Source organism: Lichenostomus cassidix, chromosome 2 (assembly GCF_008360975.1).
Source record: "Lichenostomus cassidix isolate B80296 chromosome 2, HeHo_3.0, whole genome shotgun sequence".
Lineage (NCBI taxonomy): Eukaryota > Metazoa > Chordata > Aves > Passeriformes > Meliphagidae > Lichenostomus > Lichenostomus cassidix.
Genome location: NC_139482.1, coordinates 14,963,831 through 15,035,551, shown reverse-complemented (window position 1 = coordinate 15,035,551; position 71,721 = coordinate 14,963,831). Strand labels below are relative to the sequence as shown.

Below are 71,721 nucleotides of genomic sequence, written 5' to 3'. Positions count from 1 at the left end.
CCTGAACAGCCCCCTGACATCCAGCAGCCCATAGTAAAGGTGCTTTTGAGCATGACACAGGTATTTTAGATGCCATTGACAGATTTTTGTTGTCTTAATTTGTCTTTTGGAACCCATGCAATCATTTAACACCAAGATATTCTTTTGGCAAGGGGATTCACAGTTTCACTACACTTTATTGTTTGTATGAGATAAGACTGGTGCACAAATGATAAAATGCCATAATATTGTCACCAGGACAAAGCCAAAGTCTGTTTTGCCTTTCCCAGAAGGTCCACCAAGGTTAGGATTCAAACCTCTAACATCACTTGCATTTAATATTTAGCTTCCATGTGGCAGGACTTAATTTTTAAAATTGCTATTGGGATTTTATAGATCAAATTTATGGGGAGAGAGCAGAAGGTGGGAGAGGTGTTAAGTCATGCAGCAATGGGGGTATGTGCAATGGATTTGTGACAGCATTTGCCTTTGCACTTTTCCTGTGCCCTGAGGCTAGAGCAGTAAGGATTGGCCTGCATATCTGTACATCCTGCATGCAGCTAGAAAAGAGATGGAAAAGCATTTTTCCAGCATTTTTCAAGCAATAATTCCTATTTTTTTTTCTGTACAGAGGGAAAAGAGCAGAATTTCCACACAGCTGTCATGCCCAAGTGCATGTAAGAGCACACTGAGCACATTGGCTGGAATTGTTCTAGAAGCTCTAAGCATTGTTCTGTGGTTTCTTCTCTTTCCAAGCACCTTTATTTCCCTGATTTCTAGCCAGGAACACAACCTGGAGTGCCCAAGGGCTGTGGCAAAGACAGCTGTCATGACATTTCCAACCTAACCAGAAGTACAGGAAATATCCCAAGAAAGCTTGTTTTTATAGGCTCCCTGAAGGCTTGCATATGTCAGATATGCTTATCCAGACCAAACCCAGCCTTCCTGAAATTCACCCCTCACTAACATTAATGTTTTTTTCCATGTCAGTTTGAGTAGTGTGAGATTTTTGGCAATCAGGGAGTAGTAAAGATTTGTTTACTGCTGTTTTGGAATGGATGTTTTTTTGTTTGCTGCAAGTCATGCCAAAGGAATATTTCATAACAAGTAATATATTTCAGCCTATTCATTCTTTTCATGATTTTCACTTACTGTAGGATTTTTGTTTCAAAAGCTTGTGTTGTTCAGCAGTGGCCAACCACATAAAGAAAAAGGAGGTGAGAAAAAGAGAAATAAAAAAGGGTGATTTTGTAAGATGCTATCCCTTTCTTGATAATTTCAAAGGTAAAATCTCAGAATTGTACACAGCAGTTCAAAAACAAGGGAGGACTATTAAACTGTCACATTTTCAAGTTTCAAAATTTTACAGAAATGATGACTTAATCTCGAAACAGTATTGATTCTATCACATATCCTTGTTTCTTGGCTCATCTACCTTAAGTGAATATTTTTAATCATGTTTCCAGTGCAAATATGCACTGCAAGAAAGCTGAAATGAGTTTTCCATTACCATCAGGCTTAAATTTTGCTTCTGCAAACTTTGATTGTTCAAAACTGCACCAAAAATACCTTTAAAGGGTTTTCAGTGCCTGACATTAATTTACTTAAATATGTAAATATTAACCAAATATTTTTGTAGGGTTGTCTGTTTTGAGGCAGTAGGAGGTTGAATAAGTATTAAGCCCCCAGGTAAGATTCCTTGTCTAATGCAAAATAAAGCCACATGGGCCCTCTGTTAGTACAGAAGGCATAATTTTTCAAAAAAAGAGAAGTTTGTTATGCATTCCTTTTTATGGGAAGATTTCTAAAGTCAGCAAAGTTTGTGTCCTTGGTAAAATACCCAGAATTGGAAGATCTGCTGAGAGCTGCAGAACTCATCTCAGAAATGCAGCTTTCTTGGCCCCATTGTCATTATCTGATTTAGAATGCAAGATATATCCTGCATTGGGAGATATAATCTACATTTCCCAGTGTGTTAATAACTTGACCCCCTCCAAAGGTCCTGCTGTGTGTATTGAAGCTGTCTATTAATTCCCTTGTGGACTGCTGGTTTTGGTATTTAATCTCCAGGAAGAATTTAAGAAGGTCAAAGTCCCCTTCTTTGAGGAATGCCATACAAGTAATAAAACAAAGTACATTTGCCCCTCAAAGAGCTAGAAGTCTGGGAGCTGTGTTGACAAGAGACCTTTGGACTATTTATACTCCTATTAGAAGGAGGGGGAAGGGCAGGGAGATAGTTACTGTAGTTTAATAAGTATGGGAAGATGGTTAATACACATGGAGTTTCAGCCCCACTGTGACATGTGATTTATGTTAAATATAGTGAGGGGGTCAAGATCTCTTTTAACACCACTGCAATCCTATGGACACCCTTGGTCTGTGCATGGTGGCTAGAATTTGGATGGTGCTTGATTTCTTGGAGCAAAGAAGTTTAGGATGTAATAAAAACTCCACGAAGTTCCCACAGAGGGATCTGCTCAGAGTAGGTAAGACCTCAGCACAAAGCATCACTAAGCCCAAAGACCAAACAGAAAAAAATCATTAAGAGGTATACTTGATAGCGCTGGCTCAATCCTAAATCCCAGCTTCACGCAGACTTTCCCCTGTCTGCAGAGGACTTCCAAGACAGCAGCATTAAGGCCTCCCCACTGCTGAGAGAAAGACCAAAACCCACACCAAAACATTCAAGGACTAGGATTTGCCAGGTTATAATACAGAGGTTCCTTTCTTGGAGACTCACCTGGTATATTATGCCATTGTCTCAAAACAGCCATGGAGATACAGCCAAAATTTCCAAGGGTCATTTCAAAACATGCATCTGTTGTGGTGACTCTGAGCACATCTGGGGTTGCTGCAGGGTTCTTGGACTTGTTCAGCACCCACAAACAGCTTATGCCTCATGGAGTGGGGCCAAGCCAGGCTGCTGATGTTACATGGTATTACCCCACATCTCTGATTAGGTTACTGGGCTTTCCAGCTCAGCTTTCCAAGAAAAATAGAGTAAGTCTGATAGCACTGTTTTTTCTTGTGTTGGTCAATCTATCTGTTCCTTCAAGCCTGATGGCCAATTCCTATTAGGTTTTGGCAGTAGAAGATGCTTCAAGGCATTACATTCCTGCAAACTAATTTAAATGCATACAGTACAGAGAGCCTAGAAATATCTCCAAAAAGTAAAAGCTGCTGCATAACCTCAACCTATTCAACTCCAGGAAATGCACAAGGAAAGAAGACTAAAACTGAGACTTTGGTTGGTTTAGTGGATTGTGAAGTTACTTCCCATGAACTCTGGAGGCCAGGGAGTGCAGTAGTGAGCAGCCTTGTGAAAGCCTGCAAATCCTCCAAAAAAAGGTCTAATTAAATTTTCCCATTAACCTGGGAAGAAAACACCTTTTCAGCCCAGCTTTTACAAGGAGATGAAAGTTGAGGCTGCGAATACAATCCAGCCCCAGTGCATGGTCAGGAGCTGATGGCACAGGCTGTGCTCCCTGGGGCTGCGGGGCAATGTCCCCCTGCCCCTCAGCAGAGGCAGCATCCTCCCCCTGCTGTGCCCTCAGACACAGCTGGGCCCTGGCTCCATGGCACCTTCACAGCCCAGGTGTGGGCAGATAATGCCTCGGACTTCCCTTTTAGTGCTGCTCTTATTTTATCTGCACTGAGATACCATCGGTGACAAGGCAAGTGTGGGGAGATTTCTTTGACAGTCCTCTCAGACATCTGATTACAAACGGCCTGGGCTTATCCAACGCCTCCCCTGGCTGATAACTTCAAAGGGACTGGCTCTCCTTTCTCCTGCTTCAGCTGCCCAAATAGCTCTTTTTCCAGGGCTCTGATTTAGGCCAGGCTTTTCATAAAATGCATCAGTGTCACTGTGTTCACAGGGCTGGAGCTGAGGAGGAATCTGGGCTTCTGGCCTGACAAGCCTAAACTTGGATGGGCAAATCTGCTGAAAATTGAGGTTTTATCTACTTTTCAAATTATTTTTGTGTGTTCATGGGTTTCAAAAATTGGATTGAGGTCATGAACCTTTCCTCTCCTCCTCCTGCCATTTGAAACTAGGGTTTGTTTCCAAGAGTGATTAGTTCCATTAAAAGACTATTTTCCAAACTAAATGGGAGTTCTGTGCTACTGCATGTCCAGACAGGAGATGTGATGAACCATGAGATGGAAGAAAACTTTGGAATGAAAAGCCCATCACCATTATTAGAAAATGTGGATAAAATCCTGGCCCAGTGAAGTTAGCAGCAAAATATCATTGCCCTCTGTAAAACCAGGTTTTCATCAGCTACTTTTTTGTTGCACTGGAGTTTTTCTTCTCTCCTCCTCCTCTTGGGATCTGTGTTTGTTTTCCTTCAGCCCACTCAAAGGATTTTTTTTCTCTCCTTATTTTTTAATAGCTTTCATATTTCTTTTATCCACAACTGTTTCTTAGACTGCTTCCCTTTAATAGAACTCCCTGAAACATCTTAGTTGAACTCTAAGCAGGCTGAGAATAAGACAAAATAAATTTGCCTCTGGAAACTTCATTCTTTCCACAATTTTCTGTGGCTTTCACCACCATGCCAGCAAAAAAATAGATGCCTTACATGTAGTTTGAAAGGAGCTTGGTTTGCAGGGTAAGTTTCCCACTGCCCGAACAAGCCAGGGTAGCTACAAAGCACAATGCACAGGGATGGCAGGAGGCAGCTTCAGGGATATTTTTTTCCCATTAGGCTGGCTTTGCATGGCAGTGAGAAGCAATGACCACTGAAAACACCCAGAGCCAGTGTGGTCCCAAGGGTCAGCACCGCTGGCACAGTCCCCAACACCTGAAATTCTGTTAATGTCAGAGTTGCGCCACTCATGCAAACCAAGCATGGGATTTCTGCCTCCTCCCCATTATTCAGGAGCTGAATCCCTTATTTTCTGTCTGTTTATCTCTCAGTAGAGCTGAGAGCCCCTGATGACAGTGCACAGCTGCACTACCAAGGCACATGAAGGCATAACCCACGTCCTTGATAGTTTAATAACTTAGTTTAGCTGTTAATGTCTTAGTTTAACAGCTTAACATAACTTTGCCATGCTACCAGTTGGGTTTCCTACTGCCCACAGAGTGCATTTGGTGTTTCAGACCTCAGTTACACCTTCTGAGATGAAGATCAGCCTTCGAAAGAGTTCACTGTAAAACAAAAAAAAATTGCAAAAGCAGTGATCTTGCACATCAACTTTGTGTCCAAAAACTTATTTTGTGTGAATGGCTGCTGTCCATAATTCCTTGTGAGCATTCAAACATTGGAAAGACAGAAGTTGCTGGGGTGATAGTCAAAAAGCCAGAAATTGTCTATGCATCAAGCATAAAGGAAACAATCCCAGCACTTCTCCAAATCAAAAGGGCACCCCTAACTGTGTTCAGCCCTTCACATCCCACCAAAGGTGGTGGGGCCTCCAGGTCCTGCATGTGGCTTCTACAGTAGAGAGGGATGCTCAGCTCAGCAGAGCCCCACCAACCACTTTTGTCAGGTGATGGATGTGGTGTGCTCTGAGCTCCTCTCTGCCTGAGCCTGTTTCAAGTACCCAGGTTATCAGGGTGCTGCCATTATAAATGTAAACTGCAAATGGAACATCAAACAACAGCCCTGTCCTGCTCAGCGTCACTGCCACGGCTTGGACAAAGAGGAGCTGCCTGATCATTTCCAGCTCTCAAACTGCTGGGGAAGGGCTGGGGAGTGACCAGGATAAAGAGCAGCATTCACAACAGCCTCAAACCCCTTCTGCAGGAGGGCTAAGGTCACGCTTTACTCCTACACCCAGCTTTGTTATATTAAGTATAATTCTCTTTACTTTATGAAAACAGGTTAAGAAGAAGAACTGGAGATATTTGGATTAATATACAAGAACAGGGGGATTAAGAGGCCCTGTCAATTAAGGTGATCCCTTTAAGGCTCTGCCCTTTCACCCCTGGAGCTTGGCTTTAATACCTGCTCAGACTGACATGACTAAAGCCCTTCTAATCTGACAGCTGATACAGGTCAGAAGTTAAATGTGCCCAGGCAGCAAAAGACACCATTCTCATGGTCTCAGTTCGCAGGAATCACCCTGACACGGCAGCCCCAGGCACCTCTCACAGTAGTGAGAGGGGCTCTGTGGCTTTTTTGGCACCTTGTGGTGCTGACTCTCTAAATTGGGATTCTTGCCAATAGGACTCTTGGGAGTCTTATCCGTCATGGTTTTGTTCCCCCTGCCCTTCATAATGCTCTGGCCCCATGAGTGTGCTGCAGGGCAAGTAGCACCTTGTTCCTCCCCACCACAGGGCTTACCCTGGCCCCCAGGGTGCTGTTTCAGTGTTTTCCACACATGGCTGTGTGTTGAGGCAAGGCACCATTTGCAAGCAGTGACCCTGGTCCAGTTGCAGCACAATACTGTGGATGGAAAGGATTCAGGCTGTGCTCTGCAAGCAGGCTTGGGGGTAATCCCACCCAGCCCTTCAGTCAGAGGTGTAGCTGCCACAGCTCCTGTTGCAGAGAAGATGAGTAGAGTGCTTCAGAGATCGTCCACCCACCTCATTTAGACACCTCTGTTGGAATAGGTTGTGTGTGTAAGTCTGTCTCACGTGCTGATGGGGAATGGGGCTGACACAGGGTTGCCTCAGTCCCCTTAACCAGCTGTTGACTGGCCCTGAGGCCAGTGAGATGGATCTGCTTCTTGTTACAGAGGCTTGCAAATCCTAAACCAAACCAGAGCATGTTGTTATCTACAAGTGAATGTCATGTCCTAAGGAGGATGCTGAAGATGGTTTATGGGCTGTGAGACCTTCCAGCTTGCACAGCAAATCACCATCAAAATCCATGCCTCAGCAGTACTGGGGGTAGTGATAGCCAGGGATGAGGGCTGAGCAGACTAACTTGAATAAATGTCTTATTTCTTAGCAGTATGAACAAAGGAATTGAGGCTCTCTGAGGCTGTGTTTTACCCTGCAAGCAATCCTTCTGGGCTAGGCTTGGGACCTTGCTGGGATCTGTTTTCTCTCTAACATTTTGCACTTGTTCTGGTTCAGAAGAGGACTTTGAAACCCAGCAAGACTGAGCAAGCAGTTCTTTCAGACCAAGAATCACAGACAAAATTCACAATGCTTTAGCTGAAAAAGCAGAAGAGCCTTGTTCCATCTCAGGTAGTTAAAAGGTATTTCTGGATTAGAGCCATGCAATGGTTCCTTTCTGCTTCTTCTGTGGCTAGGCACAGCAGCAGCAGGGACGATAGTGTAGACCTATAAGGACACAAGCAGGGAGGAGCAGAAGCCCAGGCCCCACATCCTGAGAAGTCCTTTTCTACTGGTCTGTTTCTACTTTTCTGCTTGGGACTGCTTTTTCCTTTCTTCCTCCTCTTTTCTGCTTGCTGGGTTCTCACAGCCTTTGCAGCCAGACATTTGTCCCTTCAGCTCTAGAGCCATGGAACTGCTGTGTGCCTTCAACAAGCCCACCACACAGGCTACTTTGGCTGCACTTCAGGGGCCAAAGCCCTGCTTGCAGCCCTATCTGGCAGGATTAATTTCAGCAATGTATCAAAGTTGCTTTTCCTGAGCATCACCTACAAGAGCTGGATGACCCTTCATGCCTGGCCTGGCTCAGGGGCAGTGCAGGGTTTGCCTTCCCTCACCTAGCTCTGCAAATTCTGCAGCCCAACAGAGGTCTCCAAGCACACCCTTGGGTACCCCTGCGGTATAAAACTTGGAATATGTGGGAAGGTCTGACCACAAAAAGAAAGCTTGGGTCAGTGCTTCAATACTTAAAGAACAAGGAACATAGGAAGACAGATGCCATTTCTCAGCCATCCAGACGTGGAGATTGAAGTCACTGTAGTCAGGGTGGGTTTGCCTTACTCTACCTCCATGCTCAGCTGCTCTTCTCAGCACATGGTCTAGATTAAGTCCCATTCTCTTTTAAGCCATTAAATCATGAGCTCTCCAGTCCCCCAGTGGGCTCATCTTGGAAAATCTTGCAATAGCTCCAATTTCTGCCAAATCATTCAGATCTTAGCTTTCAACTTGTCTCTCACCCCAGGGGTTTGGCTTCCCCATTGGTGGAAGGATAAAGGTCTTGCACAAAGGCCTCGGGAGAGATGTGCGTGGGCTCGCCAGTGCTGCTCTGAAGCAAAGACAGAGTTTGTGTGGGGGTGTGCTTATGTAAAACTCAGTGCTGCAATTCACCTCGGGGGCCACCCACAGACTCCAAAATTAATTATTTGCTCGTATATTTCACCCACAATAAGATTCATTTGTGGGGAGGGGAACACAGGCTTTGGGGACGGTGAACTTTGCTGTTTGGACAGATGTTAAGTTTGTACTTAAATCTGGTCCAAACCCACTTTTGAATGGTTTCACAGAGGTGAGCTGATGATCTGGGAATGACCTGATATCTTAGCTCATATATGATGTATGCAGAAAGTGGTCTTCTCAGGAGTGTGGTATAGATTCCTGACCCTGCCATCAGCTTTATGTTCTTAGATTAATGAAGTCTTGGTCACTTTTTAGTCCTTTTTAGCGTAGCTTTAGGGCTGCGCAGTGTGGCTGTGACCAGCTCACTAAGGTACATGTGATGAGTACTTGCTGTCACCTTGGTAAATAGCCATGGAAGCCAACTAGCACTGGGCTTGGTTTATGTATGTTCATGCAACAGGGTGACAATTTTGGCACAGTAGAGGAGCTCAGGGAGCTAAGATATGCAAGTGGAAGATTTAACAGCACATGCACAGCCATCTCTGCCTTGTCCAAGAGAAGGGCTGTGCTAGGGGTACTCCTGTTATGCCTTTTCTCATTGTGATCCGTCAGTCCTGCATATTCCCTGCAAAGCTTGTTTTAGTGTCTCAAAAGTGTTCTGAAATTCATTTGCAGATGTACCATATTTTTCAAACAGATCCTTTAAGACTAACTTCATTGTCCAGCAAGCTGTGAGTGCAGCCTTTCAAGTCCACATTAAACAGCTGCTGATCAAGACAGAAGCAAGTAAAAAATTAATAAAACCTGCCCTAGACTAAATGGTGAAATGCTGCATAGCATGTATGTCATCCAATAAATACACCTGTTGAATGAAGGAGTAAGCAAAGAGAAGAAGGGAAGTGTTGCCTGAGACCTCCCCTGGCTGGCTGCCAGTCGCTGTTTGAGCAGCACATGTAGCTGCAAGAGCTCAATTTGTGCAGCAGAGAAGGGAAGGGAGGGATGTGTGGCAGAGAGGCTCCTCCACTCGAGCGCAACCTGCATTAGTCTAGGTCTTGCTCCAAGAGCCCAGTCCCTTAAACTCAACCCAACAGTTTGAGCACAGGCAGCTCCTGTGACTTCGCTGCCCCAGTTCCCTGGAGGCTGGCCAGGGATTAAGTCAGTAAATAAAAACATTGCATTTTTTTAAGTCTCGGGAAAGAAGATGAAAACAAAGGCCTAGAACTTTGCATGCAAGGATGAGCTGACTTTTTTCAAACGCCTGCTCTCACCAGGTCATTTCTGTGTCTGCTGAGGAAGGTAGTGGTGAGAAGCTCTGCCATCCTGTTTCATGGTGTTGAATGCCTCCATAGCAAACAGCATCTTCACAAGTTACAGAGCAGCATTGCAGCCTGATGCCACAAATGAGATAAGAATGCATAGACCATGTTGTGGAAAGAGGGGGAAAATACTCTTGAATACTTTGAATCCCTGACATTGTTGAGGACACATTGTCAGGGTCTGTGAAAAATTCAGTACTGAGGTGCTTCTCTAGAAAAACTTGCCATCACATACATGTCTCATCTGGTCCTTTATCCTCATGCTAGATCACTCTGTCCCAACCCTTCTGCCATTGCAATGTCCCTAAATCTGAGTCCCTCACACAGCACATGCTAAGGAGTGAGTGTCCAGACCTGGCTGTTCATACAAAATGGCATAAAGAAGATTAAACGGTTTTCCTTACCCCTGCACATTTCCCTGGAAAAGAATATTCCTGCAGTGTTTTGAGATCCATGGAAAAGATCTCATTATTATTATTATATTATATTATTATTAACAGAAAGAATCTGTTAATAATAATTTATTACTGAAAAGCTATTGCTAAAGGCCTGTCAGTTTTTCCTTTGTGATTACATACACAGGAGTTTACCACAACGTTACAGAACATCTCCCCAGGCTGATACTTGGCAAACCATGTCCCACTTCTGAGCCATTAAATTTTTTATTTGTTTTCAGAAAACTGTTTATGTTAACCAGTTTTAACCTGAAAAGTGAAGAAACAGAACCAAAACAGTAATACCTGGATTGTAAATCTGCACCCTGGTGATTTACAATGAAGTGACTGTCTGGATTAGACTGACTATTGTTCTAGCAACACTCCACATCACCACTGAAAGGGACAGAAAAAATAAATAAAAGGATAGAAGAGATATTTTCTTTTCTATGAGGGCATGGAAAATCATGGTAGCCTAGCACCCATTCTCAGCTACAACTTTTTCCCTGGAGCAAGTATGAATCATGCAGACAGGAGCACAAATAAATCTTCCTGCAGACGAACTTGTGTCTACAAGGTTCTCATTTAGTTTGTCTTTGCCAACCAGTCAGAGTGAGAAAATACAGTAGCTGTTCAGTGAGGTGAGGAATGGTCACCTTTTAACTACAAGAAATTAATTTGTAAAAATGGTTTTAAAGAAAGAAATAGGGCTTGCTCTTTCTGGCAATATGACATGATCTGCACAGGCAGTGTCATGGAGATGCTTCCTGTGTGCTGCTTTTCAATGCTCCCTGTGTCCTGGGGCATCAGAGCAACTCGGCCTATTACTCATATGTTCTTTTCCTGAGCAGCTTGGCTTGGATGGGTGGTTTCTGCAAGGATGGCATTAGGAAAAGGACTCTCAAATGTCTGTGACCCATCAGTGACCACAGCAGTTCATCGTTGCACTTCGCATGTCCTGTAGGGAAACACCTCAGACTGATCCAGCCACCCAGGCCACCTTCTAGCAGCTCTGGCCTGGCTTTGGAGAAACACTAGGTAGGAGATGGAAGATACTGCTCTAGGCCCTGAGGCAACTAGAAGCAATTAAGTAGGATCAAACAGGAACAAAACAGGAATGGGAGAATTGTTTCTGTTGCTTTTACCAGCACTGGAGTGGAATCTGATTGTATTGTGTCCTATTTACTGACCTGACCAGAACAGAGATGGATGTCCAGATGAAATAAAGCAACTTTGTGTAATCAATTTCTGATTAAAAACAGCAGAGTGGGGATGGAGAAGCAGGGCCTGTGTGCAGCACTGTGGGTAACTGGCTGATGAGTGCTTGGATTTACTTTGCAGAGTGTTTGACCTTGGCTCAGCAGCAGTGCCCTCATCCTCAGCCATGCCGGTACAGAGCAGCTCAGAATGGGTCCTCTCATGCCACCTCAACAGCTCACACAGGTAGTAAAGATCATGATCATGCCTCCCTAACTTGCTCCTTAAATTTGCTATCCACACCTGGTGTGCCCCTGCCCATGGCAGGGGGTTTGGAACGAGATGACCTCTAGTGTCCCTTTCAACCCAAACCATTCTGTGATTCTGTCCTTCTGTGGTTGTATGACTTTGCAAAACCACCCCAATACTATATTAATCTCTGGGAACACTCACCAGGACCATATGAGTAGTCCCTTTATAAAATAACATTTTCTCTGCAGTGCATTTAAAAAACTGAACCTTGGTGGTAGAGAAAAATCAGGAGACTTTCACATGAGAATTTTGCAAAAAGGAACATGAAAATGGAATCTCTTTGTTAACCAGGAGAAGCAGAGGGAGCATCAGTCAGTCTGTGAGGTACAGGCAAAAAATAACTCTCAGAGGTATTTAGTGTTTTCTCTGTTTTCTATATGAAGACAATCCAGGATAAGTACAATGAAGTATGCAATACAATAAAAAATGCACAGCATCACTGAAGCCTCAGTGCAGAATTTTAATAGAACAAACCATTCTGCATTCACATTCAAAAATAGGTCAGTTCTTGTAACACACTATGACACTACTTTATGGGATGTTTGCCAGATTTCATATCTGAAAGCAGAAAATTATTTTAACTACTGTGGGGTTCAAAATTCTGCAAAATTCTTGACAACATTTTGGAAAGCCAGAGGTCAAAATTGCACTAAAACAGAAAGTGGTTGCCACTTCAGCAACCATCAGTCAGGACGGTATCAGTAGAGAGATGAAGGAAAGTCTAATTTCATTGTGATGCATGTAGAACACAATATTTCTCCATAATGAGCATTCACAATATTCTTACAAGATAAGCTTCTGTTGACCTGTAATATTTGAGGAGTGAAAGGAAAGACATAATTATTTCTGTTCTTTCCTAATTATTTTCTTAATTATTTCTGTAAAATCAAGAATTATTTAAGTTGTTGGTATGCTTGGACTAACCCAACAGAAAATGGAGCAAATATGTCAACAACAGCAAAGCTAATGACTGCAGGAGTCAACAAAAGCAGAGAAGACAAACAAGAGAGAAAACGGAGAATTCAGTACTTGGGAAAAGTGACCCAGAAGATAACATGGTCAACATTAAGGCCCCGCTCTAACAACATCTGCTGAAACCAGGAGTTTGAAATTGCTCTGCTGACAAACTGCAGCTTCAACAGTGGTGGTGCCAGAAGAAAAACCTCTGGCACAACAGGTACAGCACCATATTTCTGTAAAGGATGATAATAACCCAAACAAACTGAAACTGGGTCTAGCTATAAAATTAAAATTAAATGTAAAGAAATACACTCATTCTTCTAGGCTCTGGGCAGCTGGGGTGACCTTTGGAGCACCCTGATTTCTGCCAGATCACAGAACACAAATCCTGGTATTTCAGCTGGAGAAGGGTGCCTTTAAGGGCATTGGACTTACACAGAAGCTGCTAAAATGGTAATAGAAATTCATCAGTATAAACAAACTGAGCATGAACAGTGCTTGATAAAGAATGTCACCTTAAAACATCAAACTTTTTTCCTCCTTTTTCCTGCATCCTTTCTAGAAATTAAGAAAAATCAGGAAAAAACAGGTGAGAAAAACAGGGTGACACACACTATGTATCATACAAATATACCCAGACTACCTTCTTCAGCAAAAAGGCAAGATTTCTTCTAATCAAACCAAGTATGTAATTGGAAATGCTTCAGTCAGAAACTGAAAATAATCATGGTTTATACATATGTAAAATCAAAGCCGGTCACATTCTGCTATGAAATATCTGAAGATAATCTGGAACTTCTCAAGACTCATGAAATCTCCCAAGAAAAGAAGAGTGATCTGGACTTAGAAACACTCCAGAAAAGTTTAAGCTAAGTCTTGGTTCATTTAGCAGTTGAGCCACATTTCAGTTAGAAACAAAACATATTAAACAACTGAGAATGTCCTAAAAATATTATGTTTCAGCTGTAGTAACTGGCAGAAATTGTACTTCCATTTCCAGTAAGCTGTGTGAGTGTTGAAAGGATATTTTCAGGACTCAAAGCTATCCTTTCACCACAGAGGTTCAATATTACAGAGCAAATATCAGAAAATATTACTTCAGTTTTCTCAAACAAATTGCAGGAGAAGCATGTTTGTTTGACAATATTAGAGCATTAGCATATATTCTGCAAAATTACCATGTAAGAATGAATGATCAAAAAGATGATCAAAAAATGAATGATCAAAATTTTTTGTTTATACCTCTATTAGGATTAAAACCAACCTGAAAGAACAAACAAATGCTAAGTTTTTATTTTATTTTTCACACCATGAACCAACGCAAGAAAAAGAAACTAAAGGAAAGGCAGAACAAAATAAAACCTTGCTTGACTTCTGGATATATGTCCCCCCCAGATTCCCAAATTCTGCAGCCCTGCACAGTGAGACCATGGACTTTGCTGCAGCTGTGATTGTGATTCCCCACACTGGGAGGTTCATGCACACCAGCAAGGCTGAAGTTCAAAACACATCTTTATGAACCTGCTCACAAGCAAGGCAAAGCAGCTAGAAAGGTCCTTTCTCACACTCTCCATCTGGAAAAAGAAGGTCTACAGCTCAGTTCAGTAATTATTTTAATACTCAACACAATTACATTACACTAGAAAGCATCCAGAGAAGGAGTGATAAACGAATGAGGATATTTTTTAGCTGGGAACCACTTCACAGTAATTAGTTCCGGGTCTGTGTTTGACCAGTGTTACTCTGTGCATAGACTGAAACTTGAAAGAGTATTTGTATCAAAGCACACAGGTCCCCGAGCACACAGACCCCACTAAGCTCATTTCCTATCCAAGTGCAGTGTTCAGTTTAAAAGTTAATTCCTCCCCTACAGAGGTTATAGGCTACAGCAATATTCCCTCCTTTAACGAGGGGGAATACTGCTGTGCTGGGAAGATTTCCATGGCCAAATTAAATTCTGGAAGTACTTACTCCCAGCCTAGAGCCCATTCTGTGACCTCTCCTTGCCTCTCTTTATGGCCTGACCTCACCACAGCAGAGTTGAGCCCATGGCTGAGAACAAAGCCAGGGGCCCAGTGCTGCCCTTAGAGATGCTTAAGCAAATCTACCTTCTTGAGCAGGCTGCTCAGGTACTACTGAAGGTGCAGTTGGACCTCACTATTTGTAGTCTACCAGAGTGGACTGAAAATTATGTATATTAAGAGGGTCTTTTACCTTAGTGTGTCTATTCTTCCTTTTTTGTTGTTATTTTTTTTGGTTTTGGGGTTTTTTTGCTTTTGATTCTTGTGTCTTTCTGAGCTGTCAAGAAAATCTTTTCAGACTAACATTAAAAAAATAAATTAAAGGGAAAAGACAGAAAACTTCAGGCATTTTTTCATCAGATTGAACAAGTTTGACTATCCCTTAATGCTCATGTTAAAATACTAAAAACTGATGATAAATGAAAGTAAGGCTTTCTTAGCTGAGAGAAAGAATGTGAGTATATTTAGGAGAAGCAAGGGGTTCTATAAACAGATTAAATGATGTGCACTTTGTTTGAGAGCTTTCAACACAGTACACAAATTAAATATTTCCAGAAGTTCTGTTGGGCCTACATAACAGAGGTATTGTGGGCTCTTAAAATGACCTTTCAAATTTAAAAAAACACAAAGGTCTGTATACATAATGGAAAATGTGCCTTGATAAACATAAGGTACTTTGTTGACTGTGGTTGAAAACTGGCTATTGAAGGAATCTCACATGGACACAAAATGAGGCCTTGTTTTACTTGTTTTGTTTTGGTTTTTTTAATTTTACTTCTCTAGCAAGGTCATGGGGTTTACAGACATCTCATGTGGAAAATGGAAACTTGTACCACATCACACGAGCAAGCAGATCCAGTGCAGTTCTCCAGCGCACTCACTGGCCAGCTCTGTCACATTCTATCCTATGTATCTGCAGAAGAATGAGCATTCTCATCCAAAGACTCCATTCCCAGTGTCACAGCACTGCTGAACTGACCTCATGGAAGCTGCAGAGGAGATGCAGCCCACTCCACCCTCACTTCTTGCAGCCCTTGGGCAGCCTAGTCTATCAGCCTACGTTATTCAAACTTTCACCTTCATCCCAGATAGGCTAAAGAAATGCTTGAATTTTGTCAGCATCCCAGCTTCTCTCAGTAGAGGCAGAGGCAGATTTCTGTGTGCACAGAATCCCCTCTTCAGTGGACAGGTCTGGCCCTTCACCGCTTGACAGGAGAATAACTCAGGAATCACATAGATAAAGAAGGAGGATGCCTTGCCTGACATCCCCAGTGCTGATCCATCCCCACACTTTCAGACCTTTTGTTAAAGGTGTTGCATTTAGCCCTTGGCCTGAAAAGTAAAGGTTTATCTTCACACAATTTAGGGATGCTTCCTGACAGTTTCTGTGCTCAGTCTTATGTTTTGTAAAATGCACTGCATTTCAACTTGTATTTCTTTCCTTGTCTACAGCAGCCTTTCCTCTCCTGTGCTCTAGCCCCATTGTGCTGATACCACTTTGAGGAAAGAACTGTAAGCATGGCTCCCTCACCTTGCTCTGCTGTAACCTCATCATCCTGTCTCCAACTCACCACCACACTCAGGTAATGGCTTCTCCCAAAGCAAGAAAAAGTCCTCTTGATCCCCAGTAGTTTAATGCCTTGTAGTTCAGGGCATTAAACAAGGAAACGCAATGAGTGCTCTATGAGTAGTTTGCCTTGCCCTGTCTCCATGTCACTGTCTTTGAATGACCACTTTCATAAAGCATATTGGCATCTGCCTGTGAAAAACACTGCAGGTGAGGGAGGAAGAATTATTGTCGACTTACCTGCAGTTCTGGGAGGAGCAAGGAGCTATCTGAAGGGGGTTTGTGTTCCTGTGGTCTCCAAGGTGGATGTTGGTTTCCCTCTGTGGCAGTAACAATGCCTATTCAACAAGATCAACTGTCCAACTCATGGTTTTATTATTAAATTACAGACCTTGAAGTACTCAGAAACAGATTAGATCAAAAACAACTTGCTTTGCACATCACCATGGCAATTCCCCTTTTGCTGTCTAGTTATTTATGATTATGATGGCCTCTGCAATAAACCTTGAAATAGATAAAATATATAACCAAGTCAAAACAAATTACAGAAAATGAGTATCTTAACTGGCAGCATGTCCATCATCCTCTGCCCCAGAGTACCATTGTTGTCTGGGCCCCAAGAAGAAAAAAAGTATGGCCATGAGAACTAGCACAGAAGAAGAATTTAAATGCATTCATAAATGCAATCCACAAAATCCCCAGCCAGTTGCTGTGTTACCCTAAAATGCATCAGGATATTTTTGCTTTAAAATCCTCCAGATTCACAGAGTCCACCCTAAACCATCATGTATTGGGAATCAAAAAGTCCCCAGAATCTGATTGAGAGGTGTTGCAAAGCAATGTTATTCTAAGTAGTCTCTGCTTCTTGAGCAGCTCTTACTTGCACACCTTTCTTTGTGAAATTGTCCCTGGGTGACAACACCAGAGCTCCAGACCACATCGAGTGGCAAAGTCTCCCAACCCAGTTCTCTTCTCTCCCTGATTCTCAGCCCCTGGTCAAGAGCAGCAGCCAGCCAAACACAGATCCTGACCTGCCTCACAAAACACAAGCAGGCCAGAGGGCAGCCTCCTCCTCTTTCAGCTCAGTGTGAAGCAGGACTTGTTTCATATGAACTCCAAGGATGAATATTTCTCTATCTCTCCCTTTTTAAATGATTTTTAGTGTTGGCATCACAGCTATACCCAGGGATGCAGGCAGTAGGAAAGATCCACCCAAACAGATACCCCTATGACTGAGGGGAGGTTGTGTGTACAAAAATGGAACAGGTAGAACAAAGCCTGGAATTTTAGAACAAGCAATGTTATTTGGCATTGTAAACATGAGAACTGCTAAATCCCATCCAAAACATATGTGGCAGGTTCTATGCCCTGAAACACATCTTCCACACGCTCTGCTCCATTATGTTCCCAGAAGTTTCCCCAAAGCCCAGATTTCTGCATGTTTTTATGGATGTACTCAGTTCCAGGCAGGGTTGCTCTTGGGACTCATGCCCACATAGGCAGGCAAACAAGGATCTTCACAATCAAAGAAAAGCATTCACAATTCGTCCGCCTTTATTTTGCTGTTTATAAATATCCAGTTAAGAATTAGGGAAAAACCACTGTGTGGTTTAAGTAGCCAGTCTGCTACCACAAAAGATGAATAGTGAATAGCTGAAGTGAATGGTTCCCAGAAAACTCATAGTCTGAAAATGGTTTGCCTGTGTTATTCAGCAAATGCTTATGAATAATGAACAAGAAGTAAGGACGTGACCAGAGGATAGATTAAACTGACCAGGGTACCTTTCACATTTAAATATTTCTCATGCACTATACATATATATATATATAAATATATATATTGAGGTGTATTTACACACCTCACACTCTTGTGCAAGCATGCACAAACCAGAGCACTGTCAGCAGCGTATCATCTATCAGATGGTCATGAGCAAGGCTGATGGAAGTGCAGGAAATGACTGTCCACGGGTGCTGGAGTGCAACACTGCTGTGTCAACTACATTTTACTTTCTTGTTTCACCTGTCCCATATGTCCCAAGTTATGAGCATGGCCAGTATTCATATTGGAAACCTGATGGCTGTGCATCAGCAAGGCACATGGGTGTGAAAAAGGGACAAAACCTGACAAACTTCTTCACAGTGTTCCTTGTGATACTGATGATGCCAGAATGGTATCAGGTGAGAGCTGAGACAGAGCCATTTTGTGAGCACTGCCACTGAAATTTCCTGGCCAGAGACTGTCAGAGATGTTATCTACAAGGAATTCTGCCTCTCATCTCACAGATATTCTCCTCCTGCTGCAGTGATTTATCAGCCCTCGAAGGTAATCTGGCAGGGATTGTCACCTGCATAACATATAACAACAAATTGTCATAATAATTTCTTCAGAGCTACCATGCATATTACAAGACCTCTGTTTGCAAAACCCTTTGTGACAGCCCATGGTGAGAAGCCATCATAGGGTCAACCTTGAATAATACAAAAATATTTATTTTCCTATTAAGACATGCTTACTAGGTCACCAGACTCTGACAAAATCAGGCATAACTGGGTGAAAACCATCTTTCTTTCAACTGCCAACCAGAAAGAAGAATTTGGGGATGATTTTTTTTCCATTTTAAAATATAGATTGGTTTCAAAATGAAAATATATCAATATGCTTTCCAGGCACTGCCATAATTTTTCATCAAAATAACTTATCAAACTTGACCTAAATTGATTCAACTGCTCTAAAACTGCTGTGAATTTACATATTAACTAAAAATATTTTCTGCTCAGCTTCATCCAAAACATGTATAACACTTGTAAGAACTGGTGGGGGAAACTGTGACTAGGATACAGAAATATTTGAACATCCAATGCAAATAAAGTGGAAATGTAATGGACTCACCACTACAGAAATGTCCTGGCATGTTTCCACCTGGAGCCAGCAAGATGATTAACTGGCCACATGCACTAATTATTTGAGGTTGATGTTTGCATCAGCACTGTGTAAATTGGGTGCCGTTCTGCTCAAAAAAAAAACCCTAAACCAGCCCACTCAACTGAAGCTTGGAGACTGGGTCCTCTGTGCCTGATGAAACTCGAGATAAGGTACGACAAGAGCCTCTGGGATTTCCAAACAGAGGTTTGGGCAAACCCAGAGTAGCCAACAGCTCAGCCAGGGAAAGCCCTTGCTGTTCTGCTCCAACAGCACCTAGAGAGCTCCTCCAGAGCAGGAGCCACTTGCACATAGACTCCCACCATTTCTGTTCCACTGGAAATGCCCCTAGCAATCTTCTCAATGAATTCTGCTCCAAGACTGAGGGGTTCTTAAGTCTACTAAGGCAACTAAAGCTTCAAGGCCTCCTATACCTGGCATTGTGACATAACCTAACCTTTGGTTAGAGCCCTGTGCCATGAGGGGTGCTGCTAAGCAAACAAGGACAGAGTTTTCTCCTACATATTCCTTTCCACATATGTCTTCAGTCAGAATCTGAATTTGAATCCCTCCCTAAGAGGATAAGAAACCCCATATTTTTTCTTTCTTTGTACTTGGAGGAGGCTGAGAAGGGTCAGAGCTCAGGTTTTGCTGAAAGGTGCCCATTGGCCTGGTTCTCCTATGTATGACAAGCAAAAATGTTGTTAAAGTGTAGTTGAAAGTTTGTTTGTCTTCAGCACAACCTATAAACCCATTTTCAGCTACAGGAGCACTCAGAGGCTCTAGGTACTCTTACTGCTCACTGCATCTTTTAATATACTCCTGTCAGATGTGGCTGAGCCTTATCTGTTCTCAGTTTATGATTTGTGCCTTTTAAAACAAGGGAGGAAACAACCACCAAGAAAATCCTGACACATTTTTGCACTGTGACAGCTTTGTTATAAATAATAGAGAATTAATGTTTATTTTATTTCATTTTGGTTTTGGGGATTTAGAGGGTTGTGGGGTTGTTTTTGGGTAGGGAGGAGTGTGTGTGTGAGGGGGGGATGTTTTTGTTTTTCATATCTGCTTAGAGCTGGCTGTCCCATGTTTTTCAGGCAGCAAAATTAGATCAGTAGCATCTTTGTCAAACTTTTTTTTTCTTATAAAATGTTCACTTCCTTTCAGAGTCTGTCAAGTTCCCATGAAGGGCTAAGATCTTTTGGTGGTCCTCAGCAGCCCTGTGCCCGCAGGGAGTGGCCGCGCTGGTTTTTCATGTATCAGTGCATCACTTTGCAAAACGATGCCGGTACGGAATGAATGGGGAAAAGCACAGAGCTCAAAGGCAGAGTTTCATAGCTGTTTGTTTAAACCTGCAACGAGGGGAAAGCGTTCTGCCGAGCTGGCCTTGGGGGCTGGCTGCCCACGAGATGGTGCTAGAAAGCCGCGGATGTGCCCGGAGCGCCGCTCTGCGCTCTGCCGGGAGCAGCACCCATGGGGGAAGCCACCCAGCAGGCTGAGGACATCAAGCACTCTCTCATATTCTAATAGAACCATTTCAGTTTCATTTTCACTTGAAAAGTTTGATCCTTGCGATGTCATGCACTTAATACAAAACAATTCTCACTTATGTGTAGTTAAAACAGAGGGCACTGCTTCTTCATGGGTACACAAGGAGATACCTCTGGACCTCCCATTTCTAAATGTTGCTTACTTAATTCCAGCTTTCTTTTTTAAAGTTTTTTTCCCCCTGCACTGTTTTCAATTGGTTGCAGAAATTAATCACTCTTGCAAGTGGATGTAACAAGGTGGATTCAGATCCAGACTATAATCCAGAGTTTTTAATGAAAGAGAGCTTCCCTGATGCTACATGATTGACAGTGAGATCAGTTTTTGTCCCTGTTTGTTTGTTTCCCAGTCCCAGGAAAATGACAGTCATGGGGTATAAGACAAGCTATAAGTGAGGAATCTGGCCCCTAAAGCTGCAATCTTGCATAGTCTGGAAAAGCTTTCTGGGTAGAAAGCAGGGCCACAGGTCAGACCAATTTCTGTAGCAGTCACACAAAGGCCAGCTGAGGTCAGGTCATCTGTAATAAGCAGATATTTCCATGCTGGAGCACTGAATCCTGACACATCTCTGTTCCAAACACATGGCCAATATTTATTATTACAGATCATTTATTAAAGCTTGGCCAATCATAATAGGAAATTTTATGCATGTGAAGATCTCTATATTTTGCCAAAAGTAGTTCATGCATGAAAAATATTACATAAACTTTCTGAACATATATCAAAATAAATATTACAAACTAGAGGAAATATGCTAAAATTACTCCCATTAAAGTTTCAGGATTTGTTTAGGATTACTCTGATGGTTATAAAAGTGTCTCCTCTCATATCCTTCAGTTGAAGGAACAGCTTTGCCTTGGTCATTTTCTCCCCTTAAAAATGTGCCAGATTATTCTTATATCCAGCAGAACTCCTAAAGGCACAGCATAAAGTCTAGACACCTGCACTTGCCCAGATCAAGTACACTGCTGAGCTGGATCCCTCCAGGTCAGAAAAACCTTCTGAGCCAATTTTCCAGTGCTGATTGATGCTGCTCCTGCATAACTATGCATAACTGAGCCTTCCAGCCACCATCTGCAGTGGTCACCATGTGTCTGCAAGCCGTGCCAGCCCTTTAAAGGCACGTGTCAACACTCTTCACAGAGCACGATGACAGCAGGGCTTGAACTTCCACTGTGTATGGCAAAGAGGGATGAAGTCACATATTTGCTTCACTTGATGTCTGTCAAGCTGCCCTTGCTGTGTTTCTGACTGTACTCACTTCACAGCACAGTAGTGGCTATGGTACCATGACATGCTTGCAGGGCTTATGGTCCTTTAATCTGCTTTTTATGCTGCAGCATGGACACGGCAGGGCTTCACCTCACAAACTAAGACACCTGCATTCAGCTGTGAACTGAACTGAACCCGAGTTCACAGAGCCTGACAGAATGTTCTTTGACTTCAAGGGATTTGGGATTTTGCCCCAAGACTGATGAAAATGCCATGATATCCACAGGTAGAAACATCATCTACTACAAATAGTCATAGTTCACCCAAAGTCAATAAAAAAGTGTTTGAAAATGTTCTGAGTCCTAAGTCTACCCTGACAAGAAAATTTGCTCAGCTCCCTCAATCTTTCACAAGAAGAGTTACAGAGATAGTGAAAGCTGAAAGGTCGGAAACAAAAATGATGACAGAGGGGAAAAAAAGAGCAATGGGAAACACTGGAACTGTGTAACTCAATGAAACAGAAAAGTTACATGTTTAAGAATTTTGTTAAAATGAACAAAAGGGTTTTTGTAACACATTATCTCTGGCACTTAGTGCCTCATTAATACATTGAAGCCAAGCATATATCAGGTTTCCAAGAGGACTTAGATATGGATAAATAAGATCCATATGAAGACATAGATCATTAGAATGGGGGGGGGGGGGGAATGTTTTGGGGTTTTTTTTTTTAAAATTCTCCTGTGATTGAAATTATTCCATAAGTGTGTATTGTTGGATTTCTTGCACTTCCCATAAAGAACTAATTATTTATCATGGAAACACTTTCTTGCCCCCATGGCCATTTTCTTGGAGAGAAAGAGTGCAGAAGAAGTCAGGAGTGAAGAAGCCTACCTCCAAGTGATGCAGAACTGGTCAAAATGAATTTGCGGGGGTCACCTGAGATCCTATGGAAAATAGCCTTGAGGAAACTCAGCTCAACACAGGCAAATTCTCAGCCTAAACTGGCTACTGCTGTGAAAGATAATGAAAGTGTTTTTATAAATATAATAACACCAAAAGGAGGGCCAAGGAAAACCTCTATCCTTCATTGGAGTGATGGGGAACATTGTCACCAAGGCTGAACACCTGGAGGTGTTCAAGAAACAACTGGATGTGCCACTCAGTGTCATGTTCTATTTGACAAGGTGGTGATCAGTCAAAGGTTGGACTTGATGATGTTGGAGGTCTTTTCCAAAATTAACTATTCTATGAATCTATGATCCCATTGTCTGCAGGCTTTCATGGGTAGGAGGTTACCACAGAAAATTCTAAAGTGCACAGACGACCCAGAATACAAAGTTGAAACAACTCATCCAAGGTCACATATCAAATCAGGGGGAAACACAGGCACCCCAGGTGTGTATTTTTGCCAGTCTCCTGACACACAAACACAGCTAAAAAAAATGAGGGTGGGGCCATGTGGGGATTTTTCTCCATACATTCAATCAGATATGCCTCTCATCCCACTCAGCCTGCTCCAGAGAGCATGTCAAACACCCTTCTGTCTGGTGTGTGCCCTCCCTTCCCAGGCCATGTGCCCACACCTGGAACCACCCGGGGCCGAGAGAACTCCCCTCACAAAATGCAGAGCAAGTGAGGAGCTGGGCATGGAGAAATCAGCCTGACCAGGGCTGAGGTGCTGCACACCCAGGAGCCGGGCTTGCCTCCCTCCAGTGCCTGGCACCAGCTTAGCGACCACCAAGTTTCCTAATGCAGGCATGGGGTAATGGGCTGATTTCCCAGCCTTTGACGGCTTAAGGCACACAAACTTCACAGCAGTGTCATATCTCACAGCCATCCGGACTAGACTATTTTTAATTAAACACAAAATTTTCATAAATATTTGCTGACTCTAAGAGTTAGGGAGTGTAAAAAAACCCAAGCTATTGCAGAATTTGGGTAATTTGCAAGCTTTAGTGTTGCAAGAACATAAATAGAGAAGTACTGCTATTTAAAGAGGAAGGAAAGTTGTATAAAGTAGCTTAGGGGAGGGTTTAAATGTTTTTAAATATAACAAGTAATTTTCCTGTCTGAGGATTTTCACTTTATAGTCACATCAGACAGAAAGTTTTTTTGCAGGTATGTATTAGAATAGCAGACACTAAGGGTTTTTTAGCTCCCAAATAAATTAATTTCTCTTAGAGATTTCTAAGCCTTCTAAGATTTAAATTTTTCAATGAAAGCATTATCAGTGTTTATTTTTGTAAATGCTTATATATAGAAATGAAACAGAAGCATCCTTGCAAAACCAGTTCCCAAACCCAGATTCCCTGCCTGGTGAGCTCACCTTTGCAGAAAATGTCAATATGCTGCTCCCACAAGATCCAGCATGAAAACCACCAGCGAGTCTTCCAGCCTCCCAGTGCCAGCTCACCCCCACTTCAATCCCAAACAAAAATCTTAATGGTAAATTTATTATTTCCACTTAGTCCAAAATAGAAGTAACAATTTATGCTCAAACTATGAAAAACCTGACAACTTTCCCCCAAACCCCAGGAAACGTCAGTATGAAAGATTAATTGGAGTGAAGTTCGTGAAAACTTGCACTGATTTAAGACCTGCTTCTAAAATCAGCTGCTAATGACAGACTTAGAGGCCCCTAAACCAACACAGTTACAAAAAATATTAATAGTGGAAAAAAATCAGAAATCTGCAAGTGACAGAGGACTCTTCAGTGGAAACCACTGCAAGCTAAAGCGTTGCTAAGGTGCCAGTGGTAAGTGGTTTGTGTACAACTTTTATCAAGATACATGTTCCAGGCTCATAGAAGATAGGACCAGTGGTTTATACTTCAAGGAAATGATGTTGTACACTGATGATTATTTTTATACATCTTGTGGTTGCTGTTGAAACATGAAAGCACTTGTCTTTATGTAGTTTCCTCTATCTGTATCAACAAGTTGCAAACTCTGTTTGATTTTCCAGATCCTTTTCAGTCAAATGTTATTTAAAAAGGACTGTAGTGTATAGAGAGCAGAGCAGCCAAAGAGCAATTTTAAATTTGCAGGCTGAAGGAAGCTGCATTATAGTCAGGCAGGGAGGAACTTCCTTGACATTTTTTTATAAACTAATTAAAATTTTGAGAGAAGGTAGCTGATCTTCTTCCTGCTGTATGATTTCTCTTCACCTGTAAGAAAAATCCTTTGCCAACAAAAACAGCAAAGCTGTTTGCAGAAAACAAATGTGCAAACAGCTGTGCTCTGCTCAGCCTTCCTGATCCTGTCTGCAGGGAAAGGAGGGAGGTAGCAGGATATGCTGCACATGTATTTAAGCCTTTGCATTGTTGTCAAGGAAGTGATATGAGCTTCTGGGAAATCCATAGTTCCTCTTTAATATGTCAACAGGTTAACAGTGTCGTGCAGGCTGTACCTGGCTGTGTAAGCAAGGTGATGTTTACATGGCTGGATAGTGATAACAACACCAGGATGAGCTCTGACTCCTTCTGGAAATAACGTCTTTCCATATGAGTTTAAGCACAGGTGTTGACTTAATTTATCCTTGCTGGCATGCTTTTGTTAAAGTACACCAATTCATTCAGCCAATTCATCCTGTATATGTGGAATGTCCTCATGGTTGCTCAAAACCCACTGTACAGTACCTTTCCTCCATAACACATTTTGAGCTTGAGAACAAATACTCTTTTTAAAATCCTGTCCTTAACAAATGCTGGAGAAGTCTTTGAAAACTCAGAAGTCTAAAATTGCACAACATTTTTTCTCTTGTTCTCTGCCTGGAAAGAGCCCCTTGGCTGCAGGGTTTTGAGGTGAGCCTCCAGGAAGTGTCCCTGGGTGCTGCCATCCCTCCCAGCACCCACACCTGGAGTGGGTGGTCCACACTGAATGCCAAGGTCCTGCTACATGGCAGGTGCAGGTCAGGGACTCTGTGGGCCACTATGGAGGTCAGAATGACTTCTTGTGCTGTTTTTTGTCCGTCCAGTCCTCTACTAGGGCATATTCTCTAAAACCTCATTATATCACAGCACAAGAAAATACTGCCACCCTGTGAGATGCCAGAAAAGCTCAGGCCTTCTGCAAGCAGAATGAATAATTTGATTATTTTTCATTGCCACATGAGGAAGAGCCAGGGCCAGCCCAGTGGTCTTACCAGCAAGAGTTGGATCAATACTCAGGAAGGACTTCAAAATTTTTTTTCTCATCACAAAGTCTTCAGAAGCAGCTGGAACTGGCAGGGGAAAGGTATTTTCTCATACCTTGAGGTTATTTGCCAAATGTTGAAGGAGGGATCCTGTATAATATTTGGTCTGTAGATTTTTTCCCGTGCCTTTCAGAATGAATATACCACATCCAAGCTTTTGATCTCTCTGGACAAAATAGCAATAATCAACCTTTGTGTTTTGAGAGATTTCACTGGCAAATGGGTTGGGGTTTGGGGATTGAAGCTACCTTCTTCCATTCCTTCTGCACTGCTGGCTTGGAATGTACTGGAAAACCTCTGCACCTATTGGGCATGTTTTGGCCATGAACACATTTCCTAATACTACTTCGAAGGGATGACACAAGCTAAGAATAATCCCAAAGACCTTGTTTTATAGTTTTGACTAGTTTTGACTAGGATTAAAGTATAAATAAATTAAACCAGTCACTGGGAATAGTGAATGATTTTATTTTTTTTTTACAATTCTGTAAATTTAGTTTTATTATTTTCAGAGGCCACTTCCTTCAGTTTATTTATTTTTAAGTCATCTATTGTGGCTTTGTCCCTTGCACTCCACCCTGAGTGATCTCACTAGAAATTCCAGGGGTGTCTCAACACAAAGTTTGCAAATTCTCCCAAGTCTCCAAGAAACCTTCTTCCTGCCACACTTCCCCAGTTACTTTTCATTTGGTTATAAACCGTGGTTCTGTCAATGTTCTTTCCAGTGTTGACCCCAGACACCCGAAACATGCTGTGGCCAGTCTGATCTCAGTCTACAAGAGCAAATATCTGCTTCCTCCTGTGCTGTGCAGAAAGAAACAACTGGGGCTGAGTCATGCCTGGTGAAACTCTGGGTGGTGTTATTGCAGGGGAAAAGTCATTTGAAGGAAAGTGAGACCAAGAACTCCAGGGAAAAGTAGAAATTCTGTGTATCAGCCGAGGTGCAGAGAGCAGAGAGTGCCAGCTGGATTTGCACAGCAGTGTGGTGAATCAGCATCAGGGCTGTGCCTGGAAACCTCTTGGTGCCACCCAGCCACCAGCACCAGAGAGCTCAGAGATGCACTTGGGTACCCCATGGGGAAGCAGATGAATGAAGAGACTGGAATGGAAGAAGGGAGGATTCAAAAGAAAATGGAATTGGGGTCTAAAATGGGATGGAAAGCAAGCCACAGTTGTCAGGGTGTCCATCCTCAGCATGCTGAGGCTGCAGGATTAGGATTGGAAGCTCAGCAGCAATGCAACATAAAGCTCTCCAGTTCCCTATCCTTGCATGTTCACTTTCATATTCATTCAACTTTATTGTGATGTCATTTTAAAATCAGATCTAGTCCCAGGCAGGAGAGAGAGGGAGACACATTCTGCATGGGGATGGGAACAAGTGCCAGGAGCAGAGCCAAGAGCTCCTGGTTCAAGCTTTGTAGCAGGGATGTGCTCACATGGCTCCACCTGTGTGACCCACACCAGGTGAGGTAGCATGGAAGGACATAGCAATGATGCTTTTATTAAAGTTTTTGTGTATTTATTTTTTGCACATTGTTAATCTAGATCCTCCTGCTCCTACTGCACAAATATATGGGGTCATCTCTTAAGAGTTTTCTGTTTAATAAAGTTCAGTTGTAGTGGATTAAATTTACATCACTGGTGAGCTGAAAAGTGCTTGCCATTTTCTAATGAATATCTTAAAGAGTTTATCTTTGCATAGAGGATATTTATGTGATTTGCAGTCCATCTTTCTTCTGTGAGTCACATGCACTCTTGCATCCGAAGTTGGTTCTATATTTTGCGGCAGTGATGCACATAAAATGTTTGCAACACCAAATTGCCAGGATATTTATATTCCTAATCTAATCCACAAGACACAAGGGAGATCATGCTGCACTTGGGGTTTAAACCAAGCACTTTATACCCCTTGTCAGGGGAGCATTAATTCGTGTCCCCTGCCTGCCACAGCCACAGGCCAGCCGATGGCTGCCTGCGGAGCAGAGAGTGACAAGGTGGCAGCCACTGGTACCTACTGGCAGCACGGAACCCCTGTGCCCTTGATGCTTTAATAATTTCAGGGGGGGTTTTTTTCTCTTCATGTATCTGTAACTTGGTGCAGTTCTGTGCTCTTACAGAATGCTGAACACCTCTGTTCCCAACACATTTAATGGAAACAAAGCTCTCTGGATGGAGATTTAAGGACATATTCATTATCCTAGGGCCCGAAAATATGTAAACAATGGTGGAAAGGGGAAGCAGGGCCTGGGGCAGTCAATACCATCGCCTGAAGGTGTGATTGAAGAATTAGGGACCAATATGCTAACAAGAAAAAACTTATAAAAGGTGAAAGGCTCGTGACCTGGGGTCCACTTTGGGTGTAGTCCCCGAGGGGGACTCGGCTTGCCTGAATGTACCTTGACGGCCTTAAATAAATTTGTTCGCTTTTTATACACCGAATTGTTTTGGCCTCTGTTTCAGGTAGCCTGCTTTAGGCATCACCGGGCAGGACCCACAGCATGCCCAGAGGGAAGCAGGCCGCGGGCTCAGTGCGCAGCCAGCCCGCCCGCCCCGCTGCCAGCTGCGCTTCCCTCGCTCTCTGCACGGGAAATCCCGGCCGCCGGGACTTCTGGTCCCAGCCGTGCCGCTCCCGACCGTGTGGCTCTCGCAGGGACAGCACTAGATGGCGACAGAAGTTTTAAAACCGAGTCGGAGTCTCCTGAGGGTTTGCACAAGGCGCAGGGCTGCGGTTCAGGCTGTGGCCGAAGCCTGAAGGGGCAGGACCTGCAGCCTGGGCTGCTGAGGGGTCTCTGTAGCTCCGGCCATCACCCCTTTGCCTCACAGAGAGCCAATACGCCGCGTTATGTTACACTGTAGTTCACAGGCGAGAATCCTGCACGCTGGGCTGGGGATCCAGAGGTGGCTGGAGATCCATAGGAAGCTGGAGGGCCTCTTGTAGGCCAGCGAGGCAAAGCAAGCAGTCACGTCCCATTCCACCTGCTGCTGCTCCTGAGCATGGCTGAGTAACCTGAGATTGGCCAGCAGGCCAGAAGAATGACGCTGGGGTGCCCAGAGTGACACTTGCCATGTCATTTAGGAATGTCAGTCTTTGGGCTTGCTCCTAGGCTGCAGCACGCTGCTGCTCACCAGGCAGCCATCCCTGCAGCCCTGGCCTGGGGAATCTCCATCCTGTGCTCAGGCTTAGGGGTAATTTAATTCCATGCAAAAGGGGTGAGGGGAAAAAAAATTAAATTTAACTTTTTATATGATAAAAAGTCATCTTCAAGGAAGTTTCTTGCCATTCTGGGTCTAAGGCTACACTCTGAGGAAGCTGTGGGAAGCATATCTCCTTATTATATGCTGTAAAGATGATTAACTTGCTTTTCCATATAAATGAACTCTGTGGTTTGTTGTCAGGCAACCTGCAGAGAGTGAGAGTTCCAACTGAATTTTAAAAAATGGGTTGAGCAAATTGTTGGTGTTTTCTGGCCCGTGATGCAAAACTGTAAAGTCAAAAAAGGGTTAATTATTGAAATGGCTTTGGAATATTACTGATGTTATTATATTACTGCTGCTTGCTGTGCTCTGCTAGGGGAACATAAGTGGCATCCCTAAGTGATGACAGGTCACTGCCTCACAGCAGGGTCAGCAAGACCTGTTGGGGCACTGAAACCTGACCCCTGCTCCTCCAGTCCCCATAGCACATCATCTTCAATGTGATATTCATGGACTTGCAGGGATTTATTTTGACAGCCTTTATATGTGCCCTTGCTCCAGATTTCCCTAAGGAAACTCAGGAAATAACAGACCTCCATAAGAGCAGATTGGCTCTTCCTGGGAGTCAAGATCAAATGTAGAGACAGGCAGGGTCTGGTGGCCTCTCTGCAGCACAAAAATGAGTCCTGTCAGTGCCAGGGTGAAACCAAGGATGAAAGCAAATTCCCAGGGGCTTCACATTCTCATACCACCCTCTACATGCCCAGTCTGTTTGTATACCCTGAGTCCCCATATCACACAGAGAGGGTCTGGATGAAATTGGACCCAGTGAGCTAGATAGAAAGAAGAGACTGTGGTCTAGATGACAGTCTTTTGGTTTCTAAGTGCCAAGTCTCAGCCAGAGAGTCTATCTGCATAGACTTCCAAGTTTTTGTCTTCTCAATGTTTTTTTGAGCAGGAAAGTACAGATGGACACCAAGGCATCAGGAGCAGGCGTGACCCACCAGTGTCCTGGGAACCTGCTGCAGACGAGGGGGTTGCACCAGCTGCTGAACCACCCTTTCAGTCATGGCTAAGTCATTTTCAGGAGAAAGAGTCTTTTGGTTGTGCTGAGAACAGAGAAGATTCATTGCCCTTGCAAAAGTGGCTTGACCACTGCAATGCCCAGTAGGCAGAACGCTGCCCTGGAGGACCCTGGGGAAATGCATTGGTGAGCATCTGTCCTGCTGGGGCAGACAGCCTGGCATGTGCCCTTATTACCAGGCTGCTATCAGTATGGCTTTTTTTATCAGGATGGTGCTCACAGGTGACAGCATGAATAGTTTCTCTGTTTTTCCCCAGAAGTGGAAATGCAAACCACATACTCCCCCACACTCTGTCTCTATTCATAAGCCAGGTGGTTTTTTTGAAAACATGCTGTTGGACTGTTTGAGAGGATTTTATGGGTTTTTCTGGTATTGTTTCTCACCTCCAGGTGTGTAAGTGCCCACCAAGCATCTAACTATGATGTGGTTAAATGCTGAAAATTCTGGAACCTCACAGAAGCCATTTAAAGCAAATTTCTGTGCTTCTAAGGTGGGTTATGAAAGGAGATTGAAACCATGTCATGTCCTTCCTGACCTGCTCCTCAAACTGGTAACAGGAGCTGAAAAGCAGGAGCAACCTGAGAGAGGAGCAAGAAAAGGCAGAGCCCAGTAGTGTTAGGGCTAGATGCACTAGAGGAGCCCCTGGTGGGGAGCACTGAGGAGATACAGGGCAAAACCTCAGGGTGCATCTGGTGTGGCTGCAAGGGCAGAAGGTTACCTCAAAAGGCAGAGGCTGATGCACCAAAAACTCACCCACTGTCTGGGATGGGTTCCTGCCAGGGCCAAGGATGCTGCTGGGTTCTGGGATGCTGCTGCTTCCCGTGGTTCTAGAGAGTTGTCTGAGGGAAGGTTGGAATTGTACCACCTGCTTTTCTTACCAGTGGAAACCGCTCAAAACCCCCTGCTTACCCTGGTGGGATTCAGGCTAACCCAGCAAGCAGTGTTCTGCCAAAACCAGGAGCTTGGGATCAAATGCCCCCTGCCTGGTGCCAAGGCAAGATCCTGCGAGTTCCTCCCTGAAGGACATGTGTACCTGGGAAAAAAGGAAAAGGAAACTCCCTCAAGCTCCAAAGCTGTATTTTTGCTGTTCACAGACAATATCAGTGATTCAGATTTAATCCCTGCATCTGGGTGGGCACTCCCCAGCCAGACTGGAGGCAAATAACCTGGTTCCCACCCCATACACTGGCAGAAATAACTGCAATAATACCAGCCCACTCCCTTCAAGCTCCACTGAAAGCTCACACCAGCCCGGGAAGTTTTAGCTTTTTTTTTTTCCATTGGTAGTTCAAAGGAGTGAACGTAATTCTCTTTCTTCCGTCATCACCGTTTTCGTGTGCACTGGAGCTTCTGGTTTCCAGTTACCACTGAAAGCAGAAGTGAAAAACAGAAAGAAAAGCCTTTCTCAGGGTATTTTGGGTTCAAGCAAAATCAGGAGGTTTTAGAAACAAAACAGGGGCATTAAGAAATAATTTGGTTTGTGCTTATCTAAAGGCAAATCAAACTTTGACACTTGCCTACCCTGTGAACCAGCCACAAATTCTCCTCCCTCTTGAATACCTGCTCTGTGTCAGCATCCTCAGCTCAGTCCCAGTTTTGCCTAGCAGAAGGTGTTTATGAATAATAATATTCTGCTGTTCAATTCAGTAGGAATTGCTGTCTGAAGGTGTCAAAAGAACTCCAAAATTGAAAGTTTGCCAAAATAAGAGCCAAGTAACAACGGAGTCACTCCTTTGTACAGATCTGGTATTAGCCAAGAGAGGCAGTGGCAGAGATGAAAACGATGCTGGAGTTCCTTAGTTAGAGGCACAGCTGTGCTTCAGCAGTTCACCCATCTGTCCTCCCAGCTGTCCTCCTTCTATGGATGAAGGATACATGGGGGGACCAAGTCTTGAGACAGCCTCTTGATAACTTCACTCACTCAAATATCATGAAAGTGTTGGAATAGATCCAAGAGAAAGACTGATTTTTTTCTGTTGCTCTAAATCAGCCCTGTGTACAGTGCTGCCATGTAATGAAGACAGCCTGGATCCAGAAACCAGAGATGAACAAAGAGGTTTCAGGAAAAAAAAACCCAAAAGAATGACTGGTCAGGATATAGAGATGAGATCCATATCCATTTATCTGCCTGTACACTTATGAGGGAGGATGACAAATTTCTGTGCACTGCAAACATATTTGCCAAGAGGAATGACACCAAGTGAGGATTTGAAAGTGCAGAGATCATCTGAGAGCAGTGAAAGCCAGTGGGTTTTCTTTGTTAGACCACATGACTTCATACTGGAGTGGGTCAGCACAACTACAGCAGGCTCACAGTGAAGAAGTTTAGGTGATGTCCAGTGGAGTTTTCTGGCCACTGAAAGGAGTGGGAAACCCTGACTGCATAGTGAAAACAAAGGGATATTTCAAGACTTCATGCTGTAATGATATTTAGGCAATTTGAGGATTTAAAAGATGTTCACAACGTGAAATCTATGTAGCTGAAAGACTAAACTTTAGGGGCTGGATCTGGCCTAGCTGATCCTAGTTGATACTTCAAGTTTAAAAAGAAAGGAAAACTTTGAAAATTAGATCTGGACAGGGAATTATTCTTGCAGCCTGTGATGTGTCGTGGGAGGAACTTTCTATTCAGCAACCCTAATGGGATGAGTTGGAACCTGAGTGAGGATTTCAAGTGCAAGCAGGAACCTACGGCGGCAAGGAAAAGGCTCTGAGCAGACAGGTTCATGCCTTGGGTACCTCACAGTGCAAGGAGAAAGTGAGAGTGGTCATGAGGCTCAGAATCAGTCAAAGGATATTAAAATAAACAGCTAAGTATGGATTAAATTAAGTGGAGAAAGAACTCTCCGGTGGGAACTCTTCCTCTTTTGTGCAAGGGCTGCTGTACGATGCAGCAGTGCCAGGGGTGTTGCACAAAACCAGCACAATTGCACAGACATTTTCCCTGACAGTATTTTTACTACATCCTCTTAGTTTCTCTGTAGTTCTAGATTTCCTCCAGTTTCTAGGGAAGTCTGGGCATAAAGAAAAAACAGACAGCCTTTAGACACGATCAAGGGCTGGCATCAGCTGATCAGGTGCTGGACATCAGTTCCTATGTCCTTTTTAGGATCTGGCTCCAGGCACCTTCCTCCTTTGAGCTCTCAGGAAATCCCCAAGTTAGAAGGGCTGAAAATAAAACTAGCCTAGATTTACCAGAGTACTGAGAAGCACCTGAAAATATAACAGGAAAAGAACCTTTTCTCTGCATTCAGCTAAGTCTGAAAGTGGTTCTAAAGCAAACTTTCCTCACGTCCAACTCATTTCTGCACTGATCTCATGCATAAGAAAACAGCCTGAGACAGACTTTCCCAAGAAAATTGTCAAGAGGGTGCAAAATGGAAGCAGCTCACTGCTGAGGGGTCACCTCCCTTTCTCCCTTCATGTGGGCTCACATTGTCCAAGAAAGGTTGGTGGGCCGGGGAATACTAATGCTCTGGAGCCCATGAGTGCTCACTCCAGCTGCTGGAAGTACACCAAAACCTTTGGGGCACCAAGCAGCAGCCTGGGAGAGAAGACAGCAAAGCTCTTTGATCCGTGCAGGAGAAGGGTGAGAGCAGAGGGGATCTTCAACTCCAAAAACATGAAGACATGAGACAGATGAGGCCATAGACACCGATGTGGCTCCTAGGGTGGCCAGCACAATGCTGGGAGCATGGAATGGACCTGAGACAGTAGCCAACTCCTGTGTCTTTCTGGTATAGCACTTCCCACTGCCATCAGCAGAGGCAGGAGAGGACCCTCTGCTGCTCCTGCCCCAGGCCATGGGTGCTCACAGTGCCCACTCTGCCCAGCCTTGCTCAGAGGTCCTCCTTCACTCCTGTGTTGCAGCAGAAATCCATGTAACTCATGTCCATGAGGCCAGCCTTTACAGCTGGGATCCCTCAGCCATGGCATTTGGGTCTTGTATTTCTGAAGTACTTCATCCACTGCTCTCCATCCCTCCTGCTGTGGGGGCAGGGTAGTGCAGAGGAGCTGAAGGAGTTTCTGCAAGGAGTCCTTTAGCTTGTCTTATGCAACAGGTTAGACAAAATGAGAATTATTCCTTTAATCTTTTAGGGTTCTGAACCATTTCTTGTGTCCGTCTCACACATCTCTCTGTTCATTTTGCCCCATACTAGAGGTCTCTCCTCTGTCCAAGCTGGTGTGCAGAAAGGCCTGATCCCCAGGACTTCTCCACCAACCCTCAGGGACTCCACAAAACCTCGCTGTGGAAACCACCTCAGAGGCTGGGGAACCACACTGGAGGGAGGCACAAGACAGGGAAGATGTCATTGCTGAAACTTGCAGCCCAAACTGGGGGGAGCTACATTCCTCCTGCAGTCCTGAGTGCCACAGCTTTCCTCTCAGGGAGACATTTACCAACCAGGACAAGTGCAGAAAGATCTCCTGTTCCTAGCAGCAGGCCTGTACACTCAGTGGCATGACACAGAGAGTCAGCAACGCCCCAGGAGTGAGTCCGTGGGAGCTGTGGAGGTTGTGAATAATCCTGTATGCACCACCCTGGGATGGAAAGCTGTGTGAAATTCATCACTAGGAGCAACATATCTCCTTAGGTACAAGTGGCTGCCTGTTGACCCAGCAAATATGAAACAGGTGGGCTCTGTGTGGGGTTTCTGAGGTGCATGCCCAGGATTACGATGTCAGCTGCTGTGGAGGTGATAATTGTAAAGATGCTGTTGAAAATTAGTGGCTCAGGGCTCAAGGGGCTGAGTGACAGGAGGCAGCTCAGCTGCTAAGGCTGGGCTGGGGCAGGAGCAGACTCACTGAAAGCGAGCAGCTTGCCTGGCTTGCTGCCTACACAGCTCCATACAGACTGGTGAGATATGGGCAGATGCAAGGCAAAATGGCAAAGGGCATGAAAGGATCACCCCAGGAAATGTATAAGTGTCTTAGGGTACCTGAGGGCAGGGTAGCAAAAAGTGCACTGTTCCTTTTCTCAGACAAGAGGAGGGATTTAAAGTGAGAAACACCAGCCTGTTCAGCATGGCACAGAGAGAGAGCTGCTAGCCAGTGTCCTGAAAAGTGGGCAGTGCTAGTTAAAGGCCTGAAAAGGTCTTATTTCAAATAAAAAAGAAACTTATGTGGATGTGATGGGTAAATGAACTAGGCAAATAAACGGACTCAGACTATATCCTGTGTCTCTGGACAGCTTCTGCATCCCCATTTCCTTTTGGTACATGCATCACCCGATGGCTTTGACTCACATGTTGGCACTGGAACAGCTTTGGATGTACTGTCTCGTGTCCTGAGAGGAAGTGAGGTGGAGATGCTGATGCTGCTTGGAAAGTGGAAATAGTCTTTAACCATTCGACCCTGTATTACAGCAATGTGCTGGTGCCCCTGCAGGAGACACTCTGGGAGCCACACTCAGCACCAGGTGGGTAGCACAGGACCTGATCCTTTAACATCAACTTCCCAAAGTACCTGACATCCCAGCCAGCCCAGCACTGCCAGGGCACTGACTTAGGGCAAGCACAGAGCACGGATCACCTCTGCTCTTCAGCACATCTTGGTACACAGTGCACCAAGCATTGTACCTCTACCAAAGGCTTGTATCCTTCCAGGCTTTCTGCCTGCCTCCTCTCCCAGTAAGATCTTTCCTTGCAGGGGCTTGCAAGAGAGAGGGAAGTAACTTTCATATCACAGAGCTATGATGTGGATTTTACCACTCAGAGAGGCACTGAGGTCCTGGCTGTCCCTCTCCCAGTGACTTTAGGGGAGAGGGGACAGAAGGTGACAGAATCAGGCAGGAGGAAAGCATGGGGGGACAATGCCCCACAGCATGTCAAAAGTTGTTTGAATGAGGGAAACAAATCTCCTTCTGTAGCTTCAGCCAGGAATAACCTGGGAGAATTGCAGGGAGAGAGAATAAAAAACACTGTGTCTTGAGAGGGTGAAATTTATAAAATCAGTTCCTGAGATCTTGCAAGATTGGGTAGGAATCTGAGGTAATCAAGTACAGAAAGGAAGGATCCCAATGCTCTGGGGCATCAGACAGAGACAAGGCTGTAGACAAATGCTGAAGGGAGACAAGGTTTGCCTTTTTGTGCCTGCTTTTTTGTGTGTCAGCCTCTACTCTGTCTCCAAAACACAGGGTCAGTGGGCAACAGGGTGCAGGGTGGCCCAGCTTTCTCCTGCTTTCCCTCAAGGTTTGGGTCCACATGGATCAGGAAGTATCTCTAGTCCAACGACTGCTCCACATGGAACAGACTGCAAGGTCACACTCAGTTTTTTGTAAATAAGGGCAAGCTTTGAAAATATATCCCCATGTCTGTAAAAGTAAAAATTTCCAAACTGAAAGTGAGCTGATAAATTAAACTTGAAATTGTGTCTGCAATGTTATGCACCCAGTTGTTTGTTTGTGTTTTCAAAACTCTGGTCTGAAGCTGTTATGTCACTGTTGGTGCATGATTTCAGCTGAATAATCCCTCAAGGGATTTGGGAGAGGAGCACCCAGCCGGGAATGTTGTAAAGACGAGTCATCCTCAGCAGGTCCAATTTTAATAGCTGGACATGTTTCCCTGGTGTCTAACCTCTGCCTCATTTCTCAGTCTTTCAGGGGCAGAGGTGATCATGCTGGGACAACATTTACAAATACAACACCAACAGTATCATTTCGGAGAAGATGATCTGTCTTCATGGCTTCTGGTACTAATTACTCCTTTGAGAAGCTTGACTCTGACATGATGACTTTTCTTACAGCAGCACTATCCAGTTCCTAGATATAAATCAGAGCCTTTCCAATCAAAAAGGCACAGTGAAGTCCTGTAACCAGCACTATTGCAAAATCTAGAATAGTATTTACTGACATATGAAGGCTGGGCATGCAAAACATTAGAGTCTAAGGGAAGGCAAAATTACAGCATACAACAACTGGAGTTAGCTGGCATTTGCAAGGAGCTAAAGGCTGGGAGGAGCACTGTATTTCCCTATGTAAATACAGAATTTTCCTCCTTTCCCCATGCAACTGAGTGATGAAAGGTCTCAATGGCTGCCCATCTCCAGCAGCCTTCCTACCATGTTGGTTTGGTTTCCTGTGTGTCCTAAAAAGTGGTCTGGAGGCAAAAAAAACCCAAACAAGTCGCTCTTGCCCAAGACCTATCTATGGAGGAGTTTGCTGGGTGTTCCCCCTTGTCCTCTGGTGTGCCACAACAAGGAGTGTGCAGGGACAGGCACATGCACTAGTTCTGACTTCAGGTGTCTGAATGTGCAATGCTGCCCCAGCAACCACCTGACAAATTGGCTTTGGAAGCCATTCTCCCTTCACCATGGAAGAGGGAATGCTTCAAGCCCCATTTACAAATTCCATGGGGTGCAGGAAGAAATACCACACCTCTCTTTGAGATATGTGCACTCAGAGACACACCTTGAGGCCTCTTTCTTCCAGGTAATTTCTGTCTTCTTATCAAATCTGCACTTACCCACGCCCGCTACAGAGAAGGCCAAGAGAAGATGTCGCAGTTATTTTTGAAATCTTGCTGCAAGGCTGGAAAATACAACCTAACTGGGGTACTACTTGCATAAAACAGTGCAGAAAGTGAGACAGATCTTCCCGAACATTTTTCACATTATTTGGATCATTTCTCTTCCTGGAAATATTGCTCTTTTGGCAAAAAAAGGTAGTGATATGTGGTAGCCAAGGATGCTTTTGTATTTCTAAGAGCTAGCTTAACCTCGAAGGGTACTTGTTGCTTGCTTTAAAAGATCCTTTCTTATGTAGAAAATGGTCTGATTTTCCCTGAAGACAGCCCAGTGTGTACTTGGAAATGCCATCGTGTTTGGCCAGCTTTGCATGAGACAGTGAAATCTGGTCTTCTGTTCTTTCAAAACCACCTACACTCAAACCCACAAGGATTCAGCATACGTGTCCCTCCTCAGAGGGTCTGTACAGTGGGCAGGGAGCCAGTTAGACCAGCCATCATGACACGGCGTTTTTAGACAACTTTTCAAACACATCCCTTAGTGGAAGACTTTCCTGGCATCTTGCCATCTCTGTATGCTGGGAAGTACAGTAATGGCCCTCACAGTACCCTGCCCCAGGGTCCCACTACTCCCAGGGGTCCAGATTGCCATTGGGCCACCAGCATCTGGGGGATGGGAACACAGTGCCACTGGGCTGCTGCCATCCCTGGGGCATGGCCATGTTTCTGGCATGCTCAGGACAGCAGTTGGAGCCTGTCACCTCCAGGCACTGTGGCAGCAGCTCGGTGGGAGAAGGAGGCAGGGGTCCCTGAACACATCCACCTGTACCACTACTGACAGAAGCCGTCCGAGGGGCTGGTGACCCAGTGCAGAGGCAGATCCATGTGCCAGCCTGCCACAGAGTCTCTGCATCTGTACCAGAAGGCCACCAGCCTGGCTGGCACTGCAGGATGTGCTGTGCAGGCAGTGACTCCTGCGGACCACGCAGAGATGCAGAGGGAGAGCAAGCGCTGTGGGATGGGAGAGAAGCTGCATGGGTGATGAGAACACCAGGTCAGGCTTGGAAACTACCATTTTGCACAAAAATAAGGAGAAACTGTTCAGTTGTTGGAGAGGATCTTTGTACTGCTGGTGAATAAAGGCTCCTGAAGGAGCATCTGCAGTGATAGTGGCATGCAGACACAGGCTCTGCTCAGGGTCAGCTCTGCCATGAGCTTACCAGGACCACATGCAGCAGCTCCTGTTCACATGCAATTTAAACAGGTGAGAATGGAGCTGACAAAGGGGAGAACCTACACTGAAAACTCGCAAGGGTTTTGCAGACTTCCTCTTTGGGCAAATAGTGGTTTTCTTCTTTTCTTTTCTTTTCTTTTCTTTTCTTTTCTTTTCTTTTCTTTTCTTTTCTTTTCTTTTTTCTTTTTTCTTTTTTTTTTTTTTTTTTAATTTTGTTTCAGAGAGGTGGAGGAAGGTGTTCTTGTTTCAGCTGGAATAGAATTATTTTTCTTCTTAGTAGCTGGTACAGTGCGGTGTTTTGGATTTAGAATGAAACTTGTGTTGATAACACACTGATGTTTTGATTGTTGCTAAGTAGTGCTTATACTAAGTCAAGGACTTTCCAGTGTCTCATGCCGTGCTAGTGAGGAGGAACACAAAAAACTGGGAGGGAGCACAGCCAGGAGAGTTGACCCAAACTGGGCCAAGGGATGTTCCACACCACAAAAAAAATCATGCTTTGTATATAAACTGGGGGGAGCTGGTCAGAAGTCAATTGCTGCTCAGGGATGGGTTGGACATTGGTCAGTGTGTGGTAAGCAATTGAACTGTACATCACTCATTTTTTCTCTGGTTTTATATATTTTTTATTACAATGGTTATTATTATAATCACATTTTACTTTGTTTCAATTATTAAACCTTTCTTGTCTCAACCCACATATTTTGTTTTCTTCTCCTTTTTTTTTTGAGTCTCTTGTGTTCTTTTTTTCCCCTCTGGGGATGGGGAGGGGGTGAGCAAGCAGCTGCACAGTACTTGGGTACTGTACCATTCCAGAAGAGGGAGAAAAGTTGACTTTGGCTTACTGTGAGAGAAGAAGGCAATCCTTTGCACTGCCTGCAGCCTTGATAAGAAGCCCCCAGGCTGATGACTGACTCCGTGGCACTTCACCTCTGGATGTTTGATGGGCACCTTCCTGCCACCTTGTCCTCTTGGGCTACACATACACCACGTGGAGTCCCTCCCTGCCTTCTCTCATTTCCATCTCTTGCCCTTCTTCAGCTACATGACACTTCAGCATGTGACTTGCTATCAGCACCAGGAAGGATTTAAACTTTGCAAACATCACCAATTGTTTTACATTTTCATATTGACAAAGCCATGCTCTGTGTCATAGCCTGCAAGTGGGGCACAGTCTCTCTGTATATAGACACTATGGTAGCACCTCTCCTCTGACAAAGGTTCTTACAGCCTCTCTCTGGGCAAACCCACCTGCCCCTGGATGTGCTCAGGCTGCCCTGTGGCAATGCTACCCCCTGCTCAGGTGCCACGTGCTGCTGCCTTGCCAGGAGGTGTGGGTGCAGGTGAGCAAAGCTGTCAGAGCAGCTCGCCTCCTTCCTGGTGAGTCACCATGCCCCAGTATCTGTCAGCCTGGCTGTGTCTGGTGACCAGCCTGAAGCAGCATGAGTGCACCCATGGGACTATAATGAGCCACTCCCAAAGTCTGGCTGGATTTTTTTTGGGCGTTGCTGAGTTTGGTCAGCACATACTGTCTCTAAAGGGCTTGTTTTCACCTTGCCTGAATGGCTAGCTTTGGATGGTAACAATTTTAGAAATGGACCTTGCTGTGCCTTTCCTGTAAGAAAAGAAAAGGCTGATTGGGCTCCAAACAGTGCTTTGGTGCTCTTTTGTTGGGATTTTGCAAAGTCCCAGGGCATGGGATGCAAAGCAAAGCATAGGAAGCAAAGCTTTCATCCATAGTGTCTGAGCCTGCCTTGGAAGCACCCAGTAGAGACCCAAGGGAAAGTGTTCCCAGCCATGCAAATATTCCCAGTTTTGGCCATGCACAGCACAGATCTCCCTACATCCCAGTTCCTCCCAGACAGCCAACTTGGCCTTCCCAGCTGTGGCAGGGCCACACCTCCAGTGACTCTTTCCCAGCTGCTTCTTTGCTTCTGCCAATTAGCCAGAGCAACACACTGTTTTCCCCAAGGTCCTAACAAAGTGACCAATGCTTGGCCAAGGGTCTCCTTCCCCATTCCCATCTGCACACAGGGAGGGCAGGCAAACTGCTCTCTACTTCTACTGCAGCTTCTCTCAAACTTCCAAACAGCAGAAAGCCTTGCTGAGGAGCTTGGTTGTGGTCTCAGTCCCAGGGTCACAGACTGATCGAAGAAACCTCCTGAGCCCAGGAGGACAAAAGGCACATTTGGCTCCCTAATTTCATTAGTGTTGTGATTTACCCTCAGCAGGCAACGAAATCTTGAGCAGCCACTCACGCACTCCCCTCTGGTGGGATGAGGCAGAGGATTGAAATGGGAGAAGTGAGAAAACTCATGGATTGAGATAAACACAGTCTAAAGGGTTAAACAAATGCTGTGCACACAAGCAAAGCAAAACAAGGAACTTATTTACCACTTTCCATGGACTGAAAGGTGTTCAGCCATCTCCAAGACAACAAGGCTGCATCACATGTATAACAGTGACTTGAGAAGACAAACACTATCATTCAGAATATTCCCCCTTCTTCCTTCAGCTTTATGCACTGAACATGACATTGCATGGCCTGGAATATCCCTTGGGTCAGGAGGGATCAGCTGTCCCAGCAGTGTCCCCTCCCAGTTCCTGGTGCCCCCCAGCCTCCTCTCTGGCAAGACAGTGCAAGAAGCAGAAAAAGCAAGAAGAGACTGTGTAAGCTCCACTCAGCAATAACAGAAACATCCCTTGTTGTCAAAACTCTTCTCAGCACAAATTTGAAACACAGTCCTGTACTGACTACTGTGAAAATTACCTCAGCCAAAACCAGCACCATCAGTTATTGTGAGCAGTGGGCTTCCCCATGCAATTGTGTTTTCCTTTGCAGTTTAGCATGAGTCTCAGTATTCCCTCAAGAGAAAATGAAACTACTCACCAGGAATCAACACAAACAGAGGCAAGCCATTTGCAAAATCCCATGGCTCAGTGCTGACCAGCCAAACCCTGGGGCTTGTGCTTGCTGGGTTTTCCCACCATCCATTTTCATTCCCTCCCCCTCACCTCCAGCCTTGGTTGCTCTGAGTACACAGCTGCTCAGGCAACCGAATTAGAGGAGTAATCTTCCCCCTCCCAGGATATTTCTAACCTAGTTCATTTCCCTGACCTCATTCCGCAGGTGCTGGTATAAACAGGTGGACCTACACAACACAGGGATCCCTAGTGTGGGATATGCTTGAGGGATACGGTATGTTTAGGACATGATGTATTGCTCCAGAGAGAAATCCCTGCTACGCTGCAGCCTAAGGCTCACGTGAGAAATAGTCCTCAGCTATTAGAAAGCTGATAGAGCTGGAAGCAATACTTGGTGCTTGGCATACCTGAACAGCTGCTTGTTGATTGTGTACCTGTCTTCTGAAGTGATATTTATCCTGAAGCCCTCATACTGTTTACACACGTGGATGTGTCTATAAAGAGCTATTGGTTCACTCAGCCAAACCTTATTACCTATGTCTGGCAATACACACACTGTAATTATTTTGGATAACCTCAGCACTACTTTCTTAGTAAAGAGATATATAACAGCCATCACTAAACCCAAATATTACATAGTGAGCCTATATTGAATAGTGGCTCCACATGCAGATTTCCATGCTAAAGATTTCACTGGGTGAGGGAAAAGAGAATGGCATTACAGAAAAAAAAAAAAGTCAGTGTAACATTTTTAAAGCAAAGGTGAAGGACCCCTAGCAGCCTGCAATTTTAACATGGATTTCATTGTTGAAGTATATAGCCACTTGATAAGCATTTGCATAATCCCTAGCCATTGTCTGGTGAAAACAAAAACACCTTAATTTTATAGAACAGACACTGGGGAAGAGATTATAAACCCGCCCCCAGTTACCTGCTTCCCACTAATTCTATGAATCTCCTTAAAGATCAAAAGCTATCAGCAAAAGATCATAAAATTGAACACAGGTCTCTCAAGCCACGGGTGATCATCCGAACCATTAGGTAATGTTTTCTTTAAGTCAGCCACACTGAAAATCTGATCCCTGAATATCCTGATCACTACAGTCAGTATAAATACTAAGCGAGGTCCCTCGCACAGCTCTCCTCCAAGCAACTAGTCATCTAGAGATTTTGCACAAAGCACTAGAGCAAGTAGGTTATTCCCAACAGGATTTTTTGCAGCAATTAACATCAGGACTGAAGTGCTCCACCTTGTACACAACCTCTGTGCAACACCCAGGCAGTCCATAAAGAATGTTGGGGTGTGAGAAGGAGATTTTGCCAGAAATACTTACCAAGGGTCCAAAATCCATCAACAGTCACCTTCACCCAACTTCCCAATAAATGGAATGATGCCTGTAATATGCCTGGGCCATGGTAGGGGTGTTGGCCCAAATGCAGTTGCAGCCCCATACTGTTTATGAAGATGAAGGAACAGAGTGACCACGTCTCAAGGCACTGAGCTGGATTTATTCATCTGACCATATCAGTATCAAACCAGAAATCATCTGTTTAGGATCATGTGTAAGAGAGGAGCAGCATTAAATAACAGACATGAAAAAAAGACGGTGCTTCAGAAAAGACTGAGTGTACAACATACACAGTATGCCATTTGACACAAATGCTTATAAAGAGTCATCCTAAGCATCAAAGAGAGTTTTATAAAAGTTTACGTTCTCATCCCATGGGATGTACAGAACTATGCAGTTTACATAGTTTTACTATCATCCAAAACATCATGTTTCAAATGTATGAGGCACAGCAAGAACAATATAATTCCATTTCCATAGGAACATAAACACTGCTTGTCACTAATGACATGCTTTCCAAACCATAGCACTCACAGCAATTATACATGTGTACAATTTTAAAGTTAAAAAGCAAGAATCTGGAGCCTGCCCACTGTTACCAATAGGGAATAACATTTGATCTACCCTTGAAAACTATCATAGATACCCTTGCAGCAGCTGTAGCATAGTAAGGAGTTGGGGTCACTGTCATACTTTGTCAGGGCCAACTTGCTGTGCTAATCCCATAGCTGATACTGCCAGTGAAGGATTCCCTCAACCCACAGAGAAGGGGACGGCCTCCTGCTTAGCTCCAACTGCCCAGGAAAGATGCAAAGTTCAAACACATCTGTAAACAAGTGATAATCTGACTCCAGAGACAGCTGATAGAAATTAGCTCAGTTTAAGGGAGGCCCTGATTTTCATTAAGGATGACTAGAGACTGACCAAGTCTTAAAAACAGAACAAGACTGAACCAGCCTCTGACTGGTTAAATCAAGGACTATACATATATATATTTTTTTTTTTGCGAGGGTGGGGGGAAGGTTTTCTCTAAGGACAGCTCAGAGAGACTGAATCTCACAGCCCACATGCTCAATTATATTTTTTCCTGATATTATTTGCAAGCATATATTGTAAGTTTCATAAAAGTGCAAGGCCCAGCGCAGGAAGATATCCTGGATTAAGACATTCTCAGCAGCGTTCTTTTTGCCATTTTCTTGTTGGTCAACCAGCAGAAACACAAACATCACTGCTTGGGATCAGCTTATCAGAGCCCCTAAGGGTTTAGCTTAATCATCTGTGCAATTAAACACTATTCACATTTGACAGCCTACAGTGGCAATAGTTTTATGTACAAATTGGAAAATCAAGTCTTAAAATCAAGTTTTAAGAGGTAGAGGTCCATTTCTGACCCATCAACATAAAATGTTACTGAGTCAGTCATATTCTAAGGCTGGTGGTCCCCTAACAATATTGAAGTAACCAGCTAGAGCTCCAAGGTCTATGTAGAGTGATCTTTGTCTCTTTAGCAGGTCTGACTCTTCCATGCTCCCGTTACACAATGAGGAATCTAAAAAGAAAATAGACAAACCATATCATTACTGCACAAGTAGCTGTATCAGTTCATTTTTGTGGTTGTAGGTATTACTGGAATAATTGGCCTACTATTTGATCTTATCAATCTGTATTTAGAACATTTTTAAGTACAACATAAAGCAAACCTCATATAAAATGAAATCTAATGAATCAACCCACAACTCTAGGGCAAAGAGAGGTAAGCAGTTTGCAACTGAAAACAGCAAGTGTGTTCAACTACTTGAAAAAAAGTCTCCATCAGCTAGGCAGAGCTTTTTCATCCTCTGAGCTAAAGTGCTAAAGGAGAGTTTGGTGCAAGAAAAAAAAAGATAACTTTCTGCTGTCTGAGAATTCTGCTTCATAGGGCAATTTTCATCCAAACACATGACATCATCTTTGGGTTTGACAACACAGAATGAATATGGGACCATCAATTTCAGATTTTTTTATTCCTGTTAAATCAAGGTCTGAAAAGACCAGGTTTGCAATGGCAGAATTCCCCTGAATACTTGTATAATCAGTGTCTTGGAATCTCAAGCACCTACGATAAAATCCAAGTTCAATGTTCAAGTATTTTTTTCATTTTCAGAAGAATTAATTCAGATGGTCTCATCTGGTCAAAGGATTATGCATGCCCAAGGCAAAATCCAGAGGTACAATGCCATTCTACATTCAAAAACTGTGATTGATTTAAATGTTCAGTGAATTTGTTGCAACAATTATGCATTACAGCACCCAAAACTTCACACAGATATCTTTCGACATACTTATCCCAATTAAATAAATCACATGTCTGGGAAGAGTCTTTTAATGCCTTTTATCAGAACCCTCCTAATGCATCTGATAAGTAGAAGAAAAGCATTTTAAGGCCTCTTGGCAGGTTGTTGGCACTAAATCTTGCTTGGGCTTGAAAGGGCTGTTTCCTACCTGGTTCATGTATTATCCTTCATTAAGCACTTACAACTCTGTTCTATCCTACAGTCATTTTTGGTTTTAAAACAAAGGGCTTGTACTGCTGACATTCAGCAACATTAGTTATGGTTTTGTGTGTGCATTTTTCCTTAAAAAGGCAAAAAGTGTTGAATTTGCTGATGGTTGTTGGTCTTGTTGTTTACAAATCAATAGTCTCTATAAAACATTACTAGTACAGTGGCAAATTGAGGCCATTTGAGACAACAGTCTACAGTTCATGAAGTGCCCTGAATGACTGCCACAGCTTTTCCAAGAGCCAGTCCTTCTGGAACCGCAGAATTCAGGCTAAGTTCCTCCCCGTTGAAGTCAATGGGCGTTTCACAGATCACTTAATGACCTCTGGGTCTGATCTCATCTGACTGGGATTTTCACTGGTTGCTTTCCACATGTGTTTTGAGTTTCGTTGGTTCCTTACCACTCATTCAAATCAAGATTTGACACAAAGTCTACAAAGTGCAAGGTAAGTGAGCCTGATATCATTACCTGTGATGTTTTCTGGCAGCTGCAGATCCTTCCTCGCGAGCAGTCTTTTCCTTTCAAACAATGCCGAGTCCAGACTCTGGCACCGCGGCTGCTCTTCTGGGGGTGGGTGTAAGGCTTCGTGTTTCAGTAAGTCTGCTGCAGACAGCCTGTGATTAGGATTCCTTTCCAGAGCTGCTTCTAGCAATTCTCTCATGGAAGTGCTGCAGTCCTCAGCGATATCCTCTAAGGGTGGAGCTTGCTTGTGTATCTGTTGGAATGAAAAAAGACCATGGAAACAGTTATTCCAAAAACAGTGGAAGAGGAAGTCACAGATAAACTACATGAGTGGTCTGGGAATTCCCCAGTTAGGACTCATCATCTCCCTAAGTAGGGCTGAATAGAACATGCAACTACACAAAATCCACTTTTTTTTTAAATCAGATTTTATAATAAATTTAAAAACTCAAAGAAACTTCAAGTAAGCCTAAAATCCAGTGCAATGCAAATTCACCACATTTCTGTACCACACTGGAAGAATCAGAGAATCAAATCTGCCAGACTCTAGCTTTTATCTGCAACTTCTAAAGAAAACAGACAAGTAGAAGACAGATGGCTTGTTTCAATCAAGTCTCACACAGTTCTAACCCTGTCCTTGTAGTAAACCCAAGGCCTGTAAATTGAAACACAAATCACAGAGATGACTCCAGCTCAGTCTGTTTTCCTCTAAATGATCAAAACCCACTCCTTCCCTCCCTCCCTCCCTCCCTCCCCCGAAGCAAAATGGATGATATCATCTCTCTGACAAAATATTTTGATAGTTTTTATATGACTGGAGCTTTTCTAACAAGAGTACAGGAAACCCTTCAACTGATCCTGAGCTGGCTTTAAGGACACTTACAATGTAGAGGTAGGATGGATATGCAGAACGAGGATATCTGTTCACCCAGGGTGGGATGCCTGTTTGCATATGAATGATAGTAGCCCCCATGCTGTAGATGTCTGCTTTTGTTGTGTGGCCTCTGCAGAGAATAACTTCAGGGCTCATGTAAATCTGTGAAAATAGTGGGGAAAAAAAAAAAAAGACAAAAAAGATTACTCAACAGGGGAAAACAACAACCAAAGATGACTTAATGATATTTTGTGATCCTGGAAACTCCCACTCTGAAGGGATGCACCTGCAGCATAAAGACCAAGCACCATTTGGGAAATAAGGTTTTTCTGTTCTGCATATGACCTCAGCCAAAGAGCCAGTACCAGGACAAACTCCTATTCCAGGTTTGCCCTCCTCAGAAAGGCCACAGCTCAGTGGCTATGGGCCTTAGCTGAGCTGTGAGAGGCTGAGGTTCAAGCCATGGCTTTGCCTCGTTCAGATGAGTAGCAGAAACCTCATCCCTCTACAGCAAAAGGAGGTGCCTGAATTGCCAGTTTGTTTTGTGGGACACTGCTGGGACTGCTCCATTCTGCTTGAGCAATGGCTGTGCACAAGCTAAAGAGAGAGGGTGACCTGCACTGACAGCCACCCAGATGGGAGTACGAGTCCAACCCTCAGATCCCTGCTACATAGAATACTACACAACCCTTCTGAGCTGAACTGACAGATATACACCTTCCTGTCTTCCTTACTCTTTTTATCTCCTCTTTCTTATCCAGTAACCTGCATGTTGGAGCATTATCCTGAGAAACGGGATGATGAGGAACAAGCCAGGTCTAGACAATGCATAAATTAAGTTAGGTGCCCTTTCCACCAGATTACCCCCAGAGCAGCTAGGAAGACAAGCACCCCTCTTCTAACCCTTTTTCAAACCAAAAATTCTCATCTTTCTTGGTGGAAACCAAAATAGTTTCCATTCAAGCATTTCACTGAAACATTTGAATTTGCCAAGAGTCTGAAGAAGGATCTTGGAAATTCCTGCCAGCAATAGGCAGCTCAGAGTGCAGCTGGAGGAGAACCAGACAGGCAGGATGCAGGAGGCACACCCTGCACAGCTCTGTCACCACCATTGGCCCTGGAAGCAGGTTTCAACAACACATGGGCACAGCACACAAGGTTAGCAAGCTACCATATTTGCTTCTGGTTTCTACTTTTTCCTCACCCAATTTCCCTCTAAAGGAGTCAAACAAACTTTAATTAGTTCAAGTTATCCTGACACAAAGAATCACATTAAAAGCCATTAACTGACACAAGGGCAAGGGCAGGAAGTTAAGTCATCACCACATGGTTTGACTACTTATTACCACAGATTGAGAACGGCTGTAGGGCTCACACAAATTCCAAGGAATATTTCCCAGTAAATTACATTCCATATCTCCAAACAGAACTTGTGATTGGAAGTATGTGCAAAGGCTCAGCAAGTGTCTGCAGCTGCTACTGACTCCTATCCATTGCTGTCCTCAGGGCTAAGTGAGAATCAGTGCATCCACAGCCTCCACCTTTAAGTCTCATAAGGAGAAAAGAACAGAATTTCTAAGTCCGTGAAAAGAAGTCTTTGGCAAATACAGTGCAACTTGAGTGAAATCTACATCAGCAAAAAGCAGCTGCCTTCAAAAAAGAATGCTGGCACAAGATTCTGTCTGCAGTTAAGGTATGAAAATGGTCGAGATGCACCTTGATTGCATAGGGACAAAAATAAAAAATTGCCTCCAAAGCTGATTTCAGACTGGTCTATGAGTCTGTTGTCACCAAAGCAGACAGCCCAAGCCATGGATACCTTCCCATTCTAGTTCCTTCTGACTGGTGGGCTGGCACTTGCCTGCCAGTCAGACCTGTGTCACAGCCCAGCTGAAAACCAGTCCTTTCTTCATGCTGTGCTAGTTTAGCATTCCTGAAAATGAATCATACCCTCCACACTCAATAAACCTCAGCAGACAACTTTTTACCCTCAAATGGTTGTAACTGAAGCTTACATATTTTAACAAAGTGACAGAAGCATAACAGAAAGTGTAGCAACTGCCTAGAAAAAGTATTTCCGGCAAAGGAGTTTCATAACAACCACAGTTGAATGCTCTGCATGACTTGTACACAAAAGCAGAACACCAGCTTTTTCATACTACACTGACTAAACAAAACTTAACTATTTTTCAATCATGTTGCCTGGAACTGCAACTACTCATTTTTATCAACACAAAGAAGATTCACTACATTCAGACTTTCTGTGCTTATAGAAGTGAATAAAAATCATAACTTCCAGAGGAAAACATATACAGGACAAAGGTTATTCTACCTGTCACTTCCCTCAAGGACACGTGTCCCTGACAATACCAGATGTAAGAGAAACCAGCCAGCTCACAGGCATGATGCTGCATGGCAGTGACAGAGCCCTAAGCAGGGGTTGCACAATTACATGCAGGAACAGCATGACAACTGCACCACTTCTTAAGGCTGCATAATACAGGGTGCAAAACTCAAGAGAACTTTGGAGAGTTAAGACCTTACTTTGAAAAAAAAAATTAAATCAAGAAAGCCAGACTACAGAGAGAATTTGTGGGTGACAGGATTAGGCACTGTGGAGAGGAAGATGCCTAGAATGAAGACTGTGAGCAAAAAAACCTTTAGGAGTACCAGGAATATTAGTCTGTAAGTCTTCCATCAGTATCTGAAAATCTCCTTTCCCAGTGCTCTCTCTCCAACCTCACTTATGGCCTTGAATGCTGTGGCAGGATTGCTGCTCCCCTGAGACAGCAAAGACTAAACATGGCCAGATTTCAGGATTGGGTGATTATCAGCTTTCTGAGGATAGGACTGCAGGTGTTAATCTCTGTGGAATCATTTTCCTCCTGTTCAATGAAGAACTAAGAGTGTTTTACTCGAAAAGTGAAAACACTAAAATGTTTTTCACTTTTCACTTGTTCTTACCAACACAAACTTGGTCTATCCTCCAAGACCCAGAAGAGGATCCTCACCAGTCTGCTCCACAAACAAGGAAATTTCCTGTTTACATACATCCCCATCCTTGGGAAACACCCTACCAACTCATACCCACCACTGTTCTTATTAACAGCACACAAAACCCCCTTAAAAAAAAAAAACCCAAACCAAAAACCCCACAAAGCTCGTACATGAAATGCCAGAAAGCATGCTGCTTCCCGTTCAGCAAGCATTTTAAGCTCCTAACTCTCCTGACTAGAAAGACCCTGAAAACAAATATTCAAGTGTTTTCACAATTATCTTAAAAAAAATAAACCAACAAGCCTGACCTTCTGTGAAATCTTGGTTTATCCTACCCTTCCAAAAAGTGAAATGTTTTTTGTCAGTTACACAGGCATCTCCTCTTTACACATGTGGAAGACTATTAAAAGGGTAAGTGCCAACATTTCAGCTAAAGCATTTCCTGTAAACAACCTCCTCCAGCAACAGAAAGCAAAAACGGCACATCTGCAGCAGCTATCCTAGCCAATTGTTGCTGCTTGGTTGTTTGCTAAAGCTCCAGCCCTGGAAACACCTTGGCAGGAAGGCAGCCCAAGTGCTGTGCAGGATCTCAAAGTCACTGAGAACATTTAAAAGGACTCCACCTCCACCACTGTAATGTCTTAGTAATTTTACCAGATAATCATCAACCATGCCAAACACAACCTCTGAAGAGCCAAAGGGTTACATGCAGATGGGGAACAGAGCTTAGAAATGCTAAGGGATGAAACCCAGACATCTCTCATTTCTGTGGTTTTGAAGGAGGAGTCAAAGTACAGTGTTGAGCAGGTCACCCCAGTCCATAGTGAGTATCTCAGAAGAAATCTTTGCTAGAGCAAAGAGCAAATTCCTGTTTGAAGTGTCTCTGACCAGCAGCTGATACACTGCAAACAACCCTCCTCAGAGTACTGTTTGACTTCAGCAAATAATTGCTAACAAAAAAGTCTGCAGAGAAAGTGACACAGCTTTCAAAGCATTCCATTCAGCAAGTAGAAAATAAAAATATAAGTAAGATTATGCTAATGTTTGTAACTTTTAATAGATTTTATAGTAACTATTTTATCCATGCTTCTAACTCTCCAGCTTCGAATTTGAGCCTAATCACCACAACCAAAGACTAATACAATATAAGGGCTTTTATCCCTTCAGCTTCTTACCTCTGTCCCTCTAAGGTCTTTGGGATAGTAAATGTCTTCAGTCATTTGAACACTTAGGCCAAAATCCACCAAAACAGCCTTAGTTGACATAAAGACAATGTTGCTTGCTAAAAGAAAAACAAAAATTACAACATTTAAGTGTCTGGCATGTTTGGCTTTTATTTTATAACACTCCCATTTCATTCAGATGCTATCTTGAAGAGGAAAAGGGATTAGCACAACTGCTCTCTACAGCCAATATCCTTCTAGCCAAAACAGGCCTGGTAATGACTTGGTTCAATTTTAAATCATATCTTAAAAATCAAACTGGACTGGTTTATAAAAAGAAGAAATAAATATTTATTATAAATAAAGTAAAAGAATAAATATTTGGTCATTCTCCTAGGTTAAAAAAAAAAGAGAGAGAGAAAAAGGCTGAGGATGAAGGTCGAAGACTGGTAGGCACTTCTGCACAGTGCTCTGAAGATATTTAGTGGTCTCCAAGACAGAGATCATGCTGTGCAGCTCTAGCTATAAACAGCACAACCATTGCTCACCAAGAGGTTTTTATAGAGTAATAATGTAAGTGAAGACAGAAACAGAGAGTAACCAGGGCCCCTCCACAGCAGCCACACCATTCTCATGCTCTGGTCAGCAAGGGCAGCTCAGCCTGACAACAGAGTGTGGCTAGCACAGGTTTTTCCCATGAGAAATTTTCTTGTGTTTTATAAATAAAGATAAAGTTTGGATGTTGTTGGAACAGTGTCCCAGAACTTGTGCAGTGCAGGCCTGGCCAATCAGGCCTGGGGGAAGGCTTCTGACTGACCAATCTGGGTGACTTTTGAGAACTCTATATATGTGATGAAATCAAAACAATAAAGGTCATTCCTTCTTGCCACTGAGAACTGATGCATTCATTACTCTGCTAGCTGCTCAACAGCGACAACAGAGGACAGACAATGGCTGCAAAAGCAATAGAAGACAGAGCAATTTCAAAATCCCACTGAACTGCAGCAGAATCTAGGAGCTTAATTTACTTTCCTTCATAAATCTCTGCCAAAGGCACAACTTTGTACTCAGTGGCTTTGTTTGCAGCTGTATTTCTGATCAAATATTTATGAACATAGTGCTCTCTGTGAGCCTTGAGAAATTCCTATTTGCTCTTTCAGAAGATGTGGTAAAATGAAGTCTCCAAGTTACACAACAGAAACACATTTTCTCCTATAGGAAACTGTGGAGCCATTTTCCATCGTGACAGTGCCCACAATGATCATCCAGTGGGAAGACAGACTTGATTTCAGCAGTACTGACTCCTAAAGCAATGTTTCACAGAGCTGCCTCCTTACCAGGGCTATATACTACATTAACCTGTAGTTTTAGGGATAACTTTGAAGATATGGATTTCAAACACCCCAAAATGGATGGTACAAGGGGCCACACTGCCACAGTGAAGCAGGGTCTGCTGCCTGCCTGGGACTGTACCCAGCTGCAGCTGGTTTTGGACTGAAGCTACCCCTACCAACCAGCCTCATGGTTTAACTGCTCTCCAAACAAGGGTTAAAATGAGTGTCAGCACTGAACACCTCCCAAGAACCAGAATGTCCTCCTCCCCTTTCTGGCTCAGGGCAGTTTTTCCTCTCAATAAAATCCTCATCTCCTTCTGTATCAGCAGGACAGACTCAATTGCAGCTCAACAGCAGCAGATAAAGTGAGGAAGAAATCAGAGATGTTTGGGAAACAGCCTTTTCTATTGATTCCACCTGGTGAGAGCAAACACACACAGCTCCCTGCATGGAGACTGCCTTGCCAGGCAGTGGGCATGGCTCCATCTCAGGCCTGGACTACCCAGCTCACCCCTGGCACCAAACAGGCAGCATGGCAAAGGCTCACCCTGGGCACCTCTGGGCAACCACATCTGTCCTAGGCAACCTCTGCCTCATCAGCTGCCCTGAATCCACCAACACAGGAAAAGGCTGGAAAAAGTGAGACACATTCATATCCAGCACATTCACCGTGGGTTGGTTCCCCTATTTACTATCTCAATGTAGTAGGCTTTGGGCTGGTTTGGCTTTTAGATCTTTTAGTTAATGCCATTATTACTGCAAATTAAAATAAACCCATAGGAAAGACTCTTGCTACAAGTGAAAAAGAAAAACTAAGGGAAAAAATAAGCAGTTTTGTAGTTGTCAGAATCTCAAAGGCTTACATCTAAAGTACTGACCCATAGTAAATAAAAAAAAAAAACCAATCAAAAATGCAAAACTGAGATAAAAATTTAGCAATTCCTAATAACCATCTTCTGTGAACTATTGTAATGCTTCAGTGTGAATATTTCTATTTTAAACCCTCAAGTTTAGCTAAATGAACTCATAGAGATGCATCTGTCTGTAAGCTGAGCTGGTACTGGGAGAAACAGCATTTAATACTAATTTAAATGAAACACATTAAAATTGAATTTTAAAGCAATTTAATACTAGTGGATTTAATTTAGACTTAATATCAATATGTTTGATTATTTATAGATGTTAATACCCAGTTTTTAAAAGCAAATATATATTAAAATTTGCTGTAATTGTTGAAAGAAAAAAACCAGCACAAATCATGTATTTACTTCCAAAATGTTTCAGATTGAGGAACAGCCATGTAGAAACAGAAAACCTAAAAGAAGGTCCAAGTTGAAGGTGAGCATGGAAACATTCAAGAAGAATTTATATTGAAAGCAGGAAACTTCTGGCTGAACACAGACTGATAATTTCACTCTTTAGGTTTTTATTTAAATTGATTTGCTCATGAATGGCACAGGATCTATGACTTTCTAATTATCCTCTCTGCTGGAGTGAATTAATAAATAGTTTAAGTAACTATTATCTCCAGAACCTGACCTTGCCATTTGTTAAGCATTATCCATCCCTCCCACTCAGAGATGTGAGGCTATGTGCCCCAGCTCAGTCCCAGGCACTCCACCAGGGCCCCAGCCCAGCCTCGACCAGAAAGTACCCCAAGGAATCACACAGACATACGTTTGATATCGTGGTGGATAATCCTCTTGGAGTGAAGAAAGTCAAGTCCTTTCAGAATATGCTTTGTCACCCAAATTATTTCAAACTCTCTCATAGGGCCACAACTCTCCAGCTTTTCCATGACAGATCCTCCCTCTCCAGCTTCCATAAAGAGATGGATAGTCTCATCCCACAAAATAGCGCCGTATAATTCGGCAATGTTTTCATGACGGAAACATGCCTGTATTTCAACATCTGATGGTTTGAACTGTTCCACTGGGACCTAGGACATTGAAACAAAACCACAGAAAAGGAGCTCAGAAAACAAGTTATCCCTTTGGACACAAATTATCCGATAGATTAACATAAAATAAAGAAGTAAAGTACTCATATCCACTTGTTAAAATACTGAGCTTTACTCTGCTCCTGTGACTTGTTCTTCCTTGGCAGTTGAAAGACATCCTGTTACAAGTTGAGAGAGATTTTGGAATTGTGCCCAAATAAAAAGTGCAACCTTCCAGAAAAAGCAATGTAGCAAGAGTTATTCCCGTCAAAATCCACTGATTACGCAAAAGCTTTATGCAAACTTCCTGGTGAAGGAGATAAAATTCTCACTGCTTTTTCCATTAGCTTTGTGCACTCATCTGCACTACCAAAACTACACACTCACCTGACAGGTGGATCAGTGCCTGCAGTGCTCAGGACCATTGCTGACCTCAATTCAGTCCTTATCAGCACTGGTTTATGGGTTGCAAGAAGTGAAACATGCTTTGAAGGGAGCGCCAGCAGCACTATATTTCTTTAAAAAGTACTGATGGCAGATTGCTGAGACAATAAATGCAGTGTTTGCTTATACACAGAAAAGCTACTACTTCTCTTTTCAGTTTTCTTCCCTTGGACTTGTATCTGTGAACCAAACAAGAGGCTGATATTTTTATTTCAATGAGAAATACTGTTTGTGTTTTCAGATACATTAGGATCCTTTAATTCTGCAGTGGGCTATGCAGGAGCAGCGACCTAAATCTGTCCCCATGTGGAAACACTGGCTGCAAGAGAAGGACATACAGCTACCTTCCCAGCTCTTCCACACACAGAATTAATACAGGTACTTATTCATGAGCTGGGGGATATAGAGCAATGTCCCAGCTGAGCTTTTACTGGCCCTGAATATTTACTGTTCAATTCCGAATAGAATGTTAAAAAGCATAGCTGAAAGAAAATGTTGGCTTGCATAAAAGTAGGGCAGTGCTCAGCAGTTCTCTTGAGACATCTCACAACCTTAACTCCATCAGTGCCCAAAACACACTAAGAGTTGCACATACCGAGTTCTCAGGGACTTTGACGGCACTGGAGTGAAGAAAACTGAATTCTGAGGACCTTAGTGAAAGGACAAGAGCCTAAAACCATCTGCAATAGCAGGGTTTTGCCACCACCTTCAGCAGGGATGTGATCTCATAGTGATATTTTACCATGGTGAGTATAGCAGGACAAGAACAAAATCTGCTCTGACCACAGCCCACGTGCCAGTGACACACACTTCCAGATACTTTCAAAATGCAGGAACGTTTGCAGTTTCAGAGCCAAAAAGATTAAGCTGACAGTTAGGAGTGTGCATTTTTCCTGCCTTGTTTAGTCCAACAAAACCAAGATGATCATCAGCCAACAGTGAATTTGAAGCACACATATTTGAAAATATACCGTAAGTAGTATGTCATACACTATTGCCCAGAGATAAAACTCCTGAACTAACATACCAGTTTGCATGCCATTCGTTTCTTGGTTTCTCTGTCTTGGGCTAAGTACACTTTCCCAAAAGCTCCCCGAGGAATAAAATCAGAACCAATGTTCCTGTAAGTCAACTTCCACGGAAACAGGAGCACATCTGAGTCAATTTGATAGCGCCCATTCTTGGGTGTGATCTGTGGAGTTAAATAAATAATAAAAAAAATCACAGTGAAGTTAAAACTACTTCAAATCTAATTAATTTTATACATGTAGAGGAAAAAAAAAATCACTTATGTGTATGATGCACATGATCTGCTTAGTGTTCTTTATTTAGAAACATCAAATGGGAACAGCGTGTGAGGTGTGGCATTCATTCACAGCCCAGGCATCCACGTTTCTCTCCAGTGACTAACTTACAAAGTGTAAGTTGCAATTAATTGTCTTGAAACAACAACAACAGCAGCTGGGTTAATGAAATTACCCACCTCTTGTTATTAGATTTACCTGCACATGTTTGTCCTTCCTGTAATCTGTTAACTTGTTATGCCACATACCTGTTACTCACAGGTTATCTTATACAATGTGAGCAAGAGTTTCAGCATTTCCTAATATCACATGTACTGCTAGGGGTTTAATTTCCCATCTTGTATTGGAGTTTCTGCTGCTTAGTAAAAGGTTGAAGAAGTCTGCCATGATTTTTCCAGCCACCTTCCTCTAGTTTTATACCGTAGTTTAAAAAAGAAGAGTGGGAGTAACACTGTCTGCTCTAGATGGGTAATGTTGGGAGCTTTGGTTCTCCTGTAGCACCAGCTAGGCAAGGAGGGCTTCTCCAGGAAGCGATTCAGGGCACCTAAGTCAGTATCTTGCTCTAAATCTTTCTCTGAAACAGCTCCCTCCCTCTGCATGTGACAGAGAGAGACCTAACGCCTAACTACAGCCATGTGACTACTGCTTGATGTCTGATGTTGCTTCTTCAGTATCTCAGCTACAAAATTAATATTGCCCATTAATATGCTTCTAATTAATTCAGCCAGTATCTGGAATATCATTAATCTCCTTACTGCTACTTTATCAAGATTCTTGAAGAGATGTAAAAATTACATCAGGAATATTTATCATATCATGTCTGTTATAGGGCCTCAAATACTCAGCTCCTCAGCTACCCTTTTTAAGATAACAGTGCAGCAGGAAGATTATTTGGCTTAGATTTCTATTTAAGATGTAACATATAATCTTTCACTCTTCATCTACCTTCACATTTTTCAATTAGAAAAGTATTTACTGCTAAAGTTGTCACTTGTGATTAGTACTGACATGAAACAAGTTAATTGTTCCAAATCCCTAAATCTGGGGAGGATAAGTTCTTAACCTTTGGCCAATGGGGCACAGGAGGTGTCCTTTAATAAAAAGTATTCTGCTTAGGATATAGAGGTCAAACCTTTTCTCTACTTATTAGAGCCAGGGTAAAGCAATCGTACATGTCTAGCCATCTGTACATCTTGCTTGCCTACTTCTGCATTTCAAGGGGTTGAGACTAATCCACATGGGTTACACCATATCCTGGAAAGGAACAGAGGCCGAACAGACTTGATTTGCAGAGCAAGACAGCAACAACCACCACACTATTCATGTTTTCAGGAGGCTTTCAGGACTACTCCCTAGCCTGACCCTGTGAACATTTGTCTGTGGCTGCAATGCATCTTTCAGTTCAGTTTTAACTAAAAGAAATCCAGCTTGTGCACTTCAAGACCCCTTGTGATGCTAGCCTTGTCAATGCAGTCAGTGAGGGTCACCAGGCAATCAGAAACACTCCTGATCCTAACCAAAATGCTGTAGATATTTACAATGTAGATGCCCCTGCTGAAATGCATGCACAGGTTATTCCCTGTCTCCAGCCCTCAGTTGCATAATGGGATCACATGCACCTAATAGTACCTGGTTCATACCAATTGTATGCATCTGTAGGAACAACATGCAAGCAAAACAACCCCGAGTATGTAGAACAGTGTCTACCCTAAGTATAGGAAACATTTAATATTACTAATTTCAATGTTATAGAGTTGAAAAGTGATTGTTTTGCAAGACTGAAATGCTCCCTCCAAATCAGAATAAAGCAATACCCCATGGTATTTCACACCTGAGTAACCAGTAAGCCTCAAGTAACCAATATTCACATATAAAATATATTACAGGCAAGATATTTAAGATGATAGATGTAGAACATTTTAAGAAAAGACAGCAGCAGCACAAACACATATGAATAAAATTCTATTGCAACATTGTTTCCAGAGCAACTGATCTTAAACAAAGGTTAAATGACACTAATATCCAGAGATGCTTGCAGAACACAAACAATTTTAGAGAAAAAGTGAACATCTCCAAACAACACATCTATACTTAAATTTAGTGGTGTGAGATATTACATGATATTGTAACTCTTAAAATCATACTTGATAGTACGTGCTTTTTCTCCTTATGTTACTATTATTGACATTATGTGCAGATAGAGCGAATTTAGGAACTATATCATTAGATCCTAGATCTTTATTTTTGGGAATTTGCATAATTAACTTTTTACTGCATGAACACAAGGCACTGGAATATTCTTACTGTCTCCCAGATCTGTAAACAATGATAATTCATAGAATCATCGATAGGCTTTGGTTGGAAGGGATCTTAAAGATCATCTAGTTGCAACTCCCCTACTATGGGAAGGGATGTCACCCACTAGGTCAGACTGCTCAGGGCCTCATCCAACCTGGCCTTGAACACTTTCAGGGGTAGGGCAGCCACAATTTCTGTGTGCAGTCTGTTCCAGTGCCTTACCACCCTCAGAGTAAAGAACTTCTCCCTAAGATCTAATCCAAATCTCTACTCTTTTAGCCAAAAATTATTCCCCCTTGTTCTATCACTACACGCCCTTCTAAAAAGTCATTCTCCTTCTTTTTTATACAAGTTGTGGATTTTATAAGCCCCATTTAAGTACTGAAAGGACAAAATGAGTTGTAGGTTTTGTTTTTTAACTGCTTGTCTCAGGTTTGTATTCAATATTGGGAAATCTTTTCTAACCTCCAGGGATACCAGAAGATAACAGAGTGGATCCTTCTGAACAACAGACCTTTCTCCACAGCTGGCTGAGACTGCAGGGGCTAGACTTGATAGCCTCAGAGACCCCTTCTGGCCCCAGAGCTGCACAGGAAACCACAGCCTGTTACTCCTGGGACTGATCTTTATTTAGATTCACTAAAAGGTCTATGAAATACCAAGTAAAAGGAAAACAGACATACCATATTCAAGAGAATTCCAGACTCCTGTTGTCTGCACCCTTTAAACTGTTTTGCAGTGTTAGACACCTGGTTTGCAAAAGCAAGCAGGTCTTCCACAGTCCCATATTTGACGGAGGACATAAAAGAGACCTCCCTCTCACAAAACAGTAGTGATTCTGCACGTTCATCATTTTGATTTGCCTCTTCACACATTGTAATTAAGCTGTCTTCATAGACTGCAATGTCTTCTCCTGGGTAATGGTTTTCCATGATGGCTATCACCTCAGACATATTTAGATCAGTTAGCAACAAGTCAATCTCCTCTTTGCTATCACTACCCGTGCTCATATACTCCATTACTGTCCCCTTTGCAAAATCACTCCTAGAAAAAAAAGAAACAAACTTGAAAACACTTTTCACCTAGATTTGTTTTAGTAAAGTAAGAATGAAAAGGAGTTATCAGAGTGATCAACTTATCATTATACAGTTAGATTTAAAATTAATACTTTGTATTATGAAGAAAATCATAATTAGTATCCTGGGTGAAGACAAAATGGAGAAATAGTGAAATTTATTTAGAAGTTATTAGTTAACTTCCCCTGCCACTTGTTCTTGGAATTCATTATGATAAAGCTTTTCCTTAGAGGAACAGGTACAGTAAGAATACATTACTGTGATAGATATGCAAAAATGAAGGAGCACCCTCAATACAAACAAAGGAATTAATTGCTTGGAAAATAATGACAAAGACAGATACTAACATTCTCAATCATTTTATGTTTAAGTTTTTATTGATAATTTTTGTGATGGATGCAGAAAGAAGGGAAGGTCACAAAGCAAGGTCATTCCACTAGTAATAGGCATCTATTAGTATCATTGTACAGAGCACAAGTAAGTAACTATCTGAGATACAAAATCCTTTTTTTTTTGGCAAATGACTGATCAGAACTAGACTTGAACTGAAATTTTCACTTGTTTCAGAAGAAAGTCAGAAAAAGAGCTATCATAAAAGCAATGAGCTTTTGAAGTGGTTTCCATCAGTTTGTTCTGCCCCCACTAGTCCTAACAATAACTTTTGAGGTTACTATTAGAACTATTTTGCTGAAATAGATTTATAGCAAGCTGGATTCAACTTCCCAAAAAATCCATTTCTATCCCAGAGAGTTATTTACTTATTCAAGTTAAAAATGTATGCATAGTCAGTCATTAAAACACTGACACAAATAGTTTTCAACACATAAATGTCTAGGGCACTTACCTTGTATTTAACCTGATTACATCACTCAAAACCATTAAAAACGTCTCAACAGAATCCCTGAAGTCATCACGTTTTTTGAACCCGTATTTACCACTGATGATAATTTCACAGTGTTCTGTGGCAGTCTATTAAAAAAAGCAAAACAAATAAGGCCATTGCATACCAGCTCAAGCAGAAGGACTGGTTTGTACTCATACAGATCATTTGCTTCACGGAAAGAAAAGCTAGTAATCACCAGGCTGAGATAACAGGGGATTTTTCTGCAGAAAAAGATGACAACTCGAAAAAGAATCAAGCTACTGTATCATCTAGATTTCCAAGTAGTAGTGATAAATAGTTTTTCCATGGTTAGGTCCCAAGTTTTATTCTCTCTGCTTCATGGTTGTTTAAGGAAGGAGCTGGACCTCCTTTATCTTTAGCAGAACTGAGTAGAGCATGCCTTCTTTAGAGAGCTCTCATTTCCCTTTTTCATAATCCACTGCAACCATCTATTTTGGGCAAAAGATAACAACTAGGCAAAAAGACACTTTAAAAAAATAAAAAAGAAAAGCAGCAAACAAAACCTTATCTCAAGGACAAGCAGCAGACTCGGTCCCCTGAGGCCATGGAGCAATGCTTTACCCAGGTACAGTTTCTGGTTATGATCACTATCTTTCTTACCCTCACCACAAGGATGTAGGAGCTCTGTGGCACATATTTCTCATGGGTTAGAGTATTTACGTCAGCTCTAACGTGAAGAAAACCAAGTAAAATGACGTGTCTGAGTTGGCAAAGAAGTCAGACCACGTGCTGAAAATTCAAAAGGCAGGACAGCAGACGCAGCACCAGAAAAGGCAAACAGAGTGCCTGCTCCTTTTCAAACTCAGACCCAAACCCTGAGAGTGATGGTGGCAGAGTACTGTGCCCTGCTGGGACCCCAAGATGAACACAGTGACTTTCACCAGCGCTCTAAATCAGTTCACCCAGCCCCAGTCAGCCCACACACCTAGCATTAGGGCAGCCAGGTTGGAAACTTTGTGGTCACTAGCACTACTCAATCGGGGAGGACCCAGGCTTTGTATCCAGGGTGTTCAGAGAGGTCACAAAAAGTGAGATGCCGTGGGTGTCTTCTAGCACCTATCACCCCAACTTCCTGCTCCATGATCAAGCTATAGGTTGTTAACAAAGCTTGCAAGTAGGTGCTTTTTAACATAAACGAGATTTCTGCTTTTCCCCACAGCAGGACTTCTATTCATTGCCTATGGTTTGTTTTTTTTTGTTGTGCTGAATTAGTGGGGTTCAAAAGAAAAGAAACGGTGCTGTCATAAAAAGGAACCAAGAGATCTCATGTGTAAAGTCAGGTAAAGTTACAAACTAGCCCTGAGGGACTTTCTGAAGAAAAACATGAGTCTCTAGATGCTCATTCTTTAGTGGATAAAGACGAGTACGTACAACAGTTAAACTAATGTACTTTCTGACAGCATTTTCATGCACAAAGCATCTGTACAGATTAGATCAAATGTAGCTTTCTGGAAGTGCCAGCTCTGCTCTCTTCCTCAAAATGCTTCCAAACTACAGCACAATACCAATACTCTTGGCAGTTTCACTATTGCCCAAAAAGCTCTGAATAACAACAAAAAGTGACTATAACCAGCACATTCTCAGTTCTCTGCTTTTAGTGCTTGAGAAAAGCTGCAAACCCTCTCAGCTTTACAACTACCTGAAAGGAAGAGGTAGCGAGGTGGAAGTTGGTCTCTTAATCTCAAATAAGTGATGGAACAAGGGAAAATGGCCTCAAGTTGTGCCAGGAGAGGTTTACATTGGATATTAGGAAAAATTTCTTCACTGAAAGAGTTGTCAAGCACTGGAATAGGATGCCCAGGGAAATGGTGGAGTCACCAGCTGGGGGGAGATTTAAAAGATATATAAAGACATACATGTAGATGTGACACTAAGGGGCATGGTTTAGTTATGGGCTATGTAGTGATGGGTTGGACTCAATAATTTTTGAGGTCTTTTCCAACCTAAATGATTTTATGATTTTTTTCCCTATATCTAGCAAATTATAAAAACTAAGTGTTTACACAATAAACACAGTGTCAAGACTATAAAAGTTGATTTTTTTAAATTATGCAGCAATTTAGTATTATATTTCCCCTACATGCAAAAAAAAAAAAAAAGTCTATTTTTCAATGGGGAATTCATTCTTATTTATCCCTAAAATCCTGTACTAGTGTCAGTGGTGGGCACTCATGTAGTATTCTAAATCATCCTATATTATCTAGGTTCATGAAGAAATTACATCACAAGCTATGCTTTACTTAGATTCTCAGCTAAAAAACCTGGGATTACCTGCAGTGGAAAAATTAAACAGCATGCAAGCACTTAAGTCAGTTGCTAAAGCACAAGACTCTTTCTCCAGTTTTGCCAATATTTCAACATCATCACATGAGTAATTTGCAAGCCAAAGGTTTATTTCTCTATTCTCTGCATAGCTTGTCAACTCCTTTTGCCTGATAAATGTGCTGCCAGAGACCATCCTTATACCCATCATATTAAAAAGAGTAACTGGATACCACACTTCTGGGCCCCTGTGGGAGTTTTTGCACGTCAAGGATTAGTGATGGAAAAAATTGAACAAAATCTACAATAAAAATAAAATAAAAAGCCCAAAAAACAGACATGCAAAACCCCACAGAATTCAAAATAAATAATAATTTTAAAAAAAAGCTAGCCACAAACTGCATAGACTGGCTAAGTACAATCGTACACCCATAATAAAGATCTCTTGTGCTGCTTTTAGGGAATAATTTTCTGGTCTAAGTGACAAGTGACTGCCCACTAGAAATGAAAAACGTCGTTATTTACTTTTAAGAAAACTTATCAAAAGACCTTGGAAAACACAATCCCTGTGAGAAAAACTTCTAATGTTACGGAACAAAAGCTATCAACAATTTCAACTCCGACAACACTTCACATGCTCACTCGGAATAAGCAAACCGGCGACCCTCGCAGCGCTGGCAGCAGCAGAGCCCAGCCCAGCCCAGCCCAGCCGCAGCCCCTCGGTGCCCGGCAGCCCCGCTGAGAGCGCAGGTGCCGCAGCCCGGGAGGCCGAGGGCAGCCGGGGACCTGCCCGCGACAGCGCTGCGGCCCCAGCCGGGGACCCGAGCCGCCTCCGCCCGGCAGCGCAGCCCCGGCCCGCTCCGCTCCGTCCCGCCGGGGCTCTGCCGGCGCTCCCCCTCCCCTGCCGGCCCCGTTCTCGTCCCCGCTCACCCGCGGGGCGCCGGGAGAGCCCGCGCCGCCCGTCCGTCCGTAGCCCGCGCCGCTCCGCCAGCTCCCGCGGGAAACTCCTGGGGGCGGGGAAGGGCGCAGGTAGCACCGCCCGCCCCGGCCGAGGGCGGGGGACCGGGGCGGCCCCGGCCGCGGTTTCTATTTCGGTTTCCCGGCAGGCGGGAGCAAGCGCTGCCCTGTCCCAGCCCGGCCTCAAGCCCGGCCAGCGATCGCCTCGTGTCCCAGCAGTGGCATCGCCCGGCGGCAATGGCTTGTCCCCAGCGGTGGCATCAGTGAACCCTTCTTCTACCACCTCACGTTTCCGTGCGCACCTAGAGGGCGTCCACCAGCGTCCTACGAGTTTAAACATTATCTGAATCAAACTTAGATGACACTCGGGTGGAATTTAGGACAACAACGTGAAGCATTTGTTAGTGGCAGTAGTACTAAAATACTCCGGGACACAGTAGTGTGAGTTGAGTAATTGCTAAAACTGGACAGGAGTACTTTTTATTTCTTATCCATAAGGAAGTAACTCTTGCAAAACTGTGCTGCCCAATAGCTCCTCTTCAGTCAGTTCGTTTTTAAGGAGCCAAGTAGCACCTTTAACAAAACCAGCTGCCATAGCCCTAGGAGCTGATGAGTTGAACCCGTCCCAAGGTGTCAAGAGACACAAGATGGATTTTCGGTTCCTTGTGTGCAGTGTAACGACTATTTGCTCACTGCAGCCAATGGCAAAACTGTCATTATAAAGTTTTGGGACAAACATCCACCTTAGACTTCAGTGTTTACTACTAGTTCATACAACTTCTTTTCTATTATATTATCCAGATACCCTGGCTCCCTTGTTTAAAAGTTTTATATTTGCTACCTCTTCTGTTATTAAAAATTGCCCAAAGTATGTCACAAATGACATTCTGAAATATGCAAGCATTTGGACCCGCTACAGGATTTTCTTTTCCTTAGCATCATAACTATGTATGTGGAACACTGCTAGCAGGTTTAACCTTTGCTCATACACCATTTCTTTTCCAGACTCTACAGATGTTAAATACATTGGCAAACCTCTTTAAAGAAATAGGTGTCTTCTTTGTTGTATTGTTGTTCAATTGCACCACCCAGTGCATTTGCTAAAATAAAAAAAAAAAAAAAAAAAAAAAGGGAAGAAAGCTGACAGAAAAAAACCCAAGAAAGCTGAAGATGATTACAGAAAGAAAAAGGAGAGGAAGGACTGAAGAATAAGTTAGGCTATAGGAGAGGCCAGGCTGAGGAGAGGGTGGAATTGGCAGCACCTTGAAAGTGGGAGGTTAAGGAGGTTGAGTAATATATCCTTAACGTGCAGCAGCTCTCACGCTAGATACTTTGGGTATCCTCTTTCAGGAACTTGCTTGTGTTATTAGGTTTCCCAAACCCACAATTAATTTTAATGAAACCATTTTCTATTTTTAGACCAGCTTCAAAGAGGGGAAGAGGAGGAGTTCCTCTCTCCACATCAATGAATTTAGGCACGAGAAGTCTTAGGATTCCAGAGGAAGCTCATCATGGAGAGATGAAGGAAACACAAGTTTCTGCTCCATGGCATGCATAAGTAGGATATAAATTGAAATGCTCTATTTTAAAAGCAATCTACTCTCTATCTTAATGATCATCCTAGAATGCAAAACCAAAATAATTAGGTCATAGCAATTACTTACAGACCCTGACTTATTACGAGGCTGCCAAGAGTATATACAGCACTGCACTGAAGACCTACTAACATATGAAGTACCCTACTGTACACTACAGATGTACCCACAAGTTTTACACAAATGACTGCTTTTAAATACTAAAGACAATGACATTTTCCTCAGTACATGCCTGGGGAACCATGCTGCAGTCCAATGACTACTTGCTGAGTGCCCTGCAGCTCTCTGCCCCAACCACTTCATTTCTGATCCTACATACTGCCTTCACTGCAGTAACTGCCTTCACAGCTCTAGCCCACGACCAGACAAACAGAATCACAAAATCAGTTAGGCTGGAAAAGACCTCTGAGATCATCAAATCCAACCTATGACCAAACACTACTATGTCAACTAGACTGTGGCACTGAGTGCCATGTCCAGTATTTCCTGAAACACCTCCAGGGATGGTGACTCCAGCACCTTCCTGGGCTGCCTATTTCAATGTCTACTCACCCCTTCAGTGAAGAAATTCTTCCTAATGTCCAATCTAAAACTATCCTGGTCCATCTTAAGGCTATGTCCTCTTGTCCTGTCAGTGGTTGCCTGAGAGAAGAGGCTGACCCCCACCTGGCTACCTCCTCCTTTTCTTCAAGCTAAACAACCCCAGCTCCCCCACCCATTCCTCATATGGCTCATTCTCCAGACCAGTTCTCAGCTCTGTTGCCCTTCTCTGGACTCACTCCAGCACCTCAGTGTCCTTCCTGAACTGAGAGGCCCAGAACTGGACACAGCTCTCGAGATGTGGCCTCACCAGTGCCAAGTACACTTCCCTAGTTCTGCTGGGCAATATCACTGATACAGACCAAAGGCTTTACTTCCCTTTCTTAAGCAGTCAAGTCTGCAAAAACCTTCATTAGACCCTGATGACCTTGGCCACCTGACCCTTCAGGTTGACCCCCATGCCCAACCTCACCCTCCTGCCCTGGGCTGGCAGGGCTCACACAAGGGGTGATGGCCAACCTGGCCAGGGCTGGTGGGTGCTTCCTCACACAGGGCAGGCAGCTGCTCACACTCCATGCCTCAGGGCTGGCCTGGAAAGCTCCCAGAATCACAAAATATGCTGAGCTGAAAGGGACCCTCAAGGATCATCAAAGTCCAACTCCTGGCCCTGCACAGGACAACTCCAAGAGTCACCCCATGCACCTGAAAGCATTGTCCACAAGTTTTTTCAACTCTGTCACGTTTGGTGCTGTGACCACTTCCCTGGAGAGCTGTTCCAGTGCCCAACCACCCTCTGGGTGAAGAACCTTTTCCTAATATCCAACCTAAACCTTCCCTGACACGCCTTCAGGCCATTTCCTTGGATCCTGTCACTGGTCACCAGAGAGAAGAGATCAGTGCCTGCTCCCTCTTCTCCTCACGAAGAAACTGTTGACTTGTATGAGGTCTCCCCTCAATCTCCTCCAGGCTGAACAGCCCAAGTGACCTCAACTGCTCCTTGTAAGTCTTCCCTTCAAGGCCCTTCACCATCTTCGTTGCCCTCCTTTGGATAGTCTCTAAAAGCTTTATATCCTTACATTATGGTGCCCAACACTGCACACAGGCCTCAAGGAGAGGCTGCCCCAGGTCAGAGCAGAGCAGGACAATCCCCTCCCTTGCCCGGCTGGAGCTGCTGTGCCTGATGCCCCCCAGGACACAGTCAGCACTCCCGGCTGGCAGCGCGCTGCTGACAGCCCGCAGTAGGCAGCTGCGGGCAGCAGCAGCCCTGTCTTTCCCGCCGGGCCGCTGCCGCAGAGCCGCCCAGCCCCGGGACCGCTCCGCGCACACGGAACGGGAAGAGCTGAGCCGCGCCGGCCGCCGTGCACCGCAGCGCCTGCGCAGAGCGGCGCGGCCCTGCTGCCATGGCGCTCCGCGCGGGAGGCCCGGCGCTGGCGCTGCTGCGGGGCCGCCTCAGCCTGCCGGGCCCCGCTGCCCGCGGGCACGCCCGGCTCGGCCGCTCCGGCGCCGCCGCGCAGCCGGCTGCCGAGGAGCCGGCGGAAGGTAGGCACGGGTCGCCGGGCCGCGCTGCGTTCGCTGCGGGCCGCGGTGCGGCACAGCGGGCTCTGCCGGGGGGCGTGCGGAGGGGAGCGGCCTGCCCCGCTCGGCCCCGCCGGGGCAATGCCCGAGTGCCGGGCGTGAGGAGCCCCGCAGGGCCTGGGCCGCCCGGCCGGGCAGGGAGGGCGGCTGTGCCTTGCCGGGGTGCAGCCCAGGAGGCCGCAGTCCGCTGTCAGTGCCCGGGACTCGGTTTGTTACACGTAGATACCAGCTAGAGGTAAATCAAGTGACGGGGCTTATCCCGAGAGACCCCTCAAAAGCACATGGGAAACGTGTGACTGACGCTGTGTCTTCAGCTCAGAACTAGTGAGAGGTGGTGTCCATTGCTGCTGTGCATCGGTCTGCAAAGGACAGCAGAGCGAGAAGTTGTCAGATCACATAATCTCTATAGTGACTAAGGATGTGCAGGTAGTAAATCAGGCAAAAATCACATCCATTCTGGCCTAATGCAGAGACCTGATCGTGTCACTCATCCATGGGACTTGTCTGTTCGGCATCTTGGTCACTTCATCCTTCTTTGTTCGTATGGAAAATGTGATATTTATCATCTTCAGAAAGCGTTTCCTTGGTCTTCTGATGAAAATGCTTTATAAAACTAAGTTGAAAGAACTACTGCGGTTGTTGTTTACAAGCCTCTCCGAGAGCTTAATAAACTTGTAAAATAAAAGAGTTTAAAAAAAAAAGAAATACCATTAAGTAATACTAACAACTGTCATGTAATGATACTTAAGGTTTTCTTGAGGCCACCATATCCCATGGGTTCCTAATGACCAAAAACATGGAATAAAGAGCTTTCTGTTGACTCTTCCTGTTGCAGATAGTAGCTGCTGGGAAATGCTTCCCAGCTTCCCAATCCGAATGACAAAAAAGAAGCATTAACAGGTAATAGCTTCACAGGCTCTGCTGATGTGATGTGGTCAATAGATTAGTTTGAAAGTTGGGCAGAGAATTGATCATGATTTCAGACTTGGGAGATGGCCCTTTTGCCTGTGTGCAATGAAGGAAGAAGTTCCGTGTTTCTGGGTGTTCACATGTCTTGATTCCATGTGAATTCTGGAGACTGTCAGCAGGAATACACATTGCCAGTAGTGTGATGAGATATGACTGATCTGTGGGTTTATTGTAGTGGAGTAGATGAAAGTGTATTATTAAGTGAAAATTTTGAGTAGGAGTTTACTGTAAAGGAAGATGCTGAGTTGTAAAAATAGCAAGTGTTGAATTGTTCCGCAGTGCTGGTTTTGTGGTAGTGAAGAGAGATTATAATTTAACTGAAGCTTGCCAATGGTCTAGACCTGCCTTGCAGCCTTGCTGGTGTTTCCAGACGCCTATGTGTGTGCAAAGTGATAGTGAACAGCAAATTAAAGAACAAAGATTCCTTGTAATATGAAGCTTCCTGTGGCATCAAGTCAAGTCAGTATTGTTTCTTCCTACCTTTCCTACTCCTTGTTATTACAAATGTATGCATTTGTGAGAGAAATACACTTACATTTCTTTCTTTCATTCCTTCTTCATTGTTCTTCATTCTTTTCATTTTTGCTGCCATGATCCTGGAGATCCAGGACAAACCTTTGTTCAGTTGTTCAATCCAGAGGAAGAGATTAAGTGTACTAAAATCATCTTTCTGTTTCTGTACAAGCCTTGATACTTGTTTCTTTTCACAGATGCTGAAGTCAGTACCAGGATAAAGACTTTTGCTGAAGTCCAGACAGAACGACTGGATCAAGCTGAACGGACTGTTTTAATTAAGTGCCCATCAAAACTTAATGAAAAAAAATTACTGCAGTACTTATCCAGTCATGGAAATGTTAGGAGTCATTTCTTTTTTGAAAATCGTGTAAGTAATTAATAATGTAAACTAAAATCTAGACTTAGATAAAAAGGAATACCAGAAAGAAAATTTGGTTCAGGCCTCACACATGAGTTAAGCTTATTATATACAATTATCTACAATTAGTACATTAAACCAATTTTCATCTGTGCTAATGTTCACAAGCTGCTGAGCACTTGATTTTTGTTCGTAAGTCAGCAAAGCAACACCTCTAAGGAATAGCCAGCAACCTGTTTTGCACTGTCTTTGAAACTTTTATATAGCACTGTTCATTGTTCTGACAATAGAGATAGCTCTTTTTTATGTGTTTCTTGAGTATTTTAGTTGTGAAGATTAATATATTTCAGAACTTTTATGTTTAGTGCTTAATGCCAAGAGTAGCACTTCCTAAATACTTTTAAACTCTTGTGAAAAAAGCATCTAAAATGTGTTGAGATATTGAACCTAGCATTTGACTTCAGGGCTGTTTGATTAATCTGTCTTAGTAGCCCCAGAAACATCTGAATAATATCAGTACAATGAATTCAATCATTTTATGCATTTCTCTAACCTTGTATTTCCATTCTTAATGTTTTAGGGCATCAATGCTTTAATAGAGTTTTCAGAAAAGAGCAGTATAGCCTCGTTGCAGGATGCTGTTGGAATCCCAAGTGCTTCAGAGCATCATGTTGTCCCATTTAAATCAAGACTTTTTACTTTCACACTGAAAAATCCAGTGGGTCAACATGTTGAAGAGACACCACTTCACTTTTCTCCTCAGAGTCACATTCCAGTGAAAGACCTTATTCAAAAGCTTTGTCTTGCAGACAGCGTAAGTAGACGTTTCTAGATCTCTCTTAATTAAAAATGAACCATGTTCATTTCAGATTTGCAAGTGGGCATGTGAAATTTATAAAGCAATTTATTTCTATTAAAAAAGTAACATATTAGAATTTTATGTGAATGATTCTCCTACATTGAATGGTTCTCCTACACTGAAATAAATAATGAATTATTTATTTTATTGTTATTACTATTGTGAAAATAATTTCTCTATATGAAAGAAACCTTTTTGAAATTAAAAAAATAACCTTCTAATTGCATTAAGTAGATTAAAATATATGTTTATAGGTAGAAGATGGGTCATTGTATTTTTACAGTGTTTATTTTCTGAACTAGATAAGCAGTCAGATGTACATTCTACTGAATGAGCATCAGCTTACAGAAGAAAACATCAAGCTCCGATTTCTGGCCTGTTCTTTGGTTCGGGATTTTACACGTGCATATTTCCCAGACAGCACTGTAAAGCCATTTGGCTCTTCAGTCAACACATTTGGCAAACTGGGATCTGATGTGGACATGTTTTTGGACTTCTGTGATACACGAAAGCATGCTACAAAAATGGTAAGATTATGGTGTACATCTTCAGTTTGGATTTCTTCAGCAGAGCAGCTCATTTACTGTTTCACACACAGGAATCAGTTTATTTTTATTTAGGTTTTACATGTGTTCTTACTATAGAATGTGGACAAGTTTATTTGAATGTTTGGATTTGAAAACTTTGAAATAATGAACGTGACATGGAAGAGATCTTTGCAATAGGAAGAAAATTATTTGGTGTTTACGTAAATTTTGTACTATTAGGGTGAATTTCACTATGAAAAAAACCCTCATCCTCTCAAATTGTTTCAGCAGAGTCAGACCTTCCCATTCTACTGTTGCATTTTCTTCTCTGTAGCTTCTGGGCTTCAGCCATGTTCTGTTAAAACTTGGCTTTGTTTTTTTAGGGTCCTCTGTGTCCTAAAGCAGAGTAAGCTTGTGCACCTGCTCACATCTATATTTTGGGAGGGTTGTCAGGTTCTTTTCCTTACCTTAAAGAGATGACTTACTGCTCCAGGAAAATTACTGGGTTTTGTACTGGGCTGTGTATGTATTTATACACACACTTTGTGTGTGTGGAGGTGTGAAAGCTCAGGACCTGGGATAGTAATGGTGAATGGTTGCAGGTGACACACTGTCCAGAGAAAATTCCCATGTTAGCCTGATTTTCATTGTGAAGGGAATTAGTTGGCTTAATTCTGAAAGGAGCTTGAGTTTGAGCTGGCATGTGGGAACTGTAGATGTTCTGGGGACCAGGACACAGGAGCAAACAGGAACTGAGCCAGATCAACAACGCAGATGCTTTCAGTTGTCAGACATTACATAAGGTACCTTACATAAGGTATTTTACATAAGGTAAGTTATTTGAAAGCCTCATTGATAATACAACAGTAAGCATCAAAACAAGCAGTGATTTCTAAGCAAGCATAGGGTCTTGAAATTGAATTTGTTGACCAAAACATAGAATTTGCCACTACCTTGAGAAGCTGAGGGTTACAATATCTCCAGTAAGCATTATGCAGTCAGCAGTCTTGCCTTTTTCAGTGTACATACTAAATTTCATCTGAATCATGTCTTTACCCATGGTGTGATTTGGAAACTTGCACTATGTGTCTGACTTCACAGGTTTAGTTTAGTTTGTGAATGCTTTGT

General features: G+C 43.3%; 2 protein-coding genes and 1 long non-coding RNA gene across 3 annotated transcripts in view; 1 reads left to right on the top strand and 2 right to left on the bottom strand.

Moving 5' to 3' along the window:
* Window positions 1–10,223: 10,223 nt before the first annotated feature.
* LOC146440843 (uncharacterized) lies at window positions 10,224–18,510 on the bottom strand. The gene is made up of 3 exons (XR_014850371.1): window positions 17,006–18,510; window positions 15,241–16,478; window positions 10,224–10,313 (listed from the first exon to the last, which is right to left on the bottom strand). It is a non-coding gene; the product is annotated as an uncharacterized LOC146440843 (long non-coding RNA).
* A 24,729-nt stretch (window positions 18,511–43,239) lies between these two features.
* Window positions 43,240–63,773, bottom strand: MAP3K8 (mitogen-activated protein kinase kinase kinase 8). Its single transcript, XM_085050437.1, has 9 exons — window positions 63,628–63,773; window positions 60,376–60,500; window positions 59,139–59,499; window positions 55,881–56,045; window positions 54,148–54,409; window positions 51,149–51,255; window positions 46,986–47,138; window positions 46,109–46,355; window positions 43,240–44,648 (listed from the first exon to the last, which is right to left on the bottom strand). Exons 2-9 carry the CDS (start codon window positions 60,408–60,410, stop codon window positions 44,515–44,517), a joined length of 1,464 nt encoding a protein of 487 aa, XP_084906563.1. The 5' UTR covers window positions 60,411–60,500; window positions 63,628–63,773; the 3' UTR covers window positions 43,240–44,514.
* Window positions 63,774–67,177: 3,404 nt separating this feature from the next.
* Window positions 67,178–71,721, top strand: part of MTPAP (mitochondrial poly(A) polymerase) — a 14,075-nt gene continuing 9,531 nt past the window's right edge. Inside the window, exons 1-4 of the mRNA XM_085050436.1 lie at window positions 67,178–67,328; window positions 69,044–69,216; window positions 69,788–70,021; window positions 70,369–70,593. Of these exons, the coding sequence (XP_084906562.1) occupies window positions 67,190–67,328; window positions 69,044–69,216; window positions 69,788–70,021; window positions 70,369–70,593 (771 nt within the window). The 5' untranslated portion in view covers window positions 67,178–67,189. The remainder of the gene's footprint in view (window positions 67,329–69,043; window positions 69,217–69,787; window positions 70,022–70,368; window positions 70,594–71,721) is intronic.

Bases quoted from the DNA above. Each gene is read 5' to 3' on its own strand.
- MAP3K8 (XM_085050437.1), bottom strand. From the start codon at position 60,410: ATGGTTTTGAGTGATGTAATCAGGTTAAATACAAG. The intron at 56,046-59,138 runs GTATGTCTGTTT...TTAACTCCACAG, and splicing joins CTGGAATTCTCTTGAATATG to ATCACACCCAAGAATGGGCG. The intron at 47,139-51,148 runs GTAAGAAGCTGA...CTATTTTCACAG, and splicing joins AAGACCTTAGAGGGACAGAG to ATTTACATGAGCCCTGAAGT.